This window comes from Quercus suber, unplaced genomic scaffold, assembly GCF_002906115.3.
Source record: "Quercus suber isolate HL8 unplaced genomic scaffold, Cork oak 2.0 scaffold_157, whole genome shotgun sequence".
In the NCBI taxonomy this organism is placed as follows: domain Eukaryota; kingdom Viridiplantae; phylum Streptophyta; class Magnoliopsida; order Fagales; family Fagaceae; genus Quercus; species Quercus suber.
This window is the reverse complement of record NW_027069618.1, coordinates 793,173-864,056: the sequence shown is the minus strand read 5'-3', so window position 1 is coordinate 864,056 and position 70,884 is coordinate 793,173. Positions and strand designations below refer to the sequence as shown.

General features: G+C 35.2%; 7 protein-coding genes and 4 non-coding genes across 11 annotated transcripts in view; 7 read left to right on the top strand and 4 right to left on the bottom strand.

Annotated features, from left to right (window-relative positions):
- The first annotated feature begins 5,978 nt into the window (after window positions 1-5,978).
- On the top strand, window positions 5,979-7,575 carry LOC112024491 (uncharacterized). The gene is made up of 4 exons (XM_024057116.2): window positions 5,979-6,340; window positions 6,627-6,657; window positions 6,744-6,892; window positions 7,434-7,575. Exons 1-4 carry the CDS (start codon window positions 6,321-6,323, stop codon window positions 7,558-7,560), a joined length of 327 nt encoding a protein of 108 aa, XP_023912884.2. The 5' UTR covers window positions 5,979-6,320; the 3' UTR covers window positions 7,561-7,575.
- A 1,181-nt stretch (window positions 7,576-8,756) lies between these two features.
- Window positions 8,757-11,969, bottom strand: LOC136069229 (uncharacterized). Its single transcript, XM_065777528.1, has 3 exons — window positions 11,838-11,969; window positions 10,841-10,963; window positions 8,757-9,065 (listed from the first exon to the last, which is right to left on the bottom strand). The coding sequence occupies exons 1-3, from the start codon at window positions 11,913-11,915 to the stop codon at window positions 8,979-8,981; spliced, it is 288 nt and encodes a 95-aa protein (XP_065633600.1). The 5' UTR covers window positions 11,916-11,969; the 3' UTR covers window positions 8,757-8,978.
- A 17,348-nt stretch (window positions 11,970-29,317) lies between these two features.
- On the top strand, window positions 29,318-31,413 carry LOC112015839 (exocyst complex component EXO70H1). The gene has a single exon (XM_024048286.2). The coding sequence runs from the start codon at window positions 29,327-29,329 to the stop codon at window positions 31,235-31,237; it is 1,911 nt and encodes a 636-aa protein (XP_023904054.2). The 5' UTR covers window positions 29,318-29,326; the 3' UTR covers window positions 31,238-31,413.
- A 464-nt stretch (window positions 31,414-31,877) lies between these two features.
- Window positions 31,878-35,759, bottom strand: LOC112015819 (probable pectate lyase 4). Its single transcript, XM_024048259.2, has 5 exons — window positions 35,557-35,759; window positions 34,137-34,488; window positions 33,843-34,053; window positions 33,654-33,722; window positions 31,878-32,328 (listed from the first exon to the last, which is right to left on the bottom strand). The coding sequence occupies exons 1-5, from the start codon at window positions 35,681-35,683 to the stop codon at window positions 32,092-32,094; spliced, it is 996 nt and encodes a 331-aa protein (XP_023904027.1). The 5' UTR covers window positions 35,684-35,759; the 3' UTR covers window positions 31,878-32,091.
- Window positions 35,760-36,695: 936 nt separating this feature from the next.
- LOC111999041 (U5 spliceosomal RNA) lies at window positions 36,696-36,811 on the top strand. Its single transcript, XR_002881546.1, has one exon. It is a non-coding gene; the product is annotated as a U5 spliceosomal RNA (small nuclear RNA).
- Window positions 36,812-37,901: 1,090 nt separating this feature from the next.
- Window positions 37,902-38,018, top strand: LOC111999043 (U5 spliceosomal RNA). The gene has a single exon (XR_002881548.1). It is a non-coding gene; the product is annotated as a U5 spliceosomal RNA (small nuclear RNA).
- A 1,652-nt stretch (window positions 38,019-39,670) lies between these two features.
- On the top strand, window positions 39,671-39,787 carry LOC112015841 (U5 spliceosomal RNA). The gene has a single exon (XR_002883265.2). It is a non-coding gene; the product is annotated as a U5 spliceosomal RNA (small nuclear RNA).
- Window positions 39,788-41,961: 2,174 nt separating this feature from the next.
- Window positions 41,962-42,077, top strand: LOC112015842 (U5 spliceosomal RNA). Its single transcript, XR_002883266.1, has one exon. It is a non-coding gene; the product is annotated as a U5 spliceosomal RNA (small nuclear RNA).
- Window positions 42,078-54,426: 12,349 nt separating this feature from the next.
- Window positions 54,427-58,314, top strand: LOC112015808 (ankyrin repeat-containing protein ITN1). The gene is made up of 4 exons (XM_024048244.2): window positions 54,427-54,694; window positions 54,794-55,327; window positions 56,029-56,438; window positions 57,208-58,314. Exons 1-4 carry the CDS (start codon window positions 54,673-54,675, stop codon window positions 58,030-58,032), a joined length of 1,791 nt encoding a protein of 596 aa, XP_023904012.2. The 5' UTR covers window positions 54,427-54,672; the 3' UTR covers window positions 58,033-58,314.
- Window positions 58,315-65,846: 7,532 nt separating this feature from the next.
- LOC112015799 (probable membrane-associated kinase regulator 4) lies at window positions 65,847-67,448 on the bottom strand. The gene has a single exon (XM_024048234.2). It carries the CDS (start codon window positions 67,210-67,212, stop codon window positions 66,127-66,129), a length of 1,086 nt encoding a protein of 361 aa, XP_023904002.1. The 5' UTR covers window positions 67,213-67,448; the 3' UTR covers window positions 65,847-66,126.
- A 1,038-nt stretch (window positions 67,449-68,486) lies between these two features.
- Window positions 68,487-70,884, bottom strand: part of LOC112015811 (uncharacterized) — a 17,022-nt gene continuing 14,624 nt past the window's right edge. The window contains exons 12-18 of the mRNA XM_065777501.1: window positions 70,085-70,192; window positions 69,826-69,956; window positions 69,578-69,644; window positions 69,411-69,478; window positions 69,239-69,332; window positions 68,576-68,729; window positions 68,487-68,533 (exon numbers count right to left, since the gene is read on the bottom strand). Of these exons, the coding sequence (XP_065633573.1) occupies window positions 68,487-68,533; window positions 68,576-68,729; window positions 69,239-69,332; window positions 69,411-69,478; window positions 69,578-69,644; window positions 69,826-69,956; window positions 70,085-70,192 (669 nt within the window). The remainder of the gene's footprint in view (window positions 68,534-68,575; window positions 68,730-69,238; window positions 69,333-69,410; window positions 69,479-69,577; window positions 69,645-69,825; window positions 69,957-70,084; window positions 70,193-70,884) is intronic.

The window sequence follows — 70,884 nt, the reverse complement described above, 5'->3', positions numbered from 1 at the left end:
TCAAAAAGGAATTTCTTGAGCCATACAGCTTCCTTTACTGCTTCTCAAGCAGCAACGTACTTAACTTCCATGGTGGAGTCTGCAATACAAGATTGCTTAACACTCCTCCAAGTTATGGCTCCACCTCTCAAGGTGAAAACACATTCTGATGTGGACTTTCTGAAATCTAAATCCGATTGAAAGTCTGAATCTATATAGCCAATGGAAATCAAATCCTCACACCGGTAAATGAGCATATAATCTCTTATTCTCCGTAGATACTTGAGAATATGCTTTACAGCTTGCCAATGTTTTGGTCCTGGATTTGATTGATATCGGCTGACCATGCCAACTGAATAATAAATATCTGGTCTAGTACAAAGCATGGTATACAGGAGACTTCCAACTGTAGAAGCATAAGGAACTTGTCTCATCATATCTGCTTCCTTTTGAGTCTTAGGCCTTTGGTCATCAGACAAAGGAACTCCATGTTTAAAAGGAAGTAATCATTTCTTGGAGTTTTGCATGCTAAACCATTCTAGAACCTTATTTATATACCTAGCTTGTGATAAGCCTAACATCTTATTCTTACGATTTCACCAAAACTTGATCCAGCCTCACCCACGTCCTTCATATCAAATTGGCTTGATAACCAAATCTTTACTGATGACATTACCCCTACATCATTTCCAATGAGTAGAATATCAACAACATAAAACACTAGAAACATTACTACTTTATCTTGATGTCTTTTATACACACATAGTTCATTAAGATTTTATTCAAAACCAAATGACTTGATTGTTTAATCAAATATGATGTTCCATGATCTAGATGCTTGCTTAAGTCCATAAATGGACCTTTTCAACTTGCATACCATAATGAGTAGCAATAGATTAGAGAATTCTAATAGATTTAAGCATTGCTACTGTTGAAAAGGTTTTTTCATAATCAATACCTTCTTTCTGTGTGTACCCTTTCGCTACTAGCCTTGCTTTAAAGGTTTCAACCTTTCCATCTATCCCTCTCTTCCTCTTGTAAACCCATTTGCAACCAACAAGTTTAATGTTGTTAGGTGCCTTTACAAGATTCCAAACTTAATTGGAATACATGGAATCTAATTTAGATTTCATAGCTTTGACCCAATGATGTGCATCTATATCATTCATTTCCTCTTTATAAGTGTAAGGATCCGATTCAGCCTCTTCTGAGATAGCTTCATAAGTTTCTCCCAAACCTATTAATCTTATAGGAGGCCGAACAATTCTCCCACTACGACGAGGTACCTGTGTACTAGACATTTCATGAGTAGTATCTTGTGGTGTATATAATACAACCACATCATCCCTAGTTTCATTTATTGGTTGTTCATGTACAGGTTCATTCATTTTAGTCAATACAACTCTACTTCTAGGAGTAAAATTATTCATATAGTCATTTTCCAAGAATTTAGCATTTGTACTAACAAAAACTTTGTTATCCTTACGACTATAGAATAAATAACCCCTAGTTTCTTATAGTTTTGTTTAAGGAAATTCTTCAACTTTCCCTGCTTAATAAGGAATTTAATTTGTTGCTTCAAGTCGTAGCACTCGTCTGTGTCATATCTGTGATCTCAATGGAAACAATAGTACTTGCTTTTGTTCCGTTTACTAGGATCTCCTTTCATCTTCTCTAGCCATTTCAAGGACTAGTCGTCTTTGATTTGCATCAGTACTTAGTCAAGTGGGGTATTTGGGGAGTGTAATTAGAATATCATCATGAGGATGATCCTGCCTTTCTGTCATCTCGATCCCTTTTTTCCCCTATCTTGGCTTTCTTTGGATGAAGGCCTTGTCTAGATGATATATATAACCATTTTCCACTCATTCGGCCTTCTTATTTTTCTTGGCAATAATCATGTCCTCAGCATTCATGAAACTTTGGGCCAAGTGTATCAACTCAACCATCGTCTATGGCTCTTGGTCATACAACTTATGGATGAACAAGTCTGAAGTTACCTTATTGTAGAAGGCTGCTAAGAGGATCTTGTCATTCATCTCGGCTATCAACAAGGCTTCTCTGTTAAAACGACTAATGAAAGCCCGAAGACTTTCATTTTCTCCTTGCTTTATGTTAAGTAAACTGGACAAGGAATGTTTATACCTTTGGCCTCCGATGAAATTTTTGACGACCAACTTACTCAACTCTTGGAATGAAGTTATGGTGTTGGGTGGTAGCTTACCAAACCACACCCTGGCTGGGCCTTTCAACCTGGTAGGAAAGGCTTTACACATGATTTCGTCTAGAATACCTTGGAGATGCATGGTCATCTTGAACGTGGCAATATGATCACAAGGATCTCATGTCCCATCATAAGAGTCCAGGGTAGACATTTTGAACTTGGAGGGTAGAGGATGACTTGTGATAGACGCGGTAAAGGGAGAGTTAGTTCTGTGGACGAGATTATGTTTGCTCTCCTCATGGAGTCCTTTATCTCCTCCATGGCTTTCTTCATTTGATCCATTTCTCTCTCTAAGGGTGGCACCCTCCAAGTGATGGTACCTTTGGACTAATCTCCTCCTTCAGCATCGTTCTCTACCCCTCCATTCTCTGAATTTTGCCTATGTTCTTCGTCACGCCATTGTCGACGTTGTCTGTTGACTTCTCTAGTTAACTCATGATTTTGTTGCGTTAAGTCTGCCATCACAGCTGCCATGGATTGCAACTGTTATTGGATGGTCAATGGTGGTGCAGGTGCACGCCTTGGGAGATTGGAGATGTTTCCACTCTCCTGGCATTTTGGACTAATGGTCATCGACCTAGTCCGAACCATGCATCCATTTTGTCTTGGAAAGCAAGGCGGTTAACACTTGGAAACTTTGCAAGCTTCCTATAGACAGCGCCAACTGATGATGAACAAAAATCAGTAGGTTGAATACTCCAGGCTATGGTGATGGCTTGATGACCTAAAGAGAAAAAGAGAGATTGTCAAGGGCGTCCAATGTAAACTGGCCAAGGATCCTCTGACGGTTAAGTCAGTTTTCTCTCTAAAACACAAGGATGGTGATTTTATGAATAGTAAAACTTACCTTGATAAAATTGGACTTGATCCTTTTATAAAGAGTTAGGAGTGGGTCTACTTGCTCAGATCCACTACCATCGTGGGAGATGTGTGGAGTTAATGGAGAAAGTGGAGCGAATTATGGGGAATCCTCCCCACATTCTGGAATGGCAAATTGTGGTCTGATTATATTGATCCTTTAGAAAGTTTTTCTTTAAAATTAGCTAAGTGTTATTTGGTCGTCCATACCTTTGGGCCATGGACGACTATCTTGAAATTGGACAATCACGATACCCATGGATGGATCCCATTTATGTTTGTGATCCTTCTGTTGGGTTTCCTTCCTTACAAAACCTTCTGGACGTGGTCTTGTCATGGACGACTATCATGGATGAACTAAGCTTAATTTAGACCCCATCAACACCTATTCATTACAATGAATTGGAATAGTAAATAAGTATTCCTAACACTAAAACAACAACGACAACAGCATTATTATATTAGAATTAGGCAAAAATTTATAAACACATCCAAAAATTAGTGATGTTTTATCATTGAGCTTGGTGAAAAAATCACTAATTTTTACAATTTCAGAAGCAAACAAAAGTAACTCATACAAGGAAAAAAAACCACAAACGAAAATAACAAAAAATAAGCAAAAACCGATCTTAGCACTTAGGAATTTAATCAAAACCCATCAAGATACAAGTTGAACCCTAACACTTAGGAATCTAATCAAAACCCATCAAGATACCAAAATACAAGAAAAAAAGAAAAAAAAAACCCATAAATAATTCATGAGGCTCCAGAAAAAACTCATAAACCCAAAAACAAACTCATCAATAATTCGAAATCCAAATTGGGAAAAAGGGAAAATCATTAAAAACAAGCATTTGGATCGCAACACCATGCTCATGATGGCTCCAGCATGTTTACAGCTCCAGCAACGAATCCGGTGACCTGTGTGGTGGTATGCTTCGATGTGTGGTGTGGTGTGGTGTGGTGGAGATTCGGGCAAGTGGAAGCAGAGAATGGGAGAGGGAGGAAGGAGAGGAAACCTGAAATTTTTGCTTAATTCGTTTTGATTCTGATTTGGGGTTTAAGTGAGCTGTACTGTTTAGTGGGTAACGTGGTGATTATTTATTGGCTGGTGTAAAACACTAATTTTACGCCAGCTCTTGACCTAATTTAAACTCTTGTGCAAAACGGCGTTTATGCTGTCAACTCCTAATATCATTTTCTTACAAATGCAATTCAGGGGGTCCCAATCTAAATAAGGGTTTTTGGACCTTTTGGAAGAAGATCTTATGCATGTCAATGCCTCGTAAGTTTAAAGTTTTATTATGGATAGCTTGTGAAAATCCTCTACTTGCCAAGACAAACCTGGAGAGGGGAACAGTGATTGAAGACCCTACCAGTGACCATTACAAACAAACTCCAAGAGATTTTATCTACTCGATTTAATTGGTCTTTGCCAATGCTTAAAACGTTGTCTGGGAAGCTAATACTCAGTGGGCTTTCCAAACGAACAAGCAGTTCCATAGTTTTACAAATGCAGTGCAACAAATCATTGATGATGAGAAAAATCTAAAGTTTTTTGCCATGCTTTCTTGGTCCATTTGGACTCATAAAAATCAAATAAGAATTAGCCAACAATCCTTCCCGATTGATCAGTTGGCTTAATTTTACACACTTTTAGATTTCAAAGTGTCATGCCTCACAACCCTACTATGCACCCATAACTCGAACCAATTGACAACCCCCCCCCCCCCCCCCCCCCCCCCCCCCCCCCCGGTGCCTGGAAAAGTGTTCAAAGAAGTGGGTCAAGTTGGCATTAGGGTAGTCATTGGAGATGAGCAAGGGGTGTTTACAGCCTCCATGTCCTAGAAAATTGCTTTTCCATATTCAATTGCAAAAGTAGAAGTTATGGTAGTTGTGAGAGCTTTTAAAATTTATCAGGAAGTTAGAGTTGTTTCAGTTGTCCTTGAGGGAGATTTGGAGGTGATAATAAACTCATTGAAAGATGAGGATGACTCTTTAGCCCCCTTTGGTCGCTTGATACAAGACATGAAGTTGATTGCAAAGACCTTCAAGAAGATTTAGATTTTTACATATATGTCGCCAAGACAATTTTGTAGCTCATAACATTACTAAATATATGTCATAGGTTTATTCGTGTGAATGGAAGATGTTCCCCCACATCTCACAACTGCTATTCAAGTCAATCTCGCTTTTTTTTCTCAATAAAATTTACAACATTCATTCTCAAAAAATATCTTATTAATGATTTCGATTTTTGGGAAATGCTAACAGATGTCCTAAGGGCATTTGTTAGTGAACTATTTTAGGAAAGTTTTTATGGGAAAAGAGAAAAAAAAAATTACCTCTCGTACTTTTTTAATTTTACATGTTATTTTGTTTTAAATATACAATGATAAATAGTAGTATGACTTTTTATTTAATTAGTAGATAACGTGATAATTTCTTATTAAAATAAAAGGAGATTCAAGTTAAAATAGTAATAAAAGTAAGTTAAACTTAAAAACAATTAATATTTAGACAGCTTTTTTTTTCTCCCATAAAAATAAAGTCAAAACTTTCTTAAAATAATTTGTTAATAATTACTGTATCTTAAGAGTATCCGTTAACCTGACCTTTAAATTTTGGTACATGATGAAATATAGAAAAAGAAAGGAAATGCGTTATGAATTTGAATTGTGATTTTGTCTATGTTTAGTCAATTTATTGTATCTTGAAGTCGGCTCAAGTCGGTGCTGTCGGCCCACAAGCCACATGTTATGCACGTGTATAACTTTCCCATCACACTTAACCCCCAATTAGATAGCAGCAGGTACGTTGAGTATCAAAACTCTGAAACTAGGGACTTAATCCAGTTAATCGTGTATTTCAATAGTCTTTTAATTTTGTCCTATAACAACAAAACGTGAAGATGGGGGTATCTCGTTGAGTCGTTGTTATTTCATTGATTTAATATGGGCCGTGCAAGTTCATTGATTAGGTAAGTAGACACTAGAAACCAATAAGTCAAAACGTAGCACCACGCCTACGCAAACCCCTCTCTAATGGGAGAGCCACGTTAACCACGCGTTGTGCAAAGCATATGTAATGTTAGCATATTCTTTTCGTTCTCCACTTCCTTTTAATCAGCATCTTCTTCATCTCTCTCTCTCTTTCTCTCTTTCTTCTTCTGTCTTCTTTTGAAGCTACACCTCAAAATTTCAGTCAAGTCTTTCTGGTTGGAAAAACCCAATTACATATTACCAAAAATCTAGTGAAGATGGTTCTCATCAAGGAGTTGTATCCTACTTTTTCTTTTTCTTTTTCTTTTTTGGGCTTTGGCTGAAAGAAAATAAAATTTGGAAAATTTAAAAATAAACCCATCATTCTCGGTGTTGTGAAACTTTACTATAAATATGTTCCTGTAAATTGTTTGACTTTTCGTTTCATGTGAATTCTGTCTACTTAGGTTGCGTTTTGTATTAACTGAAAACTATAATTAAGATAAGATGTGCTGTATTTTCTTCTTATAGTTATTATGTGGTTTCCTTAATTTATAACTTTCCAATGTGGGACTATCTTGAAGTCGGATTGTCATGCCCATATCTCTTGAAGAGGTAAAACAAAACCCCATTTAATTTCTAACAGAATTAATGGTTTTCTTAGAACTTCATTTATGTATGTCTGTATGTATGGATTGCAGTATGAGATAGCACAGTCGTACATGGTATTGAAGATGCAGCAAGAGAACACAACAAGTACTGAAGGGATTGAAGTCTTAGAGAACAAACCCTTTGAAAATGATGCGTATGGAAAGGGTCACTACACTTCTAAAGTTTATCGTTTGCAAAGGTAATATTTTTAAATAATGTTTTCTTTTTCCTTAACACTTGGGAGAATTGGATAGTGCCACTGAGCCACACAATTATTGAAAGTTTTAATAGATGATAAGAATAATATGGTGCAGTAGAAACAATTTGTTGTCATAGAATTGGCATGCTATATGTGCAAATATGTGCTTTTAAGTTCTTTGATCACTATTGGAAGAAGATTTTTGAGTGGTCTAAAAATGCACCAAGTCAATAATAGTATTTTTTTTTTTTGGTTAATGGGTTTGCTTTGTGCAAGAATGTTGTAATTCTGAATGCCACATTCGGCACTTTACAAAGTGCTGGATTGATTGCTAATTGACATCAGGATATTATTATGGCCTTTCCTATATTGGATGAGTCACAAATGTTTGCATAATAAGTTTGATGCCTTTGTATTTTTTTAGTTTTACTATTTCTGTTAAAGTCAATAATTTCTAGACAAATCTTTTTAAGGTATCAGATCTCATAACTTGATGAAGTTACAGTTATTATGATCTCTTAATCTTGAAATATTTCTGCAGCAAAGCTCCTGCTTGGCTCAAGAAAATTGCACCAGCACAGGCTCTCGTCGTGCAAGAGGAAGCTTGGAATGCATACCCAAAATGCAAATCAGGTTTGCCATGCCCTCTTGACTTCAGTCTTGTATAATATGTTTTTGTCTTTTTTATCTTTTATTTATTAAAATACTTATATTAATGTCTTTTTGGTTTTATCTGCAAATGGATGTCATATTACCCAGTACTCAAGGTATTTTTTTCCCCTTTCCAGTCGATTTTTAAAATTCCATAAATGTTGCTCGTTTTTTTTTTTTTTTTTCCCAGTGATAATATCCATTGGTTTTGTTTTTTGCAGTGCCCACACTTTTCCAAGTTTCAGTTAACCATTGAAAGTGTTCACAGGGCTGACAATGGGTGCTTAGAAAATGTAATGTTTCTTTGAATCTCTCTGTTTCCTTTGACAAAAACGATACATCCTGTAGCTTTCTTTATATGTTACAATTGAATGTGTTTAAGATGTTCAGATGCAGGAGCACATTCAACATTATTTCATATTTTGTTCCAAATTTCATTTTTGAATTTTTAATTTGGCTTTAATGTTGTTGAAAATTGTATGGGATGTAATTGTGCTTTGATGTAATCCTTGAATCCTATTAAAAAGGGGCTCCAGAAATGGTTTGAAACTTTGAAATAGTGCAATTTGAATAAAAACTTTGTGATTAGAGATATTTCTCTAAGCTTGATGGTGATTCCAAGAACCCTTAGCTTAGGTTTTTTCCCCTTTCTTCTTCTTCTTCTTTTTTCTATCCTCCTCCCCCCCACCCTTTGTCCTGCATCATGTTCATCATTCTCTATCCTACCTTTCTTTTCTTGTTGGTTTCTCTGACCTCTCCATAGCTTTATCAAGATGTTACCAATTGCATGTATTTAGTTGCTCATCATTCTATTCTATTCTAACTGTTAACCTGTCAAACCAGGTACATGGTTTAAGCAAAGAACAACTAGCAGCTAGGCAGGTGGAATGTATTGATATCAGTTTTCCAGGCAAGGATGGTTGGAGTTACTTAGTTGGAAGATGCAGCGTAGACTTTTCCAATTTTAAATCAGCAAGAACTAGCCGTGGTCCACTTCTGAAGGGGTGGCAGGTTGGAATTTTTCGTACTTATAATTTAATTTGGTTCCTCTGTATTTATTTTAGATGCCACTATTCATGGAACTTTGGCTTGCATTCCCTCAATGAAAAGAACTTATCTTGTTATCATGTAGGCCTATTATGCTGTTGAACTCTCTCTCCACATGCGCTGCCCCCCCCCCCCCCCCCCCCCCCCCCCCCCCCCCCCCCCCCCNGGACCTAAGGAGAGTCGATCAAGTAGCGTGCGCTTCAGTTGTTGTCTTCAAGTACATTGCTATCCCTTAAGGTTTGAAGTAATATTTTCAACATTAGAAGGGATACAATGTGGGGAGTGTATATGCTGCTTCGCGGTCTAGTCTAGGAATTCTCTATTGGTCACATTTACATTGCAAATATATCACTCGTAAAAAGTAGCTTACACTTGCAGTGAGATTTGGTCAGACCTTGCTATAAATGCCTTCACTATCAAGTGATGCCCCATCAAAGTGTTCGTTACCAATCATTAGAGTAGGCTTTGCGAGTCTCTGCTTTAGAGCATAAGAATTAGTCAATGAATACTGAATTATCTAAGATTTCAAAAGAACTCTAGCAACAAAATCAGAAATTCATGGGTACTTCGGTTATGCAATAGAGATTAAATTCTATAGGAATGTGTAAAACCCAAGTTTTACACCCTTTAATCCTAATATACCACATTATCTTATTACACATTAAAGAATAGACATAACCACATCCAATAAATTCTAATACCCATTTGAAAATCTAACCCAATTGGGAGTTTATTGAGATGGTATTAGGTGTGGTAGAATGTATTGAGTTTTAAGTAAAATATTAATGTAACAATTTTTTATTGGATGGTATAAAACACTAAAACATAGGTTTTGCAACCCTTCCTTATCAAATTTGGACTCTGTGCAATAACCAGAGATCATAATTTTGGGGCAAGTCATAAGGGAACCAAGGCAGCAGCACATAGGGAGTATACTGTGGAGCACTCATACGGAGAAAGAAAAAGAGAGGAAATACAGGGAAACCAAGAAACTTATTGTTAACAACTACCCAAAAAAAAAGTATTCACAACTAAATTGCTACTTTCTGTCCTGGAAACATGTAGTGCCTAGGAGCATGAACCCAGAACTTCATTTGAGACATCAACAGATGCATGATAGGAACGAGTATCCTACAATGAACTGGTTCAAAAAGCTGCTAATTATAACTCACTATAAAAGTAATTCTTAGGCCCCTTTTACATTTGTTGCAAACAAGAGAAACATTCTTTGAATTTGACTGACTGTAACAGGGGCCTGATTTCAAATTAGTTTCTCATATGTAGCTTCTGGCTGAATATAAAAGAACTGGAGAACTAGACAGAACAGCCATAACTTAGGGGATGCCACAACATCATGAAAATGTATCCATTCCATTGTACTTCACAACGCACCATGGCTTTCATGATGTCAGAAAATAAATCAAATTAATATAAAGTTAATATTTGATCATGTAGAAAATTCAAGAAATGAAATCATGAATACATCATGATATAACTTCTTTTATCCTGTAAAAAGTTCTTTTCTACATTCTGAAGATTGAAGAACGTGGTCAGTGCCTTATAAACGCGATTAGGAAACAAAATGAACGAATCCATCCTTTATTAGTGCTTATATGACCCCAAACAAACACCAAAATATACTGGACAGGAAAAAACAGATACCAATTATTATTACACAATAATGAAAGCAATATAGCATGATTTCTGCACGGTCCAATTTCAAAATTTTCAAAGACAGTTTGTTTGATAGAATACTGACTACGTTATTCAACAAGAATGAAACACGCTCTTACTTGACCTAACCTGCTCTCTCTTGCACACACACACACATTGGAGTATTGTTTATCACTATCATTGCTAGGATTATTCATACATCCGATACAGTGCTAGCCTAAAAGATACTACACCATGTACATTGTCGGTCCAGGAAAAATATTAGAAAATCTTGTTACATGAACAAAACATAAAATACAAATAAAAAAAGATAGGCAATACAAATTCCATCATCACATGAAAATGAAAAGGTGACTTCATATGTCCAAAAATAGAACATTTCTCCATATGGTGAGCTTATGCACATGTGCGTATAAAATCACATATATTCTTTGGCCAGGGAAGCAAAATAATGTTTGACAACTAAATCTCTAACTTCCATGTACAATGCTTAAATGAAGAACTGCGATTCACACATATATTACTGATTCTAGTAAACTCCTATCATTGAGTTTTGGGAAGTATGGAACTTCTTACCTCATCTAACATAGAGTCATTTTGTTGCTCAAGTTCATATATTTGTTGCAGTGTCATTCCATACCATTTATCAATCCAAGCAAAACAGTGACGATGACTTTCCAAAAAAAGAGCCCTTTCACCCTATACAAAAAATAAAAAAAATAAAAAAATCACATAAATAACTATTTGCTTTTTTTTTTTTTTTGGGGGGGGGGGGGGAGGGGGAGATAGGAAAGATCTGCCACTAGTACACCACTAAACCCTAAGAAATTTAATTATTCTTCATGCAACACTGTACACTAGTATTCAATAGAAATAAGTAAATAAAAGTAAGTTCAAAGTTTTCCTTCGTTTCCCACTTAACCATTCTTGGTTTTCTTTCTTCTGTTTTCTTTATTCTTAAATTCAGACAGAAATCTCTATAATATTCAATTACTTCAGTCATTTATTTTTCTTTTCCCCCTTTGTTTTAGGGACTTTGCCTGTTCAAATTGCCCTCCACTTTAGTCTTTGTCCTTGAAACTAGATACATCACAAACCAAAAATTTAAAGAAAATTTTAACAATTCTCAAAATAGTATTGCGGAGCAGCCTTATCTTCTGCAATAGTAAAATCTTAGCAAATAACTGGGAAGAAGTGTAGAATATATGACATGTAGGGCATTGAGGAATAGAAACTGACAAAACCCTGTACTACACCACAAGCATTGGATTAGGTTTTCCTGCCTTTCAGTTTCCCATATATATACTTAAGTTTCCTTTGCTGATCTTGCAAATTAAATAATTAATAGTGCACATAGTGAAATTTCACCATCCAACTTGATTTAATCAGTACGCAGCAATCCAGTTGCCAACTTATGTTTGCATTTAATCTTGAAAGCATTGTTGTCAAAATCTTGTTGGCATCTGCTTACTTATTGGAATATGTATTTCATTACGCCTAAAGAGCCCCATCTCACGAAAACAACTGTAGTCAAAGTAATATGTTAAGAATTTGTGAAGTCAAAGAGGCATACCGCTAGCATAGCCTGCTCAAGTTGACGACCAAAACCCCAGTATGGTGCATCAATTGTCATCAATTTGTATGCAGTCATAACTGGCTTACAGCTATCCTGCAAATGAATTTCAGGATTATTAAAACACAAACTAGTTTTGCATAAGGATTTGAGAAACATGCAAATCAGAGGGCGCACTTCATTATTTTACATAATTTGATCCATAAGATAGTGATATCCAAAAGTTAATTAATTGTGTGAGGTTGAATATCTAGTAAAAAGCACTTAAACAAAAAGGATCATTCTAGAGATGATAATTAAAGTTCTTGTGCAAAATGAGGGAAAGGATCTCAAGGAAGGCAAGAAAAAGCTCCTCAAACAATGGAAACAAAATAATATGGACTGTCCACAATACAGGTGTACATCTAGAGAATTCCCACAAAAGCAATCCTTGGGAGGAGGAGAAGAGGGAAGAGGGGGGGGGGGGCAGCGCATGTGGAGAGAGAGTTACAGATAATAGGCCACTATGATAACAAGATAAGTTCTTTTCATTGAGGGAATGCAAGCCAAAGTTCCATGAATGTGGCATCTAAAATAAATACAGAGGAACCAAATTATGCTACTTGATCGACTCTCCTTAGGTCCACACACAAAAAAAAAAAAAAGGGAAAGAAATATTTATTTGATGTTCTTCCATCATTGGAAATTGTAAATGAAACAAATAAGTTGTATATTACTTTCTAGCATTATTTGAGTTACTCATAGCTCTCTCAGTCTCTCTATCCCTGTGTGCCACATGGTCAATTTTTCACTCAAATTTTCTACCTATGATGGCACAAAGTCCTTAACTTAATCTCAACCAACACCACACGCACACACTGCAATAATACTTAGAACATATTATATAAGGACGTTTAAATACACAGCACACAATATTTATAGGGAACCCAACTCCGACTTTTATTACTTAATCTCAAGTACAAAGGAAACCCTTTTACAAGCCTAGAGAATTACACAGAATTTTCTCAAGGCCAAAATACACTCTGCTGTTGACACCTCCAACAACCTTAGGGTTTACTGCCTAGTAACTGCCTGGGTCTTGGACAATTTGCCACTTATATTCTGACTTAGGACACCTTCAACTAATGTTGTCTTGGCTTACTCTCCACGTTTCTAGCCCTTACACAGCAGGTCTGATCATCAGGAAAGTTAGGAACTACTTGGTAACTACTTAGTAATTGCCACTGCACATGCACAGCCCATGTCTCAGCAAATGATGGGGCCTCTGCCCATCCTCCAGTAGCCTACTCAACATGTTCTCACATGTTTTGGGGAGGCTTGGCCTATGCTCAAAGCCTTTCATCATCACTTCAGCCCACACAATATGCCCACAAGCAGCACACAAAGTAACTGTCATCAGCCCACTAGCACTTATCCATGCATTCAACCAACTCCCACTAGACCAATGCCTTGCACACAGCATTTATTCATCACAGCAGCCTAGCCCTACTTTGCACTCAAGCTACCAAGGCCACACACAAGAAACCAATAACTAAGCCATCAATGTCGTGCACCACGGCATAGGGTCAGCACCACTTGCTCCTACCCATCATCACAACCATCTCTGCCTACCATGGCCCTCCTTTGACATGGCTTTAGGGCATCATGTGGAGCAAGGTGCCTCCACACGTTGCCCCTTATCACTACTCATCAATCTAACTCGAATAGGGAGACTAGACAAGTCCTCCTTAAAGAGCATCACTAGTCAGGCATGAGGAGCCATGAGTGTATTGAGAAAACATGAAGCCAAGTGATTGGCCCAATGTTGCCTAAGCACCCTCATTCCTCATGCCATCATCAGCAACACGCAATGCTCCTAACAAACCACCCCCACCAGAAGAAGCTGACGTCCTCATCGATAAGGTATCTTCAAATGCCTTCACTTCCTTTCCAAACTGTCATAAAGTCAATGCCTTCAATTTTGGTACAATGAGAGAATATATCAAGACATTCAGTTCTTTGATGCTGGATATCAAGAACATGTTAAAGGAAGATAAGTTGTTCAATTTCATGTCTGGCTCGCAACCTTGGGCACAGTTGGAGTTAAAGAGGCAGACAGTGCGTGATCTGCCCTCTACTATGTCTGCTATAGATGCTTTAGTGGACTACAAGTTCAATAAGCCCAGTGGGGATGATGAAAAATGTAAGTCCAAGGACAAAGGTAAAGATAAGCAGAAGAAAGATGGCAAGAAGAACAAGGATAAGCAACAGAAAAATTAGTGTAACAAGAGCAAAGGAGAGAGTTCTACCTCTTAACAAAGCAAAGAACAACCTAAGTTGAATACAGGCTGCTTCATATGCAATGGCCCTTATCGAGCAAGAGATTGCCCTAAGCGTGAGAAGTTTAATGCAATGGTTGCTGAAGATGAGAAGGGGCAGTCTGATGAAGAAGTTCCCAGCAAGGTGAATCCCCTTACAATTGCTAAATGTCCTTAGTACAGGAGGTAATTCTATGGGGTTGTCTTATGTGCAAGTATAGATGAATGGAAATGGGGCTGAAGCAATGCTTAATACAGGTGCTACCCACAATTTTGTTGATGAAAATATGGTCCAACAGCTTAGTCTGAAAGTGAGCAAGTGTCCAAGTAAGATCAAGGCAGTAAACTTTGAAGCAAAACTTGTTTTGGGAATTGTTTTTGGTGTGAAGTTCAAGGTTGACAAGTGGACAAGAAAGGTGAATTTCCTGATTATGAAGTTGGATGACTTTGATGTAATTCTGGGTGGTGAGTTCTTTGTGGCTGCCTAGGCTGCCTTGCTGTGAAAACTTGTGCAAATTGTAAGCAAACTGTGCTGAATCTAACAAGTCCAACCAGTTTTTCTGACTTGCAGTCACGTAGTGCCGCAAGTAATCTTCCAACACAGCATTGATCCTTTCGGTCTAACCATCTGTTTGTGGGTGATTAGCAGTAGAAAACTTCAATTATGAACCCAGCAACCCAAACAAAATTGTCCAAAACTGACCAGTGAAGCGAGAGTCTCTATCACTTACAATATCTTTAGACAAACCAAAGTACTTCACCACATTTCTATAAAACAGATAAGCAGCTACCTCTGCTGTGCAAGTACTTGGTGCAGCCATAAACATGACATACTTCGAAATTCAATCAACCACTACAAAAACTGAACCCATTCCTTTCACTTTAGGCATACTAGTAATGAAATCCATTAAAACAAAAGTCCATGAACTTTCCAGTATAGGAAGAGGTTGTAGCAAACCAACTTCCTTTTGAGTTAAACTCTTATCTTGTTAACAAACTAGACAAGTCTTAACATACAACTCAATGTCTAACTCCATCTTAGGCCAATAATAAGAACAGGACAATAAAGCATACATTCTTTAATTACTCGGATGTCTTGCCCATTGTGGATCATGAGTCTCTTTCAATAACTCTCTACAGATCTTCCCACTAGGAACAAACAGCTTACCACCATTTGCATACAGCAACCCATCTTCAAGTCAGTAACTACACACTAGGCTTGCAGTCACATCTTGCACCAATTTCTGGTAAGCGGCATCAAGTTTAGAACTTTCCTTGATCATTTCTACAAAATCTGACTCAGCTTTGGTCAAGGCATCAACATACTATTGCGCCAACTCCTGCCACCTAGCTTGCTTAGGAGACAACTTCTTCTGTTTGTTGAAGAAGGTATTGGCTACATTATCGGTTCTCACCACAAATTTAGGACCTAATAGATACATCCTCCATATTAGCAAACAATGAACCATAGCAATCATTTCCTTCTCATGTGCTAAACTTTCTGTTCTGCATCATTCAGCTTCCTACTTTCAAAGGCCACTAGATGTTTCTCCTGTACCAGTACACCACCAATTGCTTTGTGAAAAGCATCAGTATGGACTTCAAATGGCAACTTAAAATCTGGCAAATGCAGCATCGGCTCACTCGACATAGCAGCTTTAAGCTTCTCAAAAGCTTCTTGGCATGCATCTATCTACACCCATTTCTTGTCCTTTTTCAGCAAATCTGTAAGAGGAGCAACCTTCTTGGAATACCCTTGAATAAACTTCCTATAATAGTTAGTCAACCCAAGGAAAGACTGCAACTCTGCAACTTTACTTGGTGGAGGCCAATCAAGGATAGCCTGCACCTTCCTCTCATCCATCATCACAAGACCCTTGCTGACTTTATGCCCTAAAAACAAAATCTCTTACTGGGCAAACTCATACTTCTCTTTCTTGACATACAATTGATGTTCACTCAATTTGGACAGCACCTTCCTAAGGTGTTCCAAATGATCCTCCAAAGACTCACTTTATACCACTATGTCATCTAAGTAAACCACAACAAAACGGTCTACAAACTCATAGAATACATCATTCATCAAATTGCAGAATGTAGCAGAGGCATTTGCTAAACCAAAAGGCATAACTAGAAATTCATAAGAACCATACTGAGTTACACAAGTTGTCTTTGGTTCATCCCCTTCAGCAATCCTCACTTGCTAATAGCCTGATCTCAAGTCCAACTTGGTGAAGTAAATGGCTTTACAAAGTCTGTCAAACATGTCTTGAATCAAAGGGACTAGTACTTGTTCTTCACCGTTACTTTTTTCAAGGCTTTATAGTCAACGCACATACACAGTGATCCATCCTGCTCTTTTGAAACAGAACAGGGGCACCATAAAGGGCTTTGGAGGGTTGAATGCAGCCTACATCAAGCAATTCAATCAATTGCTTTCTCATTTCAGCCAACTCCATAGGGGACATTCTGTATGGAACCTTCAAAGGAGGCTTTGAACCAGGAACCAACTCAAACTCAATCTTGTGATCAACATCACGCCTTGATGGAAGGGTCTTAGGCAATTTTGGAGGCATCACATCAACAAATTCCTCCAACAGTCCAACAATAGCATCTGGAACTTCAACAAACTTGTCCTGCTTGACTTTAATCATTGCAGCCAAGTAAGTCATCTCTCCCTTTTTCAGTCCATGCTTAACTTGCATGGCTGACACCATTGGCTCTTTCCCCTTGCTAGTCTTGTTATTTCCAGCCACACGCCTAGCAGGAACATAGCATGGTTGCTTCTCATCGAAAATCAACATCACACCGATGAATAGCAGCAAGGCAACCTTGGCAGCCACAAAGAACTCATCACCCATAATTACATCAAAGTCATCCAACTTCATAATCAAGAAATTCACCTTTCCTGTCCACTCACCAACCTTGAACTTTACACTAAAAGCAATTCTCGAAACAGGTTTTGCTTCGGAGTTTACTGCCTTGATCTTACTTGAACACTTGCTCACTTTCAGACCAAGCCGTTGGAGCATACTTTTATCAACAAAATTGTGAGTAGCACCTGTATCAAGCATTGCTTCAGCCCTAGCCCCATTTCCATTCATCTCTACTTGCACATAAAACAGCCCCGTAGAATTACCTCCTGCACTAAGGGCATTCAACAATTGTAAGGGGTTCACCCTGCTGGGAACTTCTTCATCGAACTGCCCCTTCTCATCTTCAGCAACCATTGCATTAAGCTTCTCACGCTTAGGGCAGTCTCTTGCTTGATGAGGGCCATTGCATATGAAGCAACCTACATTCAACTTGGCTTGTTCTTTGCTTTGTTGAAAAGTAGAACTCTCTCCTTTGTTCTTGTTACTCCAATTTTTCTTCTGCTTATCCTTGTTCTTCTTGTCATCTTTCTTTTGCTTGTCTTTGCCTTTGTCTTTGGACTTACGTTTTTCATCATCCCCACTGCGCTTATTGAACTTGTCGCCCACTAAAGCATTTGCAGCAAACATAGCAGAAGGCAGATCACACATTGCCTACCTCTTTAACTCCAACTGTGCCTAAGGTTGAACAACTTATCTTCCTTTGACATGTTTTTGATATCCAGTATCAAAGAACTGAATGTCTTGACATATTCTCTCATTGTACCAATTTGCTTCAATTTCTTCAAAGAATCTCTTGCAACCCATGCAGTGTTGGTAGGCAAGAACTAGTCCTTCAACTCTTTCTTTAAGACTTCCCACGAGTCAATCTTCCCTCTACCAGCATCTGCATCATCTTTCACATGAGTTTTCCACCATAATTTGGCATCCCCTAAAAGATACATTCTAGTAATGGTTACCATCTCTTGATTCGGCACCCTTGCAGCCCTGAAGTACTGCTCCATGTCCCAAATGAAATTCTCCAAATCCTTGGCACTCCTAGCACCATTAAAGGGCTTTAGTTCAGGCACCTTCACTTTGTTGGCCACTTCCCCCTCCCTAGACAAGCCACGCATTGCCCTTTTTAATAAGGCAATTTCTGTCTCAAGTTGGCTTTGGGTCTCTCTTGCTACATTGCCCTAGGCATCTAGTGCAGCAGCCAACTCTTCAACACTAATCAACACAACATACCTCTGATCAGAAATCTTATTCCATATCACAGTAGTTTCTACAGATAGTGCATACAATCTGTCACACACAGAAAGTTGTTCTCCCTTTGCAGGAACTCTAAGTATGTTCTCCAAGACAGTCACCCTTGCCTTGGTGTCTGAAGACATTGCAGCGAGGCTATGATACCAATTATCATAGGCAGAAAATTTGAGTGAAAAATTGACCCTATGACACTGTGTGTGTGATAAATATGTGATTTTATGTTGAACCAGAAGCAGTGCACACACAACAACTAACCAACATAAGACAGCAATAACACTGATAGTATCGTTGCGGTTGCAATTGTGTTGAATTTGTTGAAATGACTATGAGCACGTTATTTTACTAAAATACTAAAAGACAAATTAGTTGGTAATATTTGTGTTTTATATCCTACCTTTCTGCAAGAAGCTCATCTAAAGGATCTAAAAGTTCTGCTAAACATTGAAAAATTGTTAGGTGCTGTTAAAATAGGGTCCAAAATAATCGGATTTAATCTTGACTTCTACTGAAGTAATTAGATATAGTCAGGATTTTCACGCTGGGGTGGGGTTTTTTTTTTTTTTAACTATTCAAGATTAAGAAGATGTTAAAATTTAAAACTAAATTAATATATGAAAAATAAAACTTACATCTATATTAACTAAATATAAATAAAAGAAAATATATAAAAGGGTCATTTTTAACTATATTTTCACTCAATTATTTCTAATTTATCATAATGAAACTCACAAAAATTATCTATGATGAGAAAATATTCCTTATAATAAAATATTCCTTTTAATATTAAAATCAAAGATTCCGTTAGAAGGTTCTCAAAAAAGAAAAAAAAAAAAAAGATTCCGTTAGAAAATTATCTTTCATCTTGTTCCTTTTAATATCAAAATCAAAGAATCTGTTAGAAAATTATCTTTCATCTTGTTGTGAAACTTAGTTTGACAATATTTTTTGATTGAAAATGCTTGTTTTGTAATTGTAGTAGAAACTTAAAGAATAGGTGAAGTACAACTTTTACAAAAAGAACCACGAAATTTGAAAGTCATATTATTATTATTATTATTATTATTATATGTTTAATATTCTTCTTATTAAAAACCCAATTGGTGTTGCCAACTGTTGATACCTGTTTTTGACAAACAGCCCAACAACAGAAAAAGCTCAATAGTGAAGGAAGATGAAGGAGGAAAAAGAGGAAAAGAGTGAAAGAAACATGATAGAAGCAAAAGGGTCATGGAAGCCTAAGAAAAGAGGTAAAAAACTCAGTGGGCCAACATGATAGGAAGTAATAACCAACAGGCCCATGGGCACAACGAGAGGTAAAAGTAAATTAAATGGGCTATGAAAGTCCAAGAAAAGAGGTAAACGCTCAATGGGCCAACGTGGTAGGAAATAACAACCAGCAGGCCCATGGTCACGAAAGAGGTAAAACCGTAAAAGTAAAGTAAATGGTCTATAAGGGCCCAAAGGAAGAAGAAAAAACCAATGGGCTGACAGGCCCATGACTACAACAAGAAGAGAAAAGGAGACCAGTGGGCCCAAGGAAATAAGAAAGAAGAACAGAAGCCCAACAAATTGGTTTGGCAAGAACTTAGGCAAAGCAAACATGCAAGCCCATGAGGGAATGAAAAGAAATAAGGCAAACCTAGAAGTCCATGCCCCTTTTCATGGAAGATAAGCACAAGAAAAAGAGACATATAGCAGACATGGCAATAGCAGCGTGGGAACGAAAGAAAACAAACGCAAAGGATAATGGAACAAGCACACAAGGACCGGAGCACCATCCATTTGTACCTAGCCAATACAGGAGAGGTGACCTGTGGTTAAGGGATTCACAAGGTGTGGTTTGATGGTGAAGGGAAAATAGTCTATTTTGGGTTTTCAACGATAACCTCTTTTGGGAAAAATGCCTTGTTGGGATGGCATTTTGCCTAAAAGAGGTAATAGATGACTAGGACCACCCGATGCAAGCCATAGAGGTAGGTAATGAGAGACCCAAACCCTTATCCATTAAGGTAAGATGGGAAATGCAGGAGGAAGATCAAACAAAGAAAGATTTTGTCATGGCATGGGTAGTGGAAGAAAGAGAATGCACTGCGTTCACCCAGTGGTGGTAAAGGTCGGGCAACCAATGGGTTGATGGACAGTCCTAAAGAGATGCCCATAACAAACCAAAAACAGTTGGTGAACCCCTACGGGGTAAAATAAAGAAATCTCATGAAATTAGCACACTATAAATGAAAGGGAGGACAACGAGATATTAGTAAAAAGACTAGAAAAGAAAAGATTAAGAAAAAGAAAGAAGAAGAGAGAAAACATGATAGAAAAGGCATGCATCAATAAACTACTTTTTCCCTCTCTCTTGACAACCCCACTCTCTAGAATCTCACAAGTGGAAACGAATAGTCATTTAGGTCTATTTTCTAAAATGCACAACTTTGATGGCAAAAGCCTATAACAAGGCTGTTCAAGTTGGGTTTCGGGTTCCTTCTTGGTTCTCCTTCTGCTGAAAGACCTGACCCATAATTTTGATTGTGAATACACGTAATCTCATTTGTTAAAAATTGTGTTTGCTGCATCAGTTGTTCTACTGTAGCCTTTTTTATTTTATTTGATGTATCAGTTGTTCTACTGTAGCATCTTTTATTATTTTTGCTATATCATTTGTTCTACAGTGGCATCTTTCATTATATTTATTGTATCAGTTGTTTTGCCGTGGCATCTTTTATTATATTTGTTGTACTTGTTGTTCTGTCGTGGCATCCTTTATTATATTTGTTGTATTAGTTGTTCTGCTATGATATCATTTATTGTGTTTGCTGTGACACCTGGTCTGCTGTAGTGCTCTTTACTTTGTCTGCACACTTAGAACGCTCGGCTTGCGCACAAACTAGCTTGTAGCATGGTCCTGCTAAGGTATTAGGCTAGCCCTAGCTCCTTGACCCACAACCCAATGGGCCTAAGCATAGCAAAATGGTCCTAGCCCATTAACACAAAAAGGGCCCCCACACCAACTTAAATAACGCGAACACAAATATTAAAAGATAACATTAAGTTACCCAAACAATCATTTGAGTGGAGCAAGACAACACATCACTCAAAATTCAAAATCTCATACTTTAAACAATGAATACATAAAATCAAGCAATCAAATTGTTAGGGTAGTAAATGAGCCAAGTTTTTTATAAATAGCTCAAGCTTGAATTGAGATTTTAAAAAAAAAATCTATGTTCTTTTATTTAGACTCAAATATCAAACAAACAACGCTTCAACATAATAATGTATTCGTGAGTAAACATATGACTTGATTTAAGTGTGTATACACACACACACACACACACACACACTTGAGATTGAATTGTGTAAGTTTGTAAATAATTTCATAAGATATCAAATTGTTATTTGTAATTTATTGGTAATAATTCATTTTAAAAATGATATATAATTTTAACAATATAAAGTTGGTGAATCTACTTGTTATAAATTTCATAAATAAAAATTATTATTAATTGACTAAAATATTATAATTTTAACTATAATTTAGTTATTAGCACATATTTCTAAAAGGTTAAAAAAATAGTTATGGTGTTTACTAAATATGAAAAAAAATAATAAATTAATCAAGTATGAAGTGACTCACAAACAAACTTGGAAATGAGCTAAACTTAGTGATGAGCTCGAACTTGGTTCATATTTGAAATAAAATTAAATGAACAATCTTAAATTCTTAAAATTTGGCTTAGCTTGGCTACCCTCATTTGCAGCCTTGAAAATTATAATGCCAAAGACATATGATCAAGTGCTCATTTATTTTTTTAGATTCTTTAAGCCAACTTTCAATTTAAAATGGTTATTGTTTAATTTTACGGGCCAAACATAATTTTTTTTAATCCAAAATTTCATTATATATATATTTATATTTATATATATTTTAACAGGTGAAGTATCGGGGTATTTATGAAAGGGGTCTAGTTACATTAACCATCTAATTTGGAAACAATTTTATGGTGAATTGAAAAAAATGTCAAAAAAGTTAATTATTTTTTCGTTTTTTCATTAAAAAAAAAATTCTAAAATTGTTTACTAATGTATATCTAAGGACACACATTAGTAAATCTCTTGTTAAAGATGGATTTTGAGACATGTGACTAGTGTAACTCCTTAAAGGGTCTGTTTTGGAAACAATTTTATGATGAATTGAAAAAAAAAATGTCAAAAAAATTAATTATTTTTTTCATTTTTTCATAAAATTTTTCTAAAATTGTTTACTAATGTATATCTAAGAACACACATTAGTAGATCTCTTGTTAAATATGGATTTTGAGACATGTGACTAGTGTAACTCCTTAAAAGCTAAAAAGTGACTTCCCTAACAACTCCCCGCCCCAAGTTAGCTAAGTTGAGCTACGCCCACTAAAAGCTAGGCTAGGTGAACCTTTATGACAAATAGTATTTAAAACCTACTCCTTTGGTGGTTTATGGCATTATATATATATATATATATATATATATATATATATATATTATTATTTTTATTATTGGAATGGCATTATATGTTGGTTTATGGCATTAAATGTTGATTATTGAGATAAAGGTCCTGTGTGAGGCTTTCCTAATAAGATATAGGGTGAGTTTGGTTTAATTTTTTGAAACTGAATTTTTTTTAAAAATGGGGTTTTCAAAAAATACGGGAGTTTTTGAGAAAGCTGAGTGTTTAATAAAAACTATTAAAAAATTCTTTTTGAAAAAACTATTAAAAAGTGTTTGGCTTGCACTTATAAAAGTGGTGGTTTGAGTGATAAATTACCAAAAAGAATAATGTATANAGAGAGACTAACCCCAAAGTAAGCTGTCATTCTCACATTTAATGCATTCAACTAACTCCCCTGACCGCATTAATGGGGAGGTAACCCATTGGCAAATAACGTTGATCAGAGTGAATCACTTGAGTACCGATAAGGCCTCTGATGGAACGGATGGCCAGATAAGAAGGCAAATAGATGATCAACAGATGGAGAGAGGGGATAGGAAGATGAAAACTATAAAAGAAAAGTTAGTAAAGTAAACAAGGGGAGAGGGGGAGGAACGAGAAGGCTTCCTCGGCCTGTGGCCGATGAGCATCTCCCCCTTGAAAGAGAAACTCTTAGCACTTTTCTTAGTTGCAAGATAATTCATGCTTGGTGATCGACGGTCAGCACCTAAACCTTTCACCCCACTCTCTATAAATTTATTGTTTGGGGCTTATGGGTGAAAACCCATCACTCAGTTTTAATGGGTCCATACTTATTAAGGTTTATGAATCCCAATGAGTTTCATGATAGTTCTTAATTTTTAAATTTTCAGCCAAATATTATGTTTCAAGACAAATTAAGAATGTGAGATTATCAAGCTGTTAAAATAGATTGAAGATTGTCGGTTAACATTAACTTTACATGAGATCAAAGAACTAATAGTTCAGTGATGATAAGGTTATTACAATTTTTACTACATTAATTATACAAATTGATGGGTCACAGATTTTAAACACAAAATAAAATAAGTAACCAAGAAATTTATATAACATTTCATTATTATTCTTTACCCATGTGTAGATGTTACGGATTTCAACTATAAGCTACTGAACCTTTTTATTGGCCATGATGAAGTGTTTGTGGGCAATATTTAGAAAATAACGTTAAAGTCATTTAGTCTTTAGTTCGTTATTCAAACATTCGTGAGCTTTGTTTGTCAAAATTAATGATCTTGTTATGTAATTGTAATTATAGTTATTCAATCAGAAACTTCATAATATTTTGGTCCATATGCAGAAAAAATAAAAAATAAAAAAAATAAAAACGTGCTCAACTGCCTAGAAGTTTCTGTCACGTCATCTTGACTTTTTTAGAGAATGACGTCATCTTGACTTTTTTTTTTTTGGGGAGAACCACGTCATCTTGACTTGAACTAGCCCTCTATAACATTTTGCTCTCTCTATGAAAATTTGACAAACTAAATATAATTTAAGGTTAACTAGTTTTTGTAATTAATAACCCATTTGAGAATAATTTTTGATATCCATCTATAATCTAAAAGTAGTATACAAATTAGTGGTGTATATTGCAAATGCTTTTTTTTTTTTTTTTTTTATGGAAATTGCAAATGCTTTTATATCTTAGGATGCATGTACCTTGCAAATTATTTCTCTTGTAGTTTATGGTGGATAGTTTCATAATTTAGCACCCATCTATATTTCTCTTGTAGTTTATGGTGGATAGTTTCACTAAAAATTGCTAATTTTTACACTAACTTAAACCCTAGGATAAACATTACAAATCAACATCGAATTAGAGTGTTAATTTCCCATTGTAAAATTCTGAAGTTTAGGGTGGATATTAATTGCAAATACGTCTACAATTTAAGTGGATGATTATAATTAACCCAATAATTAAGTTTGTTAAGAAGCACACAACAAATTGTCACTAGATACATTTTATAGTCCTTAGATAGTATTAATAAATAGAGTAAGGCTTAGCTCCAGTGCTCTAGTGCATTAGAGTCAACACGATGCAGAAATATGGCAAAAATCAGACACGTGTTTGTATCGTGTCGGCTGCAGTGCACTAGAGCTAAGTTGAATCCTAATATACATGCATACTATAATAATACTCTCCTACTGTTTATGAACATGCTCAATGTAATAATTTCTCATCAATTGTTGCCATTTTCTATGCTAAGAATAACAAAAAATGGACTTTTATCATGCACATCTAGCTGCTACACATGAAATTCAGGAAATTTGTTGCAAGCTACAATTCTTTAATCGATGTATATTTGTTTAGTTGTGATTAATAGAAAGCCTTGATCATCAGGTTATAGCACCCTTAACTAGTAACTAATGTTGATTCTCAAAAAAAAAAAAAAAAAAAACTAATGTCTTTTCCCCTTTAACTTTTCTGTCTAGCCACAAATTGCTTTATTTGGTCAAGAAGCTATAAATGGCTTAAAGTAAATTCTCCAAGCACATGATAAAGAATTTTGAAGTTTCTACTTTCTAGCTTGAACTGTACTGCTAGGCCTTAGAAATGATTTAGTGTAATTGTGTAATAAGTTTTTTTTTTTTTTTTGGACAAGTCATGCTAATTTGGATATTTTTTTTTAATATAAAACTCTAGAAATATGAAGGTTCAATGTATACTCTCCTATTGACAAATTAAACCAGAATTTATCCACTATGCCTAATATATTTCCTATATGGTGGCTGAAATAATGGGTTTTCAACATAATTTAAAAAAAAAAATTATTTCTTTTTATCTCCACCTGGAAAATTAATTTGTCCTCAAAGACCAAGCATTAAAAATGAAAACGATGGGCAAACAATACGTACAAGTAATAGCTTCATTGTCAAAGTTTTTAATTATTATAGAATGGTCTTTACGCTATTGACAGGAAAAAACCCTTATCACTACGGTATCCGTATTAGACATCTAGCTTAAAATTAAAGCCATGACTTGAAAAGCATATCATAGTTGAGTGGATAGATTTCTATTTGGGAAATTTAGGGGAGTTTGGATGTTTCACAATATTGAGGAAAATTGTAATACTATAGATTAATTGGTTTGAAGATCAGTAAGTTGTTTGTAAATATAACCTTAAATTGTGAATAAATGACGGGTCCAATTATTCTTAAACATTAAAATTTAGAACAATCAAAAGCATTTAACTGGTTGCTACTTTTTTTTTTCCAACGAAAACATCTATAGTTTAAATCATTCTCTTTTATGTTTCCAAAAAAAAAAAAAAAAATCATTCTCTTTTAACTATCAAATTATCTAAAGACAAAAAAATAAAAATAAAAAATAAATATTTACCCATTATTATTTTTATTTGACAAATGCACATAGGCTATCGAGACGATAGACAAGTCTTCCTATTCAATACATGCATGCAAGGGTGAAGCTACTAAGGCAAGAGGTCAATGGGGCCCACCATAACCCTAAACCCTAAACATTAAAATAACAATTTCAACTATCAAATTATCAAAAGTCAAAAAAAAAAAAAAAATTACCAATTATTATTTTTATTTGACAAATGCACACAGGCTATCGAGACAATAGACAAGTTTTCCTATTCAATACATGCATGCAAGGGTGAAGCTACTAAGGCAAGAGGTCAATGGGGCCCACCATAACCCTAAACCCTAAACATTAAAATAACAATTTTCAATTTTGACCAAATTTTACAATGATACAAAGTTAAAATACTAAAAATATTTTCCTTAAAACATTTTATAGTGAAACAAATGGAGTGTAATGAATGACATAAGGGCATAAATTAAAGAATAATAAATATTCAATTAGGTGTTATAATACATAATTTTCAAAAACAAGACAAACTTATTGTCCTTTTTTGACAAGTTTTTCTTCTTTGAATTGTTTATATATTTTATAAGTGTTTTGAGTGTAGCTATGGCAAATTTGTTGTTAACTTTGTTTATGATAAATATATATATATATAGAGAGAGAGAGAGAGAGAGAGAGAGGAAATAATATGTTTGGAGAAGAATATGATAAGTAATATTAAAGTGTTTTAATTAACCTTTAAATGCTTCTCACTCTAGTATGATAATCCTAAGTCCTAACAATTTTTTAAATCACTTTCGGAAATTCTTATATTGACCGAGTCCACACAATCAGTGGTGTTTTTATATTTTCGGCTAAAAAGTAAATGCACCATAACTTTCTAGATATTTGGCGAAGCTTGCTGTCCATATGGTGTTCCATGAGCTAGCGTGGCAACTGGCAAGAAGAAATTCCGTTATTTTTACATTTTCAGATAAGTGTCATTAAGAATTCTGGAAAAATATTAACGGATACTTTAAGGGTATTTATTAGTGAACCATTTTAAAAAAGTTTTTTTTTTTTTAAAAAGGTAATTAATATTTTGATAGTCTTTTCAATTTCTAATAAAAGTTGTGTCAAAATTTTACTTAAATGATTTGTTAACAATTACCTTAAAGATTCCGTTAACGATTAACAGGACCCATTACTACTAACTTTCTATAATCTTAAAAAAAAACACACATTATTCCTGCAAATAATCAAAAATTATGATAAAATAAATAAAACCGTTATAACTATGATGATATTTAAAAAAATTAAGAAAAAGGATTGGTTGTGGACTAATTTGGTATTTTGCAAAATCGTCTTGTCTGTTAATCATTGTTGTTGATAGATAACCTGATACTAATGTTAGACTTTTTTATCACTGCACACTCTTGGTGCATTGGTCATTCCACAAGTATAAGTGCTTGTGGGGTGTGAGGAGCAAAGACCGGGATTCAAGTCTCTAGGAGAGAATTTCATATGCATATACACTTAAATTAGGTTAGAGTAGAATTTCTATCTTATATAAAAAAATAAAAAAATAAAAAAAAAATTAAACTTTTTTGACTCCATTTCGTTTAGAGAATATAGATAATAACAAAGGATGTCATATTCCCATACTAAAAAAAGAATCATTATAGGTGTAGTACAAGCACATAAATCCATTGTGCAAGCCGCAATTTCTTACTTAGACCATGATATGATTTCTTGGTGGGTAAGTAGACAATATAGATTTTAAATTCCATGGTGATGGTATTTAAAAATAAATACAATTTTTTTTTTCTTTATTCACATCAAAGCAATTCTCTCTAAAAAGTGCACCAGTCCAAACCCAAATTCCTTAAAAACACACACACACACACACAAATGACCATAAAGGAGTACCAGAAAAAAAAAAACATGGGAATATGGGATAAATAAACTTCAATTCACATTCAACAAAAGTACATGTAGCCCAATAACGAAGCCCTCCATGGAATTTAACCTTTAATCACTTGCAATTTGAAAAGCACGATATCCTTAATACCTTTTATGAGTGAAAAAAACTGAAAAGCAATCCATTGACAGAAACTTTCAAAGCCTCTTTCTTTTGTAAGTGCTTCTAATCAGTGGTGGTGCCAAGAAATTTTTTCAAAAGAGCCGGTGAATACATTTTTGTGTAATTTTTAGATTTATTATCAAATGTAAAAGAAGATTAATGGAAAATTTCAAAAGCTAGGGGGGCCAAGGCCCCCCTGGCCCTCCCTAGCTCTGCCTATTGACTTCTATAATTTGATACTAAATGTTAAGCTAAGATAACACCGTTCAAAATATTCTACATTTTGTTCCATTCTCTATTTTTCTCTGGGAAGGGAGGCTATTTTTCTTCTCAAAAAATAAAAAGAAAAACAAAAGTCAGTCACTTTGTTTTAATGAAAAGACTTGGAAAATGATGGGCTGTATAAGAGGGGTTGACTGTAGACAAGCATGTCACATTTTCATGGGTTTAGAGAAATTGTATTACTAACAGAAATCCTTTTCATTTCTTTCCAGGTTGTTTCCCAACGGGCCTGCACTAGTTATAGCTTATAGAAAATTATAGAAAAATGAGAACATATAAGAAAAAAGAAATGTATAGTTTTTTGTTGTTGTTGAAAATAGACAATTAGTACAATACGTATATAAATTGAAGAATTAGTAATGGCTAAGTAGTCAAACAGATCTCTTCTGCCCTGGTTAAGGAACTACTCCATAGCTAAGTAATTTTTCCATTGATTTCAAAGAAATACATAAATGAAAGACAACTTACCAAGAACTTTAGGATAGTCTATCAGAATTAACCAGCTCTTATTGCTAAATTTGCTTCACTACTAATGACTCACTCATGCTCATACTTACTGGGATATGTTTGACTAGATCTGAATTACCTCATTTTTTTTAATAACAGAAGCCGTTAATTTGTTCCTAATATAAATTTGTAGTAAGTAATTATAGGTAGACACTCAACCAGGTCCGTCAACTGTTCTTGTTCTTGCAATCCAATCAAAAACACCTTCCTGAAGTGGAAACTAGCAGCTTTCTTCCTCTATATAAACCCCAAAAGCAAGAATATGTAACTATAAGCCTTCTCTCTCTCTCTCTCTCTCTCTCAATAACCAAATATTAGATTGGCTTTCATATTTGAGCTTTGAAGTTCTCTCTTAAGTTTTGAGTTCATTGCTCTTAAAGGCTCAATGATGCTGTCAGAAACTCCAAAGAAATATAAAAACATGCCAAGCAGATTAATGTCAAGTCTCTTCTTCTCTTCCTCAAAAACCCTTTCTTCTTTGTCATCATTTCCAAGCCCTCACACTCCTTCCACCCATATCAGATTCTCTGAGACCATGATGGAAGAAAACATTGTAAATGCTGAATCAATAATCTCCAAATGGGATTTAAACTCTTCGTTCTACAAAGCCACCTCTCTCTTCCAACAAAACAGAAAAGAAGCCCAGGAGTTTCTCAAATCTGTCAAGGACTTGCAGCGAGCAATGCATTTCTTAATCAGTGAAAATTCTAAATCCAAGAAGCTCATACTTGCCCAGAACCTAATGCAAATAGCCATGAAAAGGCTTGAAAATGAGTTTTATCAGATACTGTCTAAAAACCGTGACCATCTTGATCCTGAATCAGTATCTGGCCGATCCTTGGGTGGGTCAAGCAATTCTGATGATGAAGATGACGATCAGTCCAAAGACGAGTTGGAAATTGCTGGTGACTCAATCACTGAGGTGGATAGAGTCTCAGAACTTGCCATGACGGATTTAAAATCAATAGCTGAATGCATGATTAGCTTGGGTTATGGGAAAGAGTGTGTGAAGATATACAAAATTATCAGAAAATCCATAGTAGATGAAGGATTGTATCATCTTGGAATTGAAAAGTTCAGATCTTCTCAAATTCATAAGATGAATGGAGAAGACCTTGAGCAACTCATTAAGAAGTGGATAACTGTAACAAAGATTGCTGTGAAAATGCTGTTTTTTGGAGAAATAGTTCTATGCAATCATGTGTTTTCAAAGTCTGAGAAGATTAGAGAGTCATGCTTTTCGGGAATAACCAAAGAAGGAGCCTTCAGACTATTCAGATTCCCTGAACTCATCACAAAGAGCAGGCATTCGCAGGAAGAAGTTTTCCAACTAATGGAACTTTATGAAGCAGTCTTTGAGTTGAAGCCAGAGATTGAATTTATATTCGACTTTGAATCAACCAAGGCTGTTAAATTACAAGCTCTTTCATCACTGGTCAAACTCGGTGACTCCATCCGCACCATTCTATCTGAATTTGAATCAACAATTCAAAAGGACTCATCAAGAACTCCAGTTTTCAGGGGTGGCATTCACCCGCTGACCCAATCTGCAATGACATTCATATCTTCACTGGCAGATTACAGTGGTATTCTCTCCAGTATCATTGTTGATAATCCACAAGCAAGGACTTCGCCACTACCAGAATCTTACTTTGAGAGTCCGACCTCAGGCAATGGTTCAACATCAGCAGTGTCAGTCCACCTAGCTTGGCTCATATTAGTTCTTTTGTGCAAGCTTGATAAAAAGGCTGAGCTCTACAAAGATGTGTCTCTATCATACCTCTTTCTTGCAAACAATCTCCACTTCATTGTTGAGAAGGTACGTTCAACCAACCTTAAGTACCTCCTAGGTCACGACTGGGTGTTGAAGCACATGAAGAAAGTTAAACAATACGCTTCAAACTACGAATCAATGGCTTGGACTAAGGTCTTCTCATCTTTACCGGAGAAAAATACCCTAGCAATAACTCCTGAAATGGCAAAGGAGTGCTTTATGAGGTTCAATGTGACTTTTGAAGAGGCATACAGGAAACAGACATCATGGGTTGTACAAGATGGGAAATTAAGGGATCAATTGAAAGTGTCAATAGCAAAGAAACTGATTCCAGAGTATCGAGAATTTTATGATATGTATTTGGCGATGCTGACTGGGGAGAAGAATTTGGAGTTATTCGTAAGGTTTTCACCTGACGATTTGGGGAACTACTTGTCAGATCTGTTCCATGGGACTTCCACCTCAGGTAGTTCTACATCGTCTTCGTCATTGTTTCAGTCACAGGGATGTATACCCCGCTGAAATGACAATGTATGTCCATTACCATGCAAACTAAGTCTAATTTTCATATCCAGTACATGTAATTCTGTTATGATTAGTACTGTTCACTTTGAAATGGTCCTTTCAGATTTTCCTATAAGATCATTCATCATGAGCCATGTATGAATGATAACCCTTTAGCAATACTACTCCTTTACTTGGGCATTCTTAATTTTCATCATCAAACTAAAATATTCCAATCAAATTCTCAAGGCTAGCCAAATAAACTTTGACTTGAATGCATAGAAAATTTTCATATGGTATTAAGTTGATAATTTCAATTGGAATATCTGAATCACACAAAAGGTAACAAACTTGCAAATATTGAAAGTTAAATATGTATCTATGCCGATTTTGAAGTTTGACTATATCATAAGCTAAGTAACATTTTGAAACAATTTAGCTCATAAAATAAGAATAGAATAGAATTCATTTGGAGCTATTTGAATTGGGAAATTATTTATATAAAGAGATAACGCAAAAAGAAAATACTTAATACTTTGAAGGTTGATATATTTGACTGGGAAATCTTAACCTTGAATAGATCTGGTCAGGCATATTAGCTTAAAGTCAACAAACTTGTGAATATTACAATAAAAAGTGCAAGTGTCAACAATTGAAATTTACTAAGCTCAAACCTGTCTTAATTTGACTTACTAAGTTTTGAAACAACATTTTGTATATAAATATAATTACAAGAAAACAAGTCTGACATAATTTAAATATATGGTGCCAACCATAACATTTCAAATTTCAACAACATTTTTCTGAGAGATGAGAAAACCTATAGAGGTAAGAGGAACATGAAACTGCATACACACAAGATAATGAATAAACTATCCAATTACCATCTGCTCCACTGGCCTGGGAATGGATTGCCAACCTGTACAAATTTGGAGAATATCTTTAAGAGAATCTGAGGGTGCTTCCATTGTCCATGTCAGGTAGAATTCACTTGGATGGAACACACATTCTTCGTTGCCCACTGTTGATAAGAAAGCTTGAGCCCCATTCAGGAACAAGTCTCCTTCAGATCTTATTGAGCCAGATTTTACCTCTTCCCGATCTGCTGCCTATGGAATCATCGAAAGAGTAAGCATTTGAAACATATTGTGTCAACAGCCAATGGAAATAAGACCATTCTACTTATTCAGAACAAAGTAATGCATATAAATAGTTTGTAACTTCGCAGTTTGAATAAAGTTACTAAATAACTTTAGTTCCCCACATTCCAGTCTACCCACAAGGACCCCTCTGTGATTCAGCCTCTTCTTAAGTATACATGAGACACCCAAAGGCTTTTTTCCACCTTCTTTTCTTTATTTCTTTATGGAAAATATAAAAGACATGCTATTTTTCTAGCCAAAATGTCAAACACTTAAAGGTCTTGTCCAGTTGCCCATTTTACAGAGAAAACGCTAACTATAAAGATATTTAGTGAGAAAACTGTTACTTTAATGAAAATACAATACTTAGTCATTGTTTAGGGATACACGGTCAATTGGCTGAGGATGACAGATTATCTAGTATGCTCCAATTGAAGCACTATACCAAATCTGAAGCTGTTATTTTCTGGAGTAGATCTTTAGATTTCAAAGACAACATCCCTCATTCATTGTTGCCTGCAGCACTTCTCATTTGGAAGAATACTTAGCACAAAGGTATTAAGTAAATAACTGGTTCAACCACAGAAACTCACCAGAATGTCATAAAGTAAATGTGTTCTTTTTCAAAAATATTCAATGAGGAATATTCATTTTATTGAAATAATCAGGTGCTTCATTGCTTGTAAAGAATGAGGTTTCCTTTTTGTCCTGTATAACTAGACAAGCATTTTTGCAGTGTTCTGCAGTTAAAGCAAAACTACCATAGTTAAGGAAATTCCTAAGAATAGATGTAAGGCATGGTGACATACGATGTGAGATAGTCTTGGATGGAGTTAAATGCTAAATAAGGTGTGTTTGATGATGAATGATTTGACAAAAGATAAAACTTCAATGATGCATAATGAAAAACTTTAAACATGTTTACATGTACAGCCATAAATGCATCCAGTTTCATACGTACACTCATCTGTTCAATATTGGTTATGGAGATAAGGAACCATCAGGAATAATCTCCTATATTAGATAAGGTAAATAATGAAAAGACACTACAGTTCTTAAAAAGGCACAAAATGTATCCGCAAAGTAAAATTTGACAATTCAGTTAATGCATCGCATTCTAAAACATGGAACTTTAGGCTGTTTAAAATAAACTTCCATTGAGCATATCATCTATCTATATTTTTTTCCATTCATGAATTTTGAACCTTCAAATTTGTGCTCTGTATTTTATGAAGGGTCATAAATAATCAGAAAAATTTCAGCTATGCGATGCAGAGCAAAATATACTTTACCTTCTCTGTATAATATTCAAAAGACTTTTTCTTCTGTCCTGCTTCATATATGTTGCATTGAGAGTATATCTGAGAAAAATAAAGGTTAAACAGAAGAAAAAAAAAATCAGATAAAAAAATGTGTGCATATATTGAGGACGCAGAAAACTTAAGATGCTTAATCAGAAGAGAAAACAAATAGCCATTTACCTGAGATTCTACACTGGCACAAACAGCATATATACCCCAGTTTCTGGTGTAATTGTTGTATAGATGAACTTTTCCAAATCTAACACGAGGGTGCCTTTGCCGAGTCCCGTCAAAGAAACAATGATGAATTGTTACCCGAATGCATCTATCACCAACGTGAGTGGGGTCTGCCCCAATAAGCATTGTCTTGTCATGCTGTGTAAAGTAACATCTGGTGCCAAAGGCAGAATAATATATCAGAACTTTTTACCTCCAGTATTCAGTCTAATCCTGCAACATGAGATATCAACCCACCTAGAAATAGTTATATCTGTGCTTTGTCTAGTGATATCTATAAGTCCATCATCATAATCACGGAGGCTGCAGCGGTCTATCCATATGTGCTTTGAATTTGGTTTTATTTGAATACCATCAACATCATGTCCTCTACCACCTTCAAACTCAAGGTTGCATATGATTATGTGTTCACATTCCTTCAGCCTTAAGCCCTTGCCGGTGAGCTTTATCCTTTGACCCCGGCCATCAATTGTCTTATAAGACGACACGTTCAAGTAAGAAGAAAGATGAAGAGTACCAGAAACTTCAAAAACTATCCATAGTGGCTCTTTTTTACGGCAACCTTCACGAAGGGATCCTGGACCATCATCTTAAAGACAGAACATAATTTGATATTAAGTAATTCAATATCAGAAACTTTTGCTCTAAACATTTAGCAATTTGCATAAAAGTAGAATCTTAATAAACAGGTCATTTTCATACATGATGGTATGCCAACAAACCTTACAAATAATCACTAGAGATCCAAATGACACTGATAAACTGTCACTTATCCTGAAAGCTTAAGCTATTAAAAAATATTAAATCCAATACCATTATTATTATAAATAGGAAAATTTTGCGATTTTTTTTTTTTTTGAATATTAGCACAATACCGATAAACAATATTAAATGAACAATAATTCTAGAATAACAAATTTTCTTACAATTCTTTTTATAATTACTAATGTGATAAGTTGTTAACGGTATACAATAAAGTAGTGTCAATGGTGAAGTCATATGAGAATCAATAACAGCTTATTAAAAATGTTGTGTCTATAGGATTACTCTTAAATAAATTAAAAAAGAAAGAGACAAAAGGCTAATGGTGCTTTATTAATATATTACATTATTAGTGTGCCATTCATATAAGAAGGTGTTTGGTATGCTGTAATGTGTCGTTGATGTGATACACATTACAATGATGTGACATTAAAGTTTTTGGTTTATTTTATTTTTTCTAACATTACCATAATTTAAAATTACATAATATATTGCATCATCTTAATCTCATCACCTTCTTAAATAATGTAATGTTATATTATTGTATTGAGATTACATTAACCTAAAATTACAATAATTGAATATTACGGTGTAATGTAACTAATCTAAGCTACAAATCGAATTGAAAATTTGAAACCACATATTAGCAATTTCATGATCCGGAACTTAATGTACGACATGAAATTGTATACAAACAATACCTAATTGGCAACAGAAAATTTTGGCAAAATCTAAACTGTGAATCCTGATTGCAATGCCGAAATTAGCAGCTTCATAAACACAAAATAAATCGAAATGGACACAATGAGAATTTCAAAATAGAGAGCAAAAAACGTAAAGAACCCTAAGTTTTACAAAAACACACAATGTTTTAAAGCGAAAGAGAGAAGAGGACCTGCGAGAGTGGTGACGCAATAGATGTGACCGTCGAGGCCTCCGATCGCGAACCGACCGAACCCCTCGGCCCGACCCGCCAGAGCTCTGAGACTCGAATCCACGTCAGCGTAAGGTAGGGACGCCATGGTTCTTTTGGAGCTCAAAAGTCTGAGCTTTTGAATAGTATTACTTTGACGAGCCGTTAGAACAGAGGAGAAGGCAAAAAAAAAAAGAAAGGTCGTTACCGCGGTTCGGTTGGAACTGACACAACAAATGAACAGTAAAACCGTAATGGGCCTGCCTCTGTGGGCTGAGTTGGGCCTCATGCAATGGGCAAACCCTTGAAAGACCTAATGGGGCTTGAGTCTAGGACCACATTTAGCTTGTGACCCACAATTGATTTTTCCATTGTATATCTATAATAATAACTCAAGTTTCAAATTTTTTTTGGCCTTTATTATATTGTAACCGGTGCTTACACACAAAGTATTCATCAGTAGTGATGATAAAATGATTTTAGTTAGGTAAGTAAGAAGGTTATTTCAGTTTATATGTTAAGTATTATGATTTATGAATGAATCAGTTGACATCAAAATTAAGAAAATTAAATTAAATACATTGTGTAAAATTAGATAACATTCACTATAAACTAATTTGGATTATGATCGTGCTTTGAGTTTAGTATAATATTTTATTTTTATTATTGCCAATAGGGGTGATCTCAAGAGATTGACTAAAGATTTTGAACCTAACATTTCGTGAATATTATGAGAATATAGAAACTAAGATGCACTAGATCAACTTCTTGAGATTCCAATGGATGATGAACAAGCTTGTTCATTTTACTTTTAGAACCATTCCCATGTGAGTTCTTAAAGCATAACCCTTGAGTGAAATTTGATGACCCTCTTCTTTGTAACTAATTAAGCTTGTTCATCATGTGAAGTTTGTGAACAACGCTTCTAAAACTTACTCATAGCCTCATGGATGGACATGTAGAATAGTTGTTAGATAGAAGTGGGAAATGGAGGAAGCTAATGCAGTTTAAGTCAGTACAATAAAGAAAGGAAATTACAGTACCACACGGAAAAGAAGTCGCAAGAACCAGCACACCACGTCCCTATATAATGAGGCAACTAAAACATTTCCAAATCACGCAGCCGTGCGGTGAGCACAGAGCGAACTATTCTTTCGCCTTTTACTAAAGAATACCGTGTGCTCGCCGCAAATAACGGCATACGCCAATTTTTTGAGGGGATTTCTACGAGAATTCCCTAACAAATAAGTCTAAAATTTATTTATTAGAAAAAGTTTATTAATCTATGTAGTTAGCTATAATTTTCTTTTGGCTTTCAGTATTTTTATTCTCACTAAACTTAATATGGTATCTTGGATCGTCTTAGTTTTAAAGACTACTGATTGGTTTTGAGTTTACAACTGCCAAAAGAAGTGCTGCACCATCAGAGACTCTTGAGGCACCAAAACGCAGAGTATGCTAAGATGGTCCAAATGTGGCTTAACACTCTTGACTTAAAAGAAGTGTTGCACCATCTTGATTTGTTGTCTTCTCAATTACTTAATGAATTTTTATGCCAAGATAAGATTATAAGCAAAGAAATAATATGTTTACAATATTTTCACAATAAATTTTATGTTGCAAGTTATTATAGGTTATTATTAACTTATTAGTGGAGTAGAAAAGTAATTTTAGTGGTAGGTTCAAATTAAAACTAATAACAACTAACAACTTATAATGTGTTGTGAAAATATTATAAACGTAGCATCTCTCTTATAAGCATCTTTTGGTTCCATACAAGAACAGAATTTTTGTATCTTGGTTGGAGTTGGCTTCATTCCTTGTTCCCAAAAATCGATTACTCAAATCCACAAGTAATACTTCAACTTCTCCAAGAATCCAGGAACACCTTAAATTAAAGAGACAAATACAAGAATACTCCAAACTCCAAAGCAGTCATATTTGGATTCCCCAAGCCCAAGGTAATCCCCAATCAGAAACTTTGAGGCACCAATACACAAAATCGTATTAAGACATTTTCTTGGAAAATTCTACAACTTTCAGCCTAAAATTAAACATTTACTATTAATTAATTTGGATTTTGATTGTGCTTTGAGTTTAATATTATTTTTATTTTTGCTAATAGGGGTGATCTCAAGAGACTGACTAAAGGTTTTGAACCCAAGATTTCGTGAATATTACGAGACTGTAGGAACTAGGATGCACTGGATCAAATTCTTAAGATTTCAATTGCTGATAATTACAGTACCACACGGAAAATATGCCGAAAGAACCAGTCCACCACGTCGCTATATATTGAAAGCAACTACAACATTTTGAAAACACGCAGCCGTGCGGTGAGCACAGAGCGAACTATTCTTTCGCCTTTTACTAAAGAATACCGTGTGCACGCAGCAAATAACGGCATACGCCAATTTTTTAGAGGGGATTTTTACGAGAATTCCCTGCCAATTCAAGTCCAAAATATATTTATCGTAAAGAAGTTTATGTTAATCTAAGTAATAAGCTATAGTTTCCTCCTCTTTCAGCATGTCCCTCACTGAACTTGAGTTTACAACTAGTTGAAAACTTAACTTGAGCTTACAACTACTTGAAAACTTGAGTTTACAGCTACTTAATTGTTGCACCATCAGAGACTAAACACAAAATCGTACTGACTTGAACTGCATTCATATTATTGCTTAATGAATTGAGGCACCAAAATAAATATACAAAGATGATCCAAATGTTGCTTAACACTCTTTGACTTAAAAGAAATGTTGCACCATCTTTGATGTTGTTGCCTTCTCAATTGCTTAATGATTTTTTATGCCAAGATTATAAGCATCTTTTGGTTCCATGCAAGAACAGAATTTTTGTATCTTGGTTGGAGTTGGCTTCATTCCTTGTTCGTCATTCCATTCCAATAATCGATTACTCAAATCCTCAATAATACTTCAAGTTCTCCAAGAATCCAAGAACACCTGAATTTAAAGAGACAATACAAGAATACTCCCAAGCAGTCACCTGAAATTAAAGAGACAATACAAGAATACTCCCAAGCAGTCGTATTTGGATTCTCCAAGGTAATCCCAAATCAGAAACTTTCACCAAAACACAAAATCATATTAAGAGATTTTAATAGAAAATTCTACAACTTTCAGCCTAGAATTGATTTGGCTGGTGGAGAGTTAATCATCAACCCTGAAGGAGTCATTCCTTGCCTCACTTAGAATTCACAAAGGCTAAATTATCGTTCAATTATCAAGAGCTTCCTTTACACGGCCAAAGCATGGCTATTTATAGAACAAAGAGTTAGTAATGATAAGTTGATAACATCATGTAGATATGGATTTGTAACATCCTAAAATAATCACAAACTAATCTAATTCCCACATGTCTGACTTTCTTCTAAGTCAATTAAGCACTTGCCTAACAGAATTGAGCAAAAATTCTTAAAGATGCTAGACTTGTCCACATGACTTGCCATATCATCAAAAGCTTATTTTAAACGAAAATGTTTTCTAGCACTGCATCAATAACTCTCTTAAGTATAGGGAAAATGATCATCTCAATTTAACTTTGTCACATTATTTAAAATGTTAAATAACTTAATAATGTGAAATCATGTACATTATTTTAAAAAAATTTATCCAACAGGCCCCTACCCTTCTCTATCATATATTTGAAGTTTGAATAGAAATCATTTTGAACAAAAGTGTAATAACATAAGTAGGACTGAGCAGAAGCTTGTGTTGAATTCCAAGTTGCCAGTTCTTGTCAAATGGCCATAAGTTAGTAATATGTTGTTCTTAATGCTGTGAAGGTAAGCAAAATTAGTTGGCTTTTCTATCTATCTTCTTGCATTCTTTGCATTTGACATTCGAGGACCACATCTTTTTAAAGAGAGGCGACCTAAAAGCCTGAGCTGGTGTGGTGTTAGACAAAGGTGTGAGATAGTGGCCAGTGGGAGAGACAAGTGGGAATGAGAAAGCTAATGGAGTCTGAGTCAGTATAAGAAAAGAAGTTAAAAAGAGTACCACACGGAAAAGAAGAGGAAAGAACCAGCCAACCCCATCGCTACAAAGTAAAGCAACTAAAGCATTTCAAAATCACGCAGCCGTGCGGTGAGCACAGAGCGAACTATTCTTTCGCCTTTTACTAAAGAATACCGTGTGCGCGCCGCAAAAAACGGCATAAGCCTATTTTTTGAGGGGGATTCTTTGGATTTCCCCACCAATTCTATTTCAAACTTGTTTAATATTTTACAGTTAGTGTTATTTAAAGTTCCTTTTGTTCAAATATTTGAAAGTAGTCCAATTTTATGCAAGAAATGAGAAGATTTCCCCACCAATTCTATTTCAAACTAGTTTAATATTTTACAGCTAGTGTTATTTCAAGTTTCTTTTGTTCAAATCTTTGAAAGTAGTCCAATTTTATGCAAGAAATGAGAAGTCTCAGCTAAATGGCACAATTGGATGGTGTGATTGGCTTATAATATAAGCAAGATATGCAACGGAATTGGCCTACCATGGTCTAGTTTTATCTAGCTCAGACGTACAGAAGGCCTAGTTTCCTCAACTCAAGCTAGCTTAATTAGTTAAATTTCAGATCTCAATTATTGAAATCACTAAAAGACATTTTTCTGAGAAATAGATTTTCTTGTTTATTGAGGCAAAGTGACAACCCCATATCAAAATTTGCAATTTCATCTGAAGCCTAGTCTGTAGTTAACCATTTATAAGTATGCATTTGAATGCCAATAAAAATGGGGAAAAGGTTTTCTTCGTTTCAAAGTTCAAATTTTTCTATCAAGCCCATCAAAATAAGCCAAACGAATTCTTTAATCTTTGTTTCAAAGGTTAAAATTTTCTCAATGAAGGATGAAAATTCATCCAAACTCTATACAAAAGGAAGGATTCAGATCCTCTAAATTTCTTAGCGTACTCTACAACGTAAAATTCTTTAAATCTCAACCTTTCTTTTAAAATAAATGGTTAAGATACTAGCACGTTATCGATTCATAAATACAACCCTAAATTAGTCTTAAAACACAAAAAGTACACTTAATGTGTAGTAAACATTGACATTAGCAGCTTAACACCATTCAACTTCTTTTTTTAATTTGTCTTTTTTCTATAAAATCGCCAACTCAAAAAACAATCCTTGCCTCAATTGATGATTTACAAGAAATGAATATTAATATTAACATTTAATAAGAAATAAACCAATGAGGTCAAGCCGTCAAAGTGGACTCTCAAGCCAGAGCAAGTTGGATTCACATCCTCTAGATTTCCTAGGATACTCTACCATAGATTTCCTTAAATGCTAGCGACTTTTTAATGATTTAATTGTCAAGATTCTGCCATGTCAACATTCCACTAACAATATTCTTAAAATAATAAAATAATGTTGCAAACAAAATAATTAAGATTAATAATAAAATCTAGAGGATCTGAATCCGAGCAAGTCTTAATACTAAGTTTAACTTCAACATTGGGATGGTTAATCCTCCCATGGATGAAACAAGTTAGAATATAAAATTGCATGAGCAATTCTGTTCAGATGGAGATGCAAACGCATTTGATGAAAAATGATTGGGTTGTTATTTAGTTTTTAAAGATAGAAACGTGGAGATAAATGCTTAAGTTATAATGATCATTGTTTTTGGGTTGATGATTTTTCTGAAAAAAGAAGTAACAGAGATAAGTTCATAATTTAAAAAAATAAATAAATAAAAATTTGAGAGATAAGTCTAGAAGTTGAAAGGCGTTTAGGATAAATAGGAATATTTATGTGTTTTGAAAGACTAACTTAAGATTGTATAAGTGAATTGATGATGTGTTACCATCTTAACCATTTATTTTAATAGAAATGTTGAGATTTAAAGAATTTTACATTGTAGAATACTCTAAAAAATTTAGAAGATCTGAATCCGTTATGCTTATCTTAGTTCAATAGCTTACAGAGAATCTTCTAAAGCTAATGAATCTGTCTGAAGAAACCCACAGCCCCAGTTCAAAACAAGGGCAATTCGTAGAGAGTAAAAAAAAAACTCTTTTTTTTTTTTCTTTGAGTTAGTAGAGAGTAAGAAACTTTATATAATTATCTATGGAGGCCCTGAGGGAAGGACTGGTGGCGCTATTCAATGGAGGAGCAAACTTTGCTCCCACACATAGGTCGCATAATAGATTATGCAGGAAATGTGAGACTTAATGAAAGAGAGTTGGGTTGTGTAGTAGAGGAAGCTGGTTTTGATACCATAAAAGAGCAAGAAATGGTAGTAGAAAATAACTGGGAAGCCATTGGAAATAGTTCAGAACTACAAGTCCCACATGGAAAAGGAGTGTATAGTGACAACCAGACCAATTGAATATAACAAACACGCTAAAATGCGTCAAATCACGGAGCCGTGCGGTGAGCACATAGCGAACTATTCTTTCGCCTTTTACTAAAGAATACCGTGCGCTCGCCGCAGATAGCGGCATACGCCAATTTTTATAGGGTAGCGTCCGAGGACGCTCCCAGCAATTCATAATCAAAATTAGTAACGGCAAATTTGGGCTTTCTGCTATGGGAGTCACGGATACAAGGCAGTAGTGTGTAAAAGCCATTAATAGCTCTCTAATTTTATACCTCTCAAGTAGGAGAGACAAGACTATATTATAGCTTGTGTTGCGGCGAGACAATCANAACACTCCGTAGCGGTTCTCTAAGTGTTTAAACTTAAATCCAATCATACCTGTAGTCCTCGGACCAGATGATTTGGGTTAGTTAACACTCCTTATCGGTTCTTTAAGTGTTTAAACTTAAATCCAATCATGCCTATAGTCATCGGACCAGATGATTTGGGTTAGTTAACACTTCTTATCGGTTCTCTAAGTGTTTAAACTTAAATCCAGTCATGCCTATAGCCCTCGGACCAGATGATTTAGGTTAGTTAACACCTCTGCGTTGTTATTACTAGTGAAGTTTAACTTTGGAATGAGTCTTGCCTGACATTCTCAAATGTATTTAAAATCAATTCTAACTTATGCTAGCTTTCTTTGTGTATGTTCGAAAAAACCTGGGAAGCTTTTATAACACTCGTTGCATTCATTACTTAGTAGTAGTTCTTATACAGACTGTTCTTTTTAGGACCAATTTTAGTTATGTACATTATCAGCATGATATGGTGATTATGTGAACCTATATTATCATAATTACAAAGTACAGTTATTTGTAATAAGAGTAAGTCATATGATATGCACTAAAAGTAAAGGAGAAATCATTTCATTGATCAAAAGAGGATAGTTTACAATTGCTTACATAAAAGAAAAACAGAAAGAAGAGAATAATAAAAAAATAATAATAAAAAAAACCCTAAGTATCTAAGTTTTTGCTTGAGGGACCACAGGGTCGGCAGCCTGGCTTGTCCGAGTAGCAGCAGCTTCTGGGGCCTGGTCCTTGGGCTCTGAAGAGGTTTTCTCTTTTTCCAAGCCCTCGCCCTTATCCTTAGGTGGCTCAGCTGGTTCGCTCTGATCACCTGATTGACCAGACTCCTTGGAGGCCTCAAGGATATTGAGAGGGACTTGGCTGACCAAGGATTACTCCGAAGCCTCAAAGAGTTGTGTTGAAGGAGGGGGATCAGACTCTGGGAGCTCTCGGATGTCAGGATCGTAGTATATGCTCCCAGGCAACCTCAATTCTGAGTCAGCAGGCACCCCAGCAGCATCCATTGTCTTGCCCCATGTTATATCGCAGTAGTCTTGGCTGACCAAGGCAAACTGCTTAGTTAGACCTTTTTCGGTCACCTCCACTCCCAACTGGTACGCTACTTTCTTTTCAACCTCGGTAGCCTTCTTGGCTAGCTGAGCATTCCTCTGAGCCAGCTTGGCAGCCTCTTTAGCCTTTTGGAGGTCAACGCGTAGTTCCTTCACAAGTGCCTTCTCAGCTACCAAGTTGGTCTGAGTCTCATTCAGTAACTTGCGTTGAGCTACGGCCTGACTCTCAGCATTTTGCAGGCCAGCTTTGAGGCTATTCCTTTCATGGGTTACCTCTTTGAGCTGCTCAGAGATGTGAGAAAACTCCTCTTTCAAGCTGCCCAAGGTTTTCTCTGCCTTGGACCGAGAGTGGGCCTCTGCTTGGGCTTCGACGTAGGCCTTTTTGTTCCACTCTTCAGCCACGAAAACTTGCTGGGTAATCTGCATAGTGAAGTAAAAGCGTTAGCATAAAACAAGCAAAAAATTAGCATGCCAACCGAAGAGCTGGATAAACTCACTTACCATGGCCAGGTCCCTCTTCAGGTACATGAAGAGTTCATACTGGCTAAAGCGCCTGTATGACTCCATGTCTCGGGGAGGAGCAATGGGTGCTCCAAAGCTTCAGCCACTAGCCCTGCTCTTCCCCCATCGTAGTTTCTAAGGGAAGTCTCCCAAGAAATAGGAGCGCCATCCAACTCCAACTTGGGAGACCATGTGCGTTGCCCTCGGCACACATCAGCAACAGGAGGCTCATCCCGGCTCTCTGTGGATGAGGCCCTTTTACTTCGGTGGTCTCTCGCCACCTTCTATTGCTTGGTTGTCTTCAGTGGCACCACCACCTCCCTATCCTCAGTCTCGAGGGGCCTTTTCTTCTTCAGGCTCGGCACAAACTTTAAACTGAGGTCAGGAACCTGAGGTGGAGGTGGAGGCAGACTCACCACGGGTTGGGAAGTCCCAGTGCCTTTCGGCTCGGCCTTCTTGCCCCTATTCCTCATTAAAGCCTTTAAATCCGACATTTCTTCTTCTTCCGAGGAGTCGTCTGGAATAGTGGTTATCAGAATTGGAGGGTGGACACTGGATTGCCTATCAATATCCTCCTCGAAATCTGAGGATGGTATCACCTGAACCCCTCCTGAAGCTTCTCGCTCGAATCTAAATTTATCTATCTGCTCCTCTAGTGAAGAGGTGGAAGAGCCAATCCGTTCGCTTACCACCACCGGTTCAAGGGGGATTTGCTGAACCGGCTGGACGAGCAGTGGTACACCCTGAGGGTTTGGATGTGGCACTGGAGAGAGATCTAATGGGGCCAAAAAATCCTTCCGACCAACTGCAAATTGGATGGCTTGAAGGTGTAACCAAGAATGAGTGGGACTGATCGGAGTTGCCCGTCTTTACTTACAAAAATCTCCGATCGCAACAAGTAGTTAAGCGCGGCAGTGTTGGTAAGGCTTAGCCGAGGAGAAACGTTTCTTTTATCTGTCAACATCAAAAGAAAATTCGATCAGAAAGTTGGCAACAATAAGACCGAGAACACTAAGTTGCAATGAAAGGGCAATCCTAAATCTAATGTTAGCAAGCCTAAATCTAAGGTGTCCCCACCTAGTTCTCCTGGCGTGGTTGGGCAATGAAAACCGTCGTGCCACGCACCCGAGACGATTAGATAATCGTCTTTCATCCCCTTGTTAGACTTGGGAAAGCAGGAGACCAGCCTAACAGCGTCGAATTGGGATTTCAAATAATATCCCGCTCCTTTCTAACTGTGGCACTCGTACATATGCACCACGTCCAGCCAAGTGAGTCCCAAGCCCAGATGGCAGTTCAGATCATCGACGGCCCCTAAAATCCTAAAAACGTTGGGCGCACATTGTCGGGGCTAAGCCTATGGTTTCGAAGATAGTTAGTGGTGATAGGGCCCATAGGAATCGTCATTCCTTCTTCCAAGAAGGCAATGATGGGGATTATCACTTCACCCTCTTTCCGATCTTTTAGAACTTTTTCTGGGGGCTATATCTCAAACCCATGTCTTCTGGTATGCAGTATGTGGCTCTAAACTTCTCCATCTAAGCGGAACTGTCCACCAGATACTGATACCTACCTATCCTAAACAAACGAGATAGAAGGAACTCTAAACACACCGACTAGGGGACGACTACTCGAAGGACAAAAAGAGTGTCCGAAGAGAGGAATAAAGATGAATATATGAAGACTTACACGAACCAGATCAAAAAATGATATCTGAGCTTGTGGAGACGCTTGTAAATTTTGGATTTGATGATCGTAGAATCTAGTCGATTTGAATGCCTCTGTTCGCTAGAAAGTATGAAAATATGTAAAGTAAGGGAGGAAAAACCTCCTCTTGGGCTTTATATACGGAGACAAGTGAGGGAGAAGGAGTTATCCCGCCCAAATTCCGAGGAAGGATCACGTCTGTTGGATCAGTAGTCCACCGTTAGATGGCAAAGACAAAACGCCGCCTGGAGTAATTAATGGTGCTTTGGAAACCTTGAAACGACAGCAGTAATTATGAAGCGCGCAAATCCATGCTACTACACGTGTGAATTGAGATATTTTTGGATTTCTGATTTTTATTTTGTAGCAAATCGAAATCTTATTTTTTCTCTTCGGAAGCGAAGGAAAAATTAAAATTTTGAGGGGCTATTGTGGGGGGGAAAGACCCAACCATACGCAGTGGGCCTAAAGCCTAGTGTGAAGGTTACTGTAGGTCCGAAGAGGCTAAAATTGTCGAGGGATACTTCGCGTGAAAGAAGGATACATGGGGACGAAGAGACTCCGTCCGAAGAGAGCATCAGTGCTCCGAAGAGAGCATCAGTGCTCCGAAGAGATCATTATCCTTGGGTGTAAAGATTCTGAGTCATTTAAATATCTGTAGGGTTCGAATGAGCTTACTAGTGACTTCGGCAGTCTAGATAAGCTTGGGAAACACCTAGAGATAATAAGAGTGAAGAAATATCTAAAAGGAAAAGTTGTCATCACCGTATTAAATGCACTACAGCAACTTTTCTGGCCACATTTATGTAGAGAAGACCCCTGAACAGTACAACTTTAGCTACCGCCATTCACAAAAGCTAAGAGAGATACATGACATGACATGCACTCAAGTAGGGAGCTGGATGAAGAACAAGTGGACGATGGGGATGATGGGGGAGGATGCTATATAAAGAGGAAGGGTTCCTAAAAATAGGGGGAGGTCTAACTGGAACAAGGGATAATTGTAACTTGTATTCAATCTATCATAAGTCTCTTCGGACTTGAGCTTACTTGATCTTTACGTGTACTTTTATGCTGGTTTATATCGGTACGTGGTGATCAACCGTTGTAAGTTCCATAGTTAACCTAGCTCTATCATCCACGCTCTACAAATTTATTATTTTTGGGCTTGGGTCACAAATCCTAACCCTACATTATTAAAATGGTTATATAAGATAGAAAGAGTGAATTTTTAGAAATGCAAAATAAAAAAACTATACAAAACCCAATATAAATGTTTTGAGATTCAAACACGAGATTGATTCCTCACACTTTTATTAAAGAAAAAATGTTAATAGTCACATTCAATTTATCACTCTTATAATAAAATATATAATACCTTATACCTTTATTATATGGATTTTGCTAATGTATGCCCTAAGGGCACACAATAATTAATCATTTTTTAAAATATTTTCTCGGGAATTGAAAAAGTATTGACAGCTTTTTCAATTTCCGAGAAAATGTTTCCAAAAATTGATTGGTTAATGTGTGCCCTAATGGCACACATTAACCGGACCCTTATTATATTTATCATCATAGGTATCAAAATTGTGAGTCTATTTAAGACAAATTGTTCTATTTTATATTAAACATAATTGGACACTACTGAATAATTACCCCTTCATACATTATCTAATCGATAAGCATACTTTAAGTACTTTCTGTCGTGTCACAGAAGTGCTCATAATTGTCACTCACATGCCAAAAGATGACCGATACTTTCTCTTTTATTTTTATTCTTATTTAAAAAAAAAATGAAATTTGGAGTTTGACATCTCACCAGGCCCACATCTTTACCTAGCCCAAGCCCAAAGTCTCCATGTAGCCAATTTCCGAGAGTACTATTGCTTATGGTCTTTGAAAAAGATTATGTGGGGGATTTTTTTTTTTTTTTTATTTTGTTTTATAGAAAAGATATTGTTGTGTATTTCATTGAAGGAAAATTTGAGAATCAAATACAACCCCTCAATGGCTGGAGGAGAGGATTCTTCAAGTTTAATTCAAATCTTATTATGTTACATTAATCATTTACTTTTGTACTTAGTCACACCATTCACACGACTATTTCAACAAGTTGTGATATATGTTTTGGGTTGAATCCTCTTAAAAACCTTTAATTAGTATGTTTGGATGAGTTTGTTTTCATTGATTTATTTTGCTTAAAACATAAACTAGGTAAAAATAAGTTGTAGAAAAAAAAGGTAAGGTATTAAAATGCTATACATATGCTAGATAAACTAACAACAATTTAATTTAAAAAATGAAGTTTAAAGTGTTGAAGATAAACAACTAAGTTAAATAAGTTAAAAAAGACTAAATTGCAAATCATACCTGTGAGGACTTGATTAGAGCTAATAGCTCACTACGTGGAAGGACTTAAGTCCAAAAAGCCCAAAACAATAAATTTATAGAGAATAGGTTGGAAAACTATGCTGTAGTTGATCAAACAAACATTGGAATAGATTCAAATGATAGGGAAACGAAAAGAAATGAGATTATCTTGAAGAGAATTAGTCCTCGGCAAGATCCGAGGTGCACTGTTATTATTTATTATTCTCAAATTGGGTTACAAGTTTGGTTTCTGAATAATATGGTGTTTTTCCTTATGATTTTTCAATCCCCCTTCCATGAAAGACCTCTTTCCTTATATAGTTCCTTCTAAAGCATCTTAATCTTACACTTGTTGATCACCTGTATTACCACTTAAATGTTTGTCCCATCAGACACCCTCTCTAGTCGTGTAGGCCTTGGGACAGTCAACTTTGCATTGTTCAAGAGTATTCTCCATATTAATGCAGCTAGGAAGGTAGCTGTAGCACATTAAATGCGGTGGTGACAGCTTTCTTCCTAAGATATCTGAAGCCTTTTCTCGGTCTAATGTCTCTACAATGTATATTCATACTGACAGAACTTCCTGGGAGGTTCTCTTGCCTTAGTAAGCCATTTATCCTAACCTCAGCTATAGTTCGTCGAGGAGACATTTATCCTCGGCTTGTCTCGCTGAGCTTTTATGGTCAAAACTAACTCTTTTATTCGCTAACACGGTTTCTAATGATGGAGATTCTTTCTCCTCGAACTAGGTCTTATCCTCGGCTTGAGCCATAGGCCCAATGTACAAATGTATAATGAACTTACGGGCCTAATATCCCTACAATATCCCTTAAAAGAAAAAAAAAATTAAGTTGATTAATAAAAGTCATGCTGCTGCTGTAGCTTAAATGGGATCAAAATAATGTAGTTTCAATTTTTTATTTTTTATTAAAAGTTTAAATTGCACTTAACGAATATATCGATATAGGATATGGACAAAGTTTCATGTAATAATTCAGTAATTATAATATTTTTTGTAGTTTGTAGTATCTCATGTTTATGATTCGAATTTCACTTTTTTCCTTCTTTCATTGTTTACCTAAAAAAAAAAAAAAACTTAGTATGGACAAAATGACTTGTTTCTTTTTCCTTTTCTTTTATTTTTTAATTTTTAAGGGAGAAAACTTGTTTCAAATATTACAAAACATTAAAGATCCAAATACAAATTTTTAAACATTCGTGAATCAAATTTAAATCACCTTAAATTTTAAGGATGTAATTTACAATTTAGTTTAAATAAAAAAAAGTGAAATAAAGTAATAAACTCAGAATAAACTCATCTAACCAGTGAGAATAATAAAAGTTTTCGCAGAAAATGATTCTTTTATACGTTGGACCAAAAAAAAAAAAAAAAAGTTCTGGGCATTGAAAAATGTGATGTGAACTTGTGCCTATCTATTTATTCACTCGAAGGAAAAAAGAGAGACTTTTTACACGTGAATTTCTCTTGGACTCGTATGTCTTGTCAAAAAAAAAAAACAAAGTCTGGTTCTACAACGGTGTGGCACAACTCGCTCATGTAGTGAGTTATAGTTGGTAAATAAGTGTCTCCATATAAACTAACTATCTTAAAAAAAAAAAAAAAAACGTCATTTAGTGGCCTTGTCAGCTACTCTCCAAAATCCATATGCAAATACCTAATTTGCAAGAAAACCATTGCAAGATGAAAGCGACATTTTGTGGACTCATGTAGCTTGTTTGACTATATGAGTCTATGAGTTTGATACTTGAGTTTTGCGTTAGAAAACGTGCGTTTTGGCCCTTAAAGTCGAAACAAGCGGGCACAAAATGTTTTAATATGTCCAATCAATGATGGCTTTGTTAATTGTTAACACATAGATATTAGTAACGATTCCTTCGTCAAACAGCACGTGGAAGGATTTAATTACCTCCTTCCTTCCCCATCCCATGCACCATTGCAATTTGCAAGCCACTCTGGTCTTTTTGGCCGCGAGCTTATTCGAAATAAATGGCTTATTTCTTATACGTTATAAATTTTTTAGAACAAATTATAGTTTACCATATAATTGTGGGGGCAGGTTTTAATTAACTTAATTATTAAAGTCTCTAATAATTGAATAAGAGGTTTGAAATTCAACTACCACTTACACAAAAAACCGATTGATATTTTTATTATCTTAGTTTGATGATAAAAAATACAATCATAAAAAACGGACTGATCTGATAATAAAGAATATAATTATCAAAAGTGAACGTCATATGTTAAATTTTATCAATATATATATATATATATATAATTGTGGGGGTAATAACCTTATAATTTCAAAATTTTCAAATTAAACCATGAAAATCAAGAATATTATAAATTCAATCTTACCGTTTCATTTATTTTAAATTAAACTATGAACTTTTAAAATTGTATTAATTTAACTCCCTGGATCAAACTTGATCTAAGGTTTGATTTGGAACCCACGAAATTATAAAGTTTAATTTGTGACAAAAATAAACTTTAGAGTTTGATTTGAAAATTTTGAATTATAGCATTCAATTTGAGACCGCCCATAAAATATGGGGTTTAAATTATAATTTACTCTATATACTTGAATTTTACTCTTTTTTTCATACAATATTTCTTTCAAAAAAAATAAAAGAGGAAGAAGTGATTCAAAATTACTTAATAACCCCAATTATCCCATTGATTTAATTTTTCTAATTGTCTAAATTGCTATTTACACTCTTAAAGTTTGGGATAATATTAATTTTGTCCCTTAAAATTTCAAAATTTTGATTCACACCCGAGCATTACCTTTCATTTAGAATTACACCTTTATATATAATTTTTTGTGAATGAGATGCTCATTAAATGCCAACTCATCCCAAAATGTCGTAGTTTAAATATATTTAAAGTACATAGTTTTGTCTATGTCAATAAAAAATCGGATAGAGATAGCAAAGGAGGAACCAAACAGTGGTGGCGAAGGTGGTGACGGCAAACTTAAATGGCAGTGGCGAAGGCTGAAGGAGACACACACACAGCCCCAAATATAATAAGAAAAGATGTACAAGAAAAAATTTTAATTACAAGGATTAATAAAAAGCATACTGATCATGTGGACAAAACAACGTAATTTTAGTTCATCTAAAATTGTGTCGGTTTGAGTTGAAATGGCATTTAATAACTACTTTATTAACGAAAATGAAAAGACTTTAATTAAAATGTTATGTTCCGTTAAATTTTGAAACTTTGAGAGACAAAATCAAAATTACCCATAAATAGAGGTTTTTTCAAGCACTTCACCATTCACTTTAATTTTAAATAGAGGTTTCTTTTATCAGAGAAGAAATCACTGGCTTCTATTGTCCTATGAGTTTGTGACACCATTTCATTACAAACCCTACCAGGAGATATTATAAATTACTATAATTGATCGTTTCCATTAAGCATTTGTAGCTACATCCCACAATTTTCCACTATTGAAGCATATTTTCCAAACCTCATATTCGGATGATGAAAATGACAAACATCTAGTGGAAGTGGAAGACAGGTTTAAAGCAGTAAAGAAAGTAGAAATGCCAAAAACATCAATATTGCTGGCTATTCTCCTTGTCTCACTTTCTAATTTTCTTTGTACAATTTCTAGGAAATTCAGGCCGAAGGGACCCTCAATGTTCAAGTTGGATCAGAAGCCTGAAGCTACAGACTACAACTTTTTGACCTTCAACTCTCTGGCTTGTAACTATTTACTCTTAATGATTCATGAGGCTGCTCTGTACCATATATCATCCAGCATGTTGACTATGAAATATTTCCGATCTTTCCCATTTTGAAAGTTCACGTGTGAAGGCTTGGACCTGGAAAGTAAAATTGCATCTCATTTCGGCAAAGAGCAAAAACGTTAATTATTGTTGTACATGGTGAGTTATATATTGCTGCACACACTTCAACTGCAATTGTGTTTTTAAAACATGATTTTAGTTATGTGTTATGTATATACAACGTGTAACTATTACTACTCAACTTAAAACACACCATAATCATTAAAGTTAATAAGGACAAAATTTAGTTATAAAGCTAGTTATTAGCCTAAGCCTACAACTTTACTCAATAAAATAAACATTATTACATATTTTGAAAATCTAACCGTTAAATTACATATTTTTTACATTCTCAATACACATGTCAAATTTTGTATTAATCGGATATTATTTACTATATGATCTACAAACTTATATTTTATGCATAATTTTAAAATATAAAAACTTGCAATTTAAATAATTTATTGATGATATAACTATTAATCTTAAATTTTTTTGAAATTTTACAAGTATGGAGGATATAAGAAGAAGACGTAATCCAATAGTGGATTTGTCAAAATTCATCTCCAATAAAAAGATATTGAATAAGGTTGTAATTTAAGACTATGATCAATTTTGTAACTAAATTTTATCCTTAAAATAATATTTGTCGCCAAGACTTGGAGTCAACTGTAGCTACTTATTATAATGAACTCATGTCATTGCCCAAGGCAAAAAAGGGAAATGTGGTTGTTGAGACTAAAAAAATTGGTTATTTTTCTCTGATTATTTTTATTAGTGATGAATTTTTTAGCAATGGAATGTCTAACATTATTTTAACAGCCAATTAATTTTTAGACATGATTAAATTATTAAAATGTTCTAGGTTTAATGAATGTTCTAATTATTCTTTTAATCAAATTTCAAGAAATAAGGCATTCATATGAAGTCGTGCAAAAATTAATGTTTATTTTAATATAAAAACTTAATTTTTCTATTTTATATAACAATTTTTCAAAAATACTTTCATCAGATAATTTATTTTAAACTTGATTTCATTAACATATCATATTTTCTTAATTTTTTAATTGTTTATTTTCTTTCACACACAATTACTATCATTCACTATAAAATAAATAGTGTCAATGTAAATTTATATAGTTACCATAATTGTAGATAATTTTTACTCAATTATATAATGATGAGTAAGATTTTGAGAATTGATTAGGCAAAATGTGAAACTTCTTTTTATTTTACAAATACTATGTCTACGTGAATGCTCTTAAGCTCACCTATGAGATAGGGGAGAGAATTTTGTCTCACCTAACAGTATACCCGTGTACAGTCACAATTAAGTGTATGAATGCTCTTAAGCTCAAACATGAGAGAGGAGAGAGAATTTTGTCTCGCCTTTTTTTTTTTTTTGAGAATAAATTTTGTCTCACCTAACAGTGTACCCGTGGACAGTCACAATTAAGAGTGTTTTTATTAGAGCATTAGTATTGATATAGGCAAATTGCTAAAATGCAAAATTTACTAACTAAATATAACAAAAGTGGGTTACGTCAGTGGAGGAAAAGCCAAATTCTTTGGCGGTGCACTATAGCTAAGATAGTAAAAGAAAAATTATTAAAAGATATATTATTTTATTATCTTGATGAAGGTATTTGCTGTTTATTATAATAAGTATATTATTTTATTATATTAATAGAGGTATTTGTTATTTATTGTAGTAAATATATTATTTTATTATGTTATTTATATTATTTTATTATGTTAAATGCTATAATAAAACCACTTATATCGAATATTTTGTAAAATAAAATAATAAAATAGTTTTTGTTGTACCAAATTGCTAAATATTTGACAATACTAGTCATTTCGTTGCAACAGCAGGGATTGTACTGTAGAGTAGTGAAGCCTAAGGGGTCCCACACTCTCACTAGTTTCTTTGTTGACTCACGTTAGGAAAGCTCAAAAAAGACCAAGGTCTATCATTTATCATAAACAGAGAGAGACCATGATAAATTGTAAGTTATAACTTAACGTTATTCCATCAACCAGAGGAATCGATCCAACTCTCAATACTTCAAGTTGGTTTTCATGAATTGATGGATTGGAATTTGAATTCAAATCTCAGGTTGGATTGGGTTCGAATTAGTTTTTTAAATCAATTTAACCCATCACATATATATAAATTTATTTTATTTATTTTTCTTTGGATAAATTCAGAAATTTGCAATGTAGTTTAATTATATTAAATAAATAAAAAGAACTAAAATTTTTATACGAGGCAAAACATGTAAGCACAGCTTATCATCCCAACCCATCCATAACGATTGATTGATTGGATTGGATTAATTTCTAGAAACAACAATAACAAGCAGCATTTTTCCTTTTTTTTTTTTTTTCAAAAATTATAACTCTTCGCCAAGCGGCAAGTTGTACAAAAGTAGAGATTTTTGTGCGCATTGCTCTTTTTTTCCGTCCCTCGTGTTTTCATTTGTTATACCTAACAGAAACAGTAAACGACTTTTTAGAAATTTAAAAACCCGCGGACGGCCTCGGTAAAGTCTATTTTTACTGGTGATTTCGCGGCAACTACATGGATTGGCCTCACTGTAGCGTATAGAGTAGTACAGAGTATTGAAGACTATGAAGTGGGCCAGTTTCTTTGTTGACTACAGTAAAAGCTCAAACAGCAATGGTCTTTTTCATCTTTCATCAGAAACAAACAAACAAACAAACAAAAATTCCAAAAAGCCTTTCTCACTCAGGACTTCCAACGCATCCTCTCTCCTTCTCTGCACTTTCCTCTCCTCTCCTTTTTCCTTTGTCCACTTCCTCTTATTTCCTCTCTCTCTCTTTCTCAATCTCACACCTCACCTTTCCCTTCTCTCTCTCTCTCTCTCTCTGTGGATGAACTCCTAAGCTCAACAGCAAACTCCCTAGGGTTTCCAATTTCTCTTCCAATTCAACCATGGCGTCACAAATCGAACAAGGTACTCTCTCTTTCTCTCTCTCTCTCTCTCTTCAATGATTTAAAGAAAATTGTTAGGTATTGTATTTTGACTTTGTAGTTGTTAATTTTTGTTCAATAGGAGCAGGAGGTGAGAGAGACTTAGAGCAGGGACTGACGATGACTCCAACGCCATCATCGACTCAAAACCCTCTCGCCGAGACTTCGCCTTCGCCTTCGCCGTCGCCGTCTCCGTCTCCATCGGCGACGGCCACGGCTCCGGCGTTAGTCCTATCGAACTCCGGCAAGCGGATCGATCAAGCCGGGAAGAAGAAGTACGTGAAGCAGGTGACAGGCCGGCACAACGACACCGAGCTCCACTTGGCGGCGCAGCGCGGCGATCTGGCCGCCGTGAAGCAGATACTCGAAGACATCGATTTGCAGATGGTGGGGACTTTGAGCGGCGAGGAACTTGAGGCCGAAGTCGCGGAGGTCCGGGCTGCGGTTGTGAATGAAGTGAATGAGTTGGGAGAGACGGCGCTGTTTACGGCGGCGGATAAGGGGTACCTCGATATTTTGAAGGAATTGTTGAAGTATTCGAGCACAGAAACTCTTACGAAGAAGAACCGGTCCGGGTTTGATCCGTTGCATATAGCTGCAAGTCAAGGGCACCACGGTAATGGATCATGTAGCTTCAGCTTGTTTTTGATTATGTGGTTTATGAATTTTTGTATTTTTTAGTTTGAATAATGGTAAAGATTATTAAAGATGAAAGTTAAGCTTATATAGGTATTGGGTTTGTTAGAGATGTGGAATTTATTCAATGAATGCTGTTATATAGGTATAAATGCATTGCTTATGGTAATTGTAGAAGGATATATATATATATATATATGTATGTAAGGTATTGACAGTTGGGCTCTGTTTGATTGCAATTAAGAGAAGTAGCAGCTTGCAACTTCGTGAACTACCAAGTTTATTAACTGAGAAAAAGGATGTCTTTGTAGTTTTCCTTTAAATGCCTATATATAGATAGATATCAAAATTGAAAAATTATAGAGCACATGTTCACACAAGTTAACGAAGGCTGTCTATGGCTTTTGGTTCATTATTAGCTTATATGCGTTAACTTAGAGAAGATTATCGTTTATCAAAAAGAAATGGTGAGCTCAAGTGGATTGTAATTGGCTCCTTACTTTCGAATTCCCACTTTTTAGTTTTATTGCTTTTGGCTCCGATTCCTGTTTCAGTCTTCAGGATATGGAGAACAAAGAATTGAATGTCATAATGACTACTTTTGTAAAATATGCTATTAGTTGCAAAATCTCTGTTTTCTATACAATTGACAGTGCACTGATAATAATTCTTCCATTACAGCCATTGTCAAGGTGCTACTAGATCACGACCCTGGGCTCAGCAAAACAATCGGCCAATCAAATGCAACTCCTCTTATATCTGCAGCTTCAAGAGGCCATACAGAAGTAGTTAATGAACTACTGTCAAAGGATTGTAGCTTGTTGGAAAAAACTAGGTCTAATGGGAAAAATCCATTGCATTTCGCTGCCCGACAGGGGCATCTTGGCGTTGTAGAAGCATTGCTGACCAAAGATCCACAGTTGGCTCGAAGGACTGACAAGAAGGGGCAGACTGCTCTGCATATGGCTGTAAAAGGGCAGAGCTGTGACGTGGTGAAATCGCTTCTTCATGCTGATGCTGCAATTGTTATGCTTCCTGATAAATTTGGCAATACAGCGTTACATGTAGCCACAAGGAAAAAGCGAGTAGAGGTAGGTGCTTCTGTTGGTGATGCTGCACTTTTTTTGTTTAGAATTAGAAGTGCATGCTTTGAGAGATTCAATTGCTCACATATCTTTTGAATGCTAATAATATTTGTATCTTCTACATATAAATAATAATAATAAAACTGTATATTTTAAATTATAGTCAATGACTTTAAATCTCATTGATGCCTAGTGTCTGCCAAAAACTAAAGTTTTAAACTAGTGTCTTTCATCCTTTTTTGTTTCTAATCAAGCTACTCTCTCTTTCTTGTACCAACTTTTCTTTTACATGCATTCTCTACTACTTCCTTTGAATCTTTCCAATGTCCAAGATGAAAATTATCATGTTGCTTTGGTCTTCTACCATCAATGTTTTCCTTCTATTTTAGCACCTCAAATGTTTTCCTCATATTTTAACACTGCAGCAGGAAAACTAGCATGTATTAATTGCTTCTTTCATGTATATCATGCTTCTTAATTTTTTTCTTCCTTTAAATTTGAATTCACTATATTGCATTTGAATTAACAATGGAATTGAATCAAGCCACAATAATTGTCTATATTAGGCTAAAATTATCCAACTTCTGTGTTTTTCCATTTATGCCAAGTTAGTAAATTATATTATGATGCACCCCCTCTCCTCTCTGGGCATAACAGATAATTCATTTGATTGCATGTTCCAGTTGAGCATGCTTTATATTATTTGAAGTCTGCATATATGCATTTAGGGGGGAAAGAGTTGTCCTGGAACTGACCTTCCCTTTTCTCCTTGCAGATAGTGACTGAGTTGTTATCCCTTCCTGACACTAATGTCAATGCACTGACCAGAGACCACAAAACAGCTCTTGACATAGCTGTAGAGCTTCCCCTTTCCGAAGATTCGTCAGAGATAAAGGACTGCCTTTCGAAATATGGTGCTCTCAGAGCTAATGAACTGAACCAACCAAGGGATGAGTTGAGGAAAACTGTGACTCAAATTAAGAAAGATGTTCATATCCAGCTTGAACAAACGAGGAAAACTAATAAAAATGTTCATAATATTTCTAAAGAGCTCAGAAAACTTCACCGAGAAGGTATCAACAATGCCACTAACTCAGTTACTGTGGTGGCTGTGCTATTTGCTACAGTTGCCTTTGCAGCTATTTTCACTTTGCCTGGTGGGGATAATGATAATGGTTCGGCTGTGGTGGCGAAGACAATTTCTTTTAAAATTTTCTTCGTCTCCAATGCCATTGCACTTTTTACATCGTTGGCTGTTGTGGTTGTTCAAATTACACTGGTCAGAGGCGAGACAAAAGCAGAAAAACGGGTAGTGGAGATAATTAACAAGTTGATGTGGTTGGCTTCTGTGTGCACTTCGGTGGCATTTATGGCATCCTCATATATTGTGGTTGGGAGGAGGCATAAATGGGCTGCGATTTTGGTTACAGTTGTGGGGGGAGCAATAATGGCTGGGGTTCTTGGCACTATGACTTATTATGTGGTGAAGTCGAAGAGGAATCGTTCAATGAGGAGGAGAGACAAGAGTAGGAGCATGTCCAACTCGTGGCCACAATCTGAATTCTCCAACTCAGAAGTTGATCGGATTTATGCCCTTTGATTGGGGGACTTTTAGTATTGGAAGTATGTAGGACTATATAGACTGGAAAATGCATGCAGAACAGAGTACAAACGTGTTTAGGTATGCCTTTAAGAATCACTTCGGTATTCAATAAGAAACAATACCTCTAACAGTTACATTCTTGTGCATGTCTATGTATTCCCACATCCCTGCAGGCTTATTTTTTGGGATCCAAAACTTGGAATGATAAATTCATGTAATGTTACTTTTAATATGAGATATGTAAGTACAGATGTTGATCTCAGTAACAGTAGTTAACCACCTCTGCTCCCCCCCCCCCTCCCCCCCCCCTCTTTCCCTCAACTTGTTATACCTTCTCTGCTATTACAATCATGGTTTAACGTAGGGATGTTCAGAGCAACTAAACACTAAAATATTAATTTCATGTTCTCAACCAAATAATTAAAACACATTATTTTTATTTTCTAAATTTACTTATTTTATTGGAAAAAAAAAACCATAAAAATACTTTTATCTCAAAGCATATGGAGCTGTTAGAATTTTTAAAATTATAAAAGAGAGAATAGAGAGAATGAGAAAACACAAAAATTACGGCCTATATTTATGGAGAAAAGCCTTTGAGTCTTTGACAATTATAACTTCATTATAATCCCAATTCTTGTGTATGGAGGAAAGCCTTTGACAACTACATCTTCACTATAATCTCAATTCTTGTGTTACAATGAGGGGTATTATTTATAAGAGGTTGAACCCTATAATAACAACAGTTAACTGACTTGTACTTCAAGTAGAATTCTCGACTTGCACGTCAAGGATTGGGTTTAGATCTACATTATGATTGGACTTAATACCTTTAGCACCCACTCAAACTTAAAGTGAAAGCTTGAAAACAACTTGAGTTTGGAAAGTGAAGATGCCTCAAATATGTCTTGAAAAAGATGACCATGAATGACGAACATGGATGGAGAATGAATCGTGTAAAATGAATGCGTAAAGTTTTGATTATGACAATGAATTACAACATTTGATGAATTACAATATTAGGAAGGGTGCATCACTGACCAAGGAGGGGCTGCTATGACCTATGGGTGCCTACACTAAACGTTGTGATAAAGTATGTAACTAAGTTAATGATGTCGAAGATGTTGAACCCAAATATAAAATTGTCAATTCATGTGATTTGGGTGACTCACAAAAACAAACGGACCCCAAAATCATAATCCATGCTAAAAACAAAGTGAGACACCCCGATTTAAATAGAGCAATGATTAGTGAAATGCATGCGATGATTAAAGGCTTCAATGAAATCCAAATGCACCAATGATTGAGATTTCAATGAAGAGTGGTGCACATTATACTTGTAGGGGCTACATCTTAGAGGCGTGATGAAGCTGCATGATAAAAAAGAAAAGAATAGACAATATATACGAGGCTACCGATTAGCGAAGCAGTAATCACCAAGATCATCGAGGTTGTTCGTATGTTTTTCATGACAAGAAATAAATTAGGATGATCCTACAGAGTGTGCAGTGATGGTGACAAAGACAACCCTGATCTTGCAATTAATAGAGGCCATAGAAACTTACAATGTATAAAAGCCAACTTAGAGCAATAAAGATCAGTTCATATTAGCAACTGTGTTTGTGAAGTCGATTGCGGGCATGCATAAGTTGGGCGGTCTAAAACCCAACTACAATTTAATCATAGGAGTAGCAGGGACATAGCTTTAGCTTAAAGTTCAATGGTCTTTGAAGCCTTTGAAAACAATAAGCATCTTTAACAACACGTGGTTGTCATAGGCATAGAAAGACTTAAATCATGCTTTGAAATTCCAATTGGATGGGCCACGCTTTGCCACAATTTTGTCAATTTGCAACATTTGGGCTTTAAACATGGTTGAAGGTGACAGCACTTAAAGGCTAAGCTTGAGCAGCAACGTTGCAATATCTCGATAAGGCTTCAGCGGCGGTACATTGAAGTATTGAACAAGGCTTGATTTTTATTTTTTACTAGCCTCTAAGCGTGATAATTATTTTTAGGGTAGTTTTCTTAATTTTTTTATAATTTAAAATAATTTAGTAATTAGTAATTTATTTTGTAATCTATAAGAACAACTATAAATGTTATAGGAACAATCATAAATATATATTTTATCGTACCAAAATGAAAATAATAGAATTTTTCTCAAAAATTCGAAAGGCAAGTGAATGAAAATATTCATTTTTAATAAAATTTATTTATAACATTTTGTTACTCATTAAAAAGAATATAAATTTTGAAAATTATTCTTTTAGTTTTAAACAAACTTTCTCAAACCTTATTTTTTATGCCTATAATCCAAAACGACGAAAAACGTAACTAAAAATTTAATAAAACTTAACAATGATTAATTAGACCAATTAGGCAATCTAAAAAATTAATTGTTGTTGATAATCTATTAAGGTTATTTTCTTTGCAAAATATGTAATTTTGTCCACCAAAAAGATATTATTTAATAAACAATTATTAGCAAAATCTGAACACTGATGGTACACTACTCTCTTAGTTTCACAGCTTATAAGGCAGTAAATGAGGGGGGAGGGGGTTCTTTCGATGTGGGACTTTGAGGAATGGGAGCAAGGCCTAGCATCTGCCCATCTCCAAAAATGGTCTCCACATATGCATTGTTATAAAATAATAATAATAATAATAAAATTGCAAAAGCTAAAATTTATCACTCATCCGATTATTTTCATTTGGCTAACCTTTACTTTTCTCTAAATAAATGGCATTATAGAGTTCTTCTAATACAACTATTAAGAATACTTTGTCCACCACAAAGGATTAAAAAATAAATAAAAATAAGTAAAGTCTCATAGTTTAACATCTAAATTGAGCACTATAAAAAATTATGCTATATAATAGAATAAATATCAAATTACAATAAATACCAAATTATCCAAATCATACTATGTAATAAAATAATATTATATTTTTATATGCTATATTTAATTCTTTATAATGCAATAGGATAACATTTAACAATCAAAGAGAATTTAAAAAACAAAACTAAATCACGTTAACCCAAAGTAGAGTTTTAAAGAGTATAAAAAATTATCAACCTAAAGCAGAGATACAAGAAAAATAAATTTAAAAAAAAAAAATCCACCAGACAGAAAGAGAGACAGAGAGAGAGCCTTTTTTTTTTCTTTTGTGTAAGGGAAAACTATGCATAGAATGGAAGAGATGATGACAAATTTATAGTAAGAGAGTGTAAATAAGAAGAGACAAAAATAAAAGAAAATGAAGGTAAAGAGAAAGAATGATATTAATGTAGAGGATAGTGGGAAGATGAAAAGGTAAGGGAAGGAGAAAGGTTGGAGAAGTGTAAATATTAAAAAAATAAATGTTAAAAATAATTATAGGAAAATTGGAAAGAAAAAAGATAATAAAGTGGAACTGATGTGGCTCAACTAAAACGTAGCAACAATAAATGCTACACTTCAGCTTTTAGATATATATATATATATATATTTGGAATATTTTTGGAACGAATTTAATGTAGGTTTGATGGAACAAAAGGTATTAAAATAAAAAATTTAAATAAATAAATAAAAAGCCAAAGATTGTGAAGGAGTAGAATACTTCTTCACTATAATCTCAATTCCTAGGAAATTTATAGGAGACTAAACTCTAAATTAACCCTACAATAAACCATAGTTAATTGAATTGTACTATAAGTACGAATTAGGATTCTTGATTTTGCACCATAAGGATTGGGCTTAGGTCTTGATTATAATTGGGCTTGACCTTTAACAAGAGCCTTTCATTATTTGGTATTTACTAAACAACCTCGTTTTACTATCTATTGTTGAAGGAAAATGCTAACGAATGTTCTTAAGAAATTAGTTAATAATCTATTTAAAAAAAGTTTTTATAGGAAAAAAAATTTAATGTTTTGACAGTTTTTTTCATTTTCCATAAAAATAGTGTCAAAACTTTCCTAAAATGAATTGTTAACCAATGCCTTAAAGGCACTCACTAGCATAACCCTTAAAAGATTATGTATATTCACCGTTTCGGTTACTGAGTTACAACAAGGTAGTGTAGCTACAGATCAAGAGGGCATCTTACGAGATGCTTTTAAGAGATGTAACGAACCCACCCACTTTGAGGCCCATATCCCTCACGATTTTGTTCTTTTCCCAAAGTATAATATCTACACAATTTGAGCAAAGTCGTTACAAACAGTATCAAAGCCATGCTCTAGCCAAAAGTATAGGTTCATAGTAGATAATGTCTATACAGTTGGGGTAAGTGGGCTCTATTTTATAACTGAAATGGCCCCATTTCCATCTCCGCTCTACCCCACTCTGTTCATTGGGCCCTTGATCAAGGGAATTCGTTTCTTTAACATTTCGAAGACCCATCTTCTTCTTCTTCCAGAGACTCTTTCTTTTTGTTTGTTAATGAATAAAAAGGTGGCAATTGTCGCAGTTCTAGGCGCGACCAACTGAAAAAATAATAATTCAGGGTTCTAGCTAGATGGACCCACTAGAGGAGACTTTAAGAGGAATTCAGTGCTCCTTTCCTTTACATTGGTTAAGCCAACCTATAGTCCATTAACTTCGGTTCAGGTGGTAGCTAGGCATGAGATTTTTATTGAATTGTTAACACTTAGCAGCAATAATCCTAACACATATCAACGTCATGCGGTCCTCCGAGCCTTCAAAGTTCAAACTTACCTAACCAGTGATTCTTGTTGTCCTGTAAGTGCTACATATATATATACATTTCTGGTTATATATATTCTGCAAGCTCCTTTTTTATTCCATTGGGATTTGGGACCAACAGTTTTCTAAGGAAAACAAGGGCTGTTAAATGGACAGCAACAACATTCATTCTTTTGATTTGCATGATGTACTTTCACAAGGTTACCTGGATCACATGAGGCAACTTTGTTTAGGTGTGCATGGTTTCATGCACCAAGTCTATCTTCAAATAATTTTTAAGTAAACTTGGGGAACTTTTTTTCCCTGTATTAATAATGCTCCAACAAGTACATAGCCATAAACTCTATCCTTAAAAACCGATATTGATCATTAGTGAAGCACAAAGTTCAACACCAGAAAATTATTAGTTATTCTCAAATTATAGTGATGTACTACTCCATACCAATAAATTCTAATAGTAGCTTACTTGTATATATTGATGTAGAGTATTCACATCAATTGTACTTCAAAATATATACTATGTCATATGACCTAATAATTATAGGTTAAACCAAGGGCGAACCATGTCTAATATAAGGGGGCTGGCGCCACAAAATTTTAAAAAATTAATTACCAGTAAGCAAATAAAAGACTCACTAGTTTTTTTTTTTTTTATAGACTTGGCCCCCCTTCCAAGAAAATAATTGGACCCCAGCTATTACATTTCCGTGTAGCGAGTTAGAAAACTTTTGTATATTCAATAGAGCTTAGAAAAATGTAAAGCTTTTATATAAGATAAGTTTTCAGAAATAGAACTTTTGTATGCAATATATATATATATATATATATATATATATGAGTTATGACTCACCTTGGAATTAAAAATCCAAGACTTATGTACGTGTGGTACTCTAGAGTTTTTCTTGAATTGTGAATCAATTAGTTTAGTCTCGCACACCACCCCCCCCCCCAAAAAAAGTAAAAATCCTAGTTCTGCCCTGGGTTAAACACTACATAATTGTAAAATCAATTACTCTCAAAAGTGAGATATTCCGATGTCAGATTAGATGTAATGGCTGCAAATATATCAGGCATTTATTTAGCTATGCATCCAAACTTCATGATCCTGAAAGGCCATTTGTGTGCACTGTGCACTGTGCACACTAATGAGTGTCCGTACACTGACTTTTTGTGCAATTGTTTTGGGGGTCATTTTGAAAACGTAAGTTGCAAAAGAACAAGCTGAGGTAATCACTAATCAGGCACACCAGTAGGTATGTGAGGCCTTCCATTTCCTTCTTTGTCCCTGTAGAAGCTGGGTGGGGAAAAGGGTTTCTCACCTTGGTGCTCAACGACATCAAACTGGCCTTTTTATTACTTTCCATTGCCTCTTATCCTGTCAAAGTTCTGGCTGACATGTTTACTTAGTTTAAGGTATAGTGCACTGTACACCCACTATAGCTAAATAAAAAGAATGGCAAAAGAGCCACCTGAAAAGCTTTTTGTCTGCACTTGAAAGATTTCCTCTTCTTATATTTTGTTTTTTATTGTCTTTCCTTAGCTTAACTTTGTTGGTATTGAATATTGTAACCGTGCAAGTATGGGCGGCTTAAGCTTAATCCTAACACTTTTCCAACATTTTGATCGGTTTTCTAAAACTTTGTAAAAGAATGTTTCATTTTTTTGTCAGAAGTGATAAGAAATTTAAGGGAGGCCGTAGGTGTCTCTTAGTTGCTTTAGAGGGGTGGACAAGTGGGCTTCTAGTATTACAGTCATGATTAATTCTGTTATTTGATAATTGTCTGGAACATAATGATACTCATCTTTGTGTAGTTTATATTATTTTGTAATGTATTTGAAGGAAACCATGTCAGCTTGTGGAAGTGATGGCTGGTGATTAGAACAACCTAACTTTACAGGTAAGCAACATATAATTCTATTTGTTTGGAATAATTAGGTAACTATAAGCCAGTTTATTTGCTAAAGTCACTCTGTCTCCAAAGTAAAAAGCAAATAAATTTGAGGAAAATAAGCTGGCCAAACACACGTATCCTTTTTCTTTTCTCCTAATCATTTAAAAACAAAGTTGAAATTAGGGAGGCTTTGAGAATTATGTTGGGAAAGGCTTGAATGTCATTAGGAAAGCTTTGCAAAATCATGGACAAGCTTGGAATTTTTTTTATAATTTATATCTTCCGATTGTTTAACTTCATAACCATGATAGAAACTGTCAGTTATGGAACATGATCATTTACTTTTTGCTACTTAATAAAATTGAAAAGATTGTATTTCTCATTATAAACAATCACTATCAGATCCACTCCCTATTAAGTTATTATCTAGGTGAATAAGCCTAGATTCAAATAGCTTCCATTTCGGAAGAAACAAGGATATAAAATCCTACTATCAATACCAGACTTTTAGTTGTACAGTACACCTGAAGAATCAAAATTGATGTCAACGTTCCCTGAATTAGTTAGAATCATTTAAGCGAAGCAAGGTCTATATAAAATAGATGCTATCTTGATTTTTCATTCTTATACTTTGGTCCTTATAATTCGTTATGATATCCACAACCTGAATACTAATGTCTTAAGAGATTGGAGTTTCTGAAGTCAACTTGATAGCCAGGTGATGGGATGTGCATGGAGTCCAATCTACCGTGTTGGTTATGCTGAGGATTCAAGAGCCAGCAGGTCTAGTCCTGAATCACATAAAACGGGTATCTGTAGCATTATTGGGAATATTTCCAATATTTGAATACACTAGCTGCCCTATACTCAATATTGTAATTTCAAACATGAATGTAGATCAAGTAATATGGCAGTATATATATGCTGATGATCTTTGTGACTCCTTTTGGTATCCGTCAAAATAAAACTGTAACAACTTCATGGACATCAAAGAAGTCAAGCTTACCTCAAAGTGGAATTGGTGGATTGAACCCAAGTTCACCCCTTTGGGGGAACTGGAGGCGTCATTAAGTCAAGAGGCCTTTGGTGGGAAACTATGTAGTTTGTGTTCAAAAGTGCATAAAAGAGGATTTTTTTGTACAGAATTTTCCAAAGTGGCTTTTGAATAGACGGAGCTATGATTTCTTGTCTAAGGAAGATGTGGGAACAAGAAATGTCAATCAACTAATATTGGTAAATCCCACTTAAGTGGAGTAATCTATATGAAGAACCTCATTCATTTGTACTGATTATAACTTGTTTTGAGGAAGAGAACTTTTATTCAGAGTTTTCACAAACTTCCACAGGTTGCTCTGATCTAAAAATTACAAAAAGCCATACACAATTATAAGTCTTGGATCAAAGCATAGTTATTATCAAAATTATGAAAGAAGGAAAGCACGTCATTAGCCAATTACAACTTTGTACTTTGCCCTTGTTTTTCTTCTCTCTCTGACTCTCTCTCTCTCTCAGCCCCTGCAAAGGTCTGGCCTTTCTTGATCTTCAAGAACTGCAATCCTTGAAGTTGACAATGAGTAAAACCCAACTTCAGTTACAGTCTTTCTGGAATGGAAGAGCTGCTGAGACTGCTTGCAATGAGCAATTGCTCCTTGGATTGATATCTCAATATCTGAACTAGCACTGTTACATCTCTTGAGAAATTGCAACTCATGGAATCCATTTGAATTGTTTGAGCTTGAAGATGAAGAAGATCCAGATGATTCTGAAGAGGATGAAGACTTCTTTGTCGAATGGCGTTTGATAGCCATGGAGAATGATCTCCTATGGCGACCAACAATACCAATCTCTGCACTCTTTTCTTTGTCAATGCTCCTCACACTACTAGTTGAAGTTAAGCATTTGTCCTTGTTAATTTGTCCAAATGGGATTTTCTTAGACTCCTTCATGTACTTATTCATACATTCCTTGGCTTTGGAAACCGATCCTTCGTCTGCATCCTTTGTAGCAGCTGTGCAGGACTCGTGGGAGCAACCAGATTTGCTGAAGAAGGACTTGAGGTAAGCCCTGGAAGCCTTCAGCTTTAAGCCAAGTGAGGACTGCTTGAGCTTTTTAGTCCAAGACTTTTTTGGGTGTTCACCAATGAAGCCACTGACCTCATTGGAATACTCGTAGAGATACTCATCTGGGTTCAGCTCTCCACTGACCCTGCATGATTCTGAGGGTGAGATGTTGCAGGACTCAAATGGGGTACTATAATTTGGTGTTGGGGCACTAGTGGTTAATGGGGTGCTATAGAATTCTTCAAAGATGTCTTTTCTTGTATCATAAGCAGGACTGGAGTTTTGCAAGAGTTTTTCTACCATTTGTATACGTGGTGGGAGGTGAAGAGGAAGGAGCTTTCCTTTGTAGAAGAGCTCATCAGCTGGTGAAGTTGTAGGCTCTCTCTCTTGAGAGATGGAAGACATTTGGAACTCAAATTCTCTGGGGTGTGGAGGGGAGCTTAGAGAATGGGAAAGGAAGTGAGAGTATGAGCTTACTTCCATGTCAATGTAGTCATCATCTGCTTGCTCACATGGTAGGAGGTTCACAGCCATTTCAAGTTTCAATCCTGTTTTGATAAGATGGACCTCTCTCTCTCTCTCTCAATGAATTAGCTTATGGGAGTTGAGCATTCTGAGGAGGGAAGAGGGCAAGTGCACCCTTTAAAGTGTGGATGATGCCAATTTTGGAAAGAAATAAATTTTATTGTCCGAAATTTGTAATATCTTTGAATGCTTCCAAATATAAAATTCAGAAACATTAAGGAGCTTTTTTAATGTCCCAGCACTGACTCGTGTCTACATTTCTCTTTTCTTGTGGCTCACTGCTTTTCTCATTTATATATTTAGTTATTAAATAGCCTCTTTTGTTTTAAAAGTTGCTCTTTAAAGAAGTAAAAAGAAAACCAGTAATGATTTTAATCAGTGAATTATGCAGTATTATAGTATCTCTGTCATGGGCTCATTGTTCCTTACAAAGCACTTTGTAGGCATCATTAAGACTTGATTATTTGTTGGGACCATATGCCATATTGCAGATTCTCAAATTAAATTGTCATCAGAAGACTACATCCATGAGCAATGAATCATCCCCCATTGATTTGATATGATTATCAGATATTCAGAGAAATGGATCTGATCATTGAAAGATTCACCTAGCAGTCTAGCACTGTTGTAGTACTAGGGTTTGTATTTGTCCAGCCAAACTTAGTTGCATAAAAAATGAGTAATTTGCAAATACCATTTTCTATGAAAATTCCATGTTTGATATACCCTACCTCTAACTATAATAAGTTCATAATCTTTTTCACAACTATTGAAATGATATGTTTTGATTAGTATTGATAAAAGTGATGTCAGCGATGGATCGATGTAAAAATGATAACACTCTAATTATGACTTACCACATCAATAATCGTTAAAAAGAAAATGATTGTGAAAATTGCTAATAGTTTTATAGTTCAATTGACACTCCCGGGTGTTTTTAAACCGAAACAGTCAGAGTCCAAATCCTCCACTTCTAAGGATTCCTAACATGACTCTTCTACATTTTTTCCCTCCCCTCTTTCATTTTATTTTAGGCTGCAGCTTTTTGGGGTCTTTTAGTGTACTCCCTGTGTACTTTAATTATACTCAAACTTTTTCATTTCTAATAACAAATTTTATGCTGCTGATATTTATCTCACAAGAACCTAAGATTAAGTTCTTGAGATCAATATTTTATTAGATGACTACGTTAGGCAGATTGCATTTTTTCTCTGTTTTGGATTTATTTTCTTCTTTTCTTTTTTGTTTATAACTTTATATTGTAGTTATTCGGTTATCTTTTTCTATAATTCTTCCAAATATATCTTCATTTCAATTTTAGATTTATAATCTATCCAAAAAAAAAAAAAGGAACATAGATGAGATGGATTACATTTTGAGGGAAAATTTTGGACCCAAACAAAAAAAATAAAGTAAAAAAACAAAACAGATAAGGTTATTGCCAGAATATCAAACCTGGAAATTTTGCCTTGCTGAGCATAAAACTGCTCCTTCATGTTATCCACTACACTGAAGGTGGTTATGATCTGCAACAAGAAAGCAAATCAACAGACGCATAAACTAGGTCTAGCATTTCTATCATTTCATTCCTTCTTCCACAGAGAACCAGACACATGGAAGAAAAGGTAGCTTCCTCTCACTCCCTCACATTTTTTTGGGTCCAATGCCTTCCCTCCTTCCCTACTGGCCTTTCCTCCAACCGTACAGAAGTGTAAGTATTAAAGGAGGTTACAAAGGGGAGTTTCAGGTTGTGCATGGACAACCTGAAACTATCATCCTCATTATTAATAAACACTTGTAAATCAAAATTATCAACTTCATTCATGATAAACAGAACTGGTAAATGGTAAAAGTGGTTTTAAGCTTTTTGCAATTTTGAACCAAAAATTCTGAGGACGATAGAACAAAAGAAAATAGAGCCAGAAGGTAGAATTTTCTATATAGTTGAAGAGAAACTATAAACGAAACTCTGAAATTTTAAAAATGAACAGATCAATAATTTAGTGCTGTAATTATGAATATAAGAGATTTGTACCTTGGCTTCATAATCCAAATATTCCTCCTCGAGATTTTTCCTAGGGTTTAATACTGTGGAATCCTCATTATCCAAAGTAGGTGCCTTCTCCGACCTGTCTCATTAGGTAAGAAGAAATTAAAAACTGGGTTAAGATAGGTCAGAACCATTTCAGTGCAACAAAAGATATTACCCGTCACTCAAATTCTTCAAGTTCTCCACAAATTTCCGGATACGGTTGATTGAAGGCCCCAACTCTTTCTGCATCAAGGGTACAGGTTGAATAAGGACGAGGGAAGAGCTCACAACTTTATGTCCATTGCTGGAATAAATCTTTAATACAAAGAATATAATACATACCTTGTAATTAGAAAGGAGATGAATGGCCATGTTCACAAAATAGTCCTCATGCCTTTCCAATTCATCACTTGGATATGCAAATAATTTAAAGTAAGAACGCATGACACATAAGAAAGAACAGGGAACTTTTATCTTCTAGGTGCGAGGTTTCAAAAAAACATGCTTGACAAATGCTTTAAAAATAAAAATTAAAACACACACTCACACATACTGATTGCACTATTAAAACACTCGGTCAATGTACATACTTGACCTGCTTCTCCTTAATTTCCACATACGAGCGTTGGAGAACCCAAGTATCTTCCAGGAAATTAGTCCATGTACTGAGAACACCTGCTTCTACCTTACATGAGGCTATGGATTTGGAAAGCTCATTTTCCTATCAGCAAATTTCATAAGATATTTCAGGCATTAAAATGATAAGAGAAGCCAGAGGACAGAATAATTTATGATCAGAATTAATTATGAAAAAACTTGGAGAGAAAACTAGGAAAAAAGAATGCAAGCCTTCGTTTTCAAGTGTGCAACAATCTGATTGTTAGCTTCCTCAAATTGGTCCCTCTCTTCTCTGGCATTGTGAAGGCGTGCATTAGCAGCAGCCAAGGATATATTAACCTGCACCACATGTACTATTGTTAAAAAGTCAGAATCAATGAAGGGTATGTCAAATGGCACAAACCTACAAAGAAAGCTTACTAAAAATCTTGGGGAAAAGCATTGACCAACCCATGTCAATCTACTTTTGGACATTAAGCTAATATATTCTGAGGACAAGACTGCAGAATCATGACTTTAAAATAAGTTTAAATGCCTTAACACATCATTCGCACGATTCAGTGAACACGGTCGGGTATGCAAAATGCTAATATTTAATTACACTCCATTAAGCTAACCACTAATGTGTTCCCTGTGGCATATAGATATCAAAGAAAAAAACTTCAAGTATGACCATATAATTTTCTTAAAGGGGGAAAAAAGGCCTACGTGTTTCCAAGTAACAGGAGCAGAAAGCAAAGGTATGTAATAGGTGATCACTCATAAGAATAATTAGTCACATAATCATAGTTCTGTGGGAAGTAGAATGCATTCTTTGATGATTTTAGCCACTAATAGGTTCCAAGGACTAGAATGCCACCTGATAAACGACATTTTGTGAAAGGAAAAGTGAGCTTTGATCAAGAAGAAAATGCTAGCTGAAAAAAGCCACAATGCATAGAATGCAAAATAGCCTCAAAGTTAATCATTGGATTAAGCAATGCCGATAACAATAAGTGGTAAATGGCATCAACTCTGCAAACACTATTCTC

Coding starts and splice junctions, on each gene's coding strand:
- LOC112024491 (XM_024057116.2), top strand. CDS start 6,321: ATGGTTCTCATCAAGGAGTT. Junction 6,341..6,626: donor ATGGTTCTCATCAAGGAGTT/GTATCCTACTTT, acceptor ACTATCTTGAAG/TCGGATTGTCATGCCCATAT. Junction 6,893..7,433: donor AAAGTTTATCGTTTGCAAAG/GTAATATTTTTA, acceptor ATATTTCTGCAG/CAAAGCTCCTGCTTGGCTCA.
- LOC136069229 (XM_065777528.1), bottom strand. CDS start 11,915: ATGACTGCATACAAATTGATGACAATTGATGCACCATACTGGGGTTTT. Junction 10,964..11,837: donor TTGAGCAGGCTATGCTAGCG/GTATGCCTCTTT, acceptor TTTTTTGTATAG/GGTGAAAGGGCTCTTTTTTT. Junction 9,066..10,840: donor ATGACTCTATGTTAGATGAG/GTAAGAAGTTCC, acceptor GCTCTAAAGCAG/AGACTCGCAAAGCCTACTCT.
- LOC112015839 (XM_024048286.2), top strand. CDS start 29,327: ATGATGCTGTCAGAAACTCCAAAGAAATATAAAAACATGCCAAGCAGA.
- LOC112015819 (XM_024048259.2), bottom strand. CDS start 35,683: ATGGCGTCCCTACCTTACGCTGACGTGGATTCGAGTCTCAGAGCTCTG. Junction 34,489..35,556: donor TTGCGTCACCACTCTCGCAG/GTCCTCTTCTCT, acceptor TCTGTCTTTAAG/ATGATGGTCCAGGATCCCTT. Junction 32,329..33,653: donor TTGAATATTATACAGAGAAG/GTAAAGTATATT, acceptor ATGATTCCATAG/GCAGCAGATCGGGAAGAGGT.
- LOC112015808 (XM_024048244.2), top strand. CDS start 54,673: ATGGCGTCACAAATCGAACAAG. Junction 55,328..56,028: donor TGCAAGTCAAGGGCACCACG/GTAATGGATCAT, acceptor CTTCCATTACAG/CCATTGTCAAGGTGCTACTA. Junction 56,439..57,207: donor CAAGGAAAAAGCGAGTAGAG/GTAGGTGCTTCT, acceptor TTCTCCTTGCAG/ATAGTGACTGAGTTGTTATC.
- LOC112015799 (XM_024048234.2), bottom strand. CDS start 67,212: ATGGCTGTGAACCTCCTACCATGTGAGCAAGCAGATGATGACTACATT.